This window comes from Silene latifolia, chromosome 3, assembly GCF_048544455.1.
Source record: "Silene latifolia isolate original U9 population chromosome 3, ASM4854445v1, whole genome shotgun sequence".
NCBI classification, from domain to species: domain Eukaryota; kingdom Viridiplantae; phylum Streptophyta; class Magnoliopsida; order Caryophyllales; family Caryophyllaceae; genus Silene; species Silene latifolia.
Window position 1 is genome coordinate 97,372,214 of NC_133528.1, and position 72,089 is coordinate 97,444,302.

Consider the following 72,089-nt stretch of genomic DNA (forward strand, 5'->3'; position numbering starts at 1 on the left):
AGGGACATGTTAGGATTTCGGTTCACTATGGTAGTCTAGTGACTCAACTGGAAATAGTCTAGATAAATTACTGTGAGACGGATATGGAAAGGTCATTCCGGTCCACTTTCTATCCTAGATTCCCACTAACTTAACTTCCGTCCTCGTCAGGGTAGTCTACTGTTCATAGCAGGTCTATTTAGTCAAATCTTCCGATCCAGGATTAAATTTAACCAGATTAAAGGGTGACTCAGAAGCGTGCACTCAACTAAGTCGGTAAATACAGTTATATTGCTATGGGGACAGAGTCTCACAAATAATTCATCTAACCTATTCACTACATCGTCACATGTTTACCGTAGATCCCCTAGTCCTAACATGAAATGATTTAGCTACTCATGCTATTAATATTGTCAAGACTAATAACAACGAAATAACTAATATTAAACATGATAAAACAATAATAAAAGTGCATAAATGAATTAGGGCAGAAGTTAAAGGGAACAAAACAAGTAATTAAAGTAAATAAATGAAATATTAAGATTAAAGAAGAGAGATAGATTACAATCGCAAGAATCCGGCGTAAAGAACAACTAAATTCGAGCGAGAAATAGTCCGAAAGCAAAAGTTACAGTAGAGGGTTTTTGAGAGAAGAGAGTGTAAAGCAGTAAACGTAATTCCTAGCTGAATAATCGATGATAAGATGCTAATGACCTAATTATTGTGCGTTTAAATAGAAATAAGCTCAGTCCATAGCTCGAGTACTTCTCCAAGCAATCCACTCAATCGAGTAGAAATACTACTCGATCGAGTAACCCCCAATTTCAGCACTGTCGATCGAGTAAAACAAACCACTCGATCGACCAACTCAGCCACAAAAACCACTCGATCGACCAATAAAATGGGTCGATCGAGTACCACAGATGGTACAGGAGATGATAGAACAGGATAAGCTGATCAACAAAAGATGAAAGCGGCCTAAGATCGACAAAAGAGTTATGCAGACTTACATCGCCGTGACATAAAGTTTCAGGTTGGGGACAAGGTTCTGTTAAAAGTATCTCCTATGCGTGGGGTTGTGAGGTTTGGTAAGAAAGGGAAGCTGAGCCAGAAGTTTATCGGACCATATGAGATTTTGGATCATATGGGTGAGGTGGCTTACCGGTTAGCGTTACCAGCGGCTTTGGATAGGGTGCATAATGTGTTTCATGCGTCTTAGTTACGGAAGTACGTGAGCGATCCTTCACATGTGTTAGAGGTGGAGAACATAGAGTTGGATGAGTCCTTGTCTTATCTTAAGGTGCCAAAACAGATTCTTGATCGCAAGGTTCGAAAAGCTAGGAATGGGGAAACAGTGTTGCTTAAAGTTCTTTGGTCTAACCATGAGGTTGAGGAAGCTACTTGGGAGGCGGAAGAGGCTATGGGGGAGCAGTATCTGTCTCTTTTTTATCAGGGATGTGTGGTTTCGGGGACGTAACCATGTTTCTTTTAGGGGGGTAGGACATGGTCGCATAAGGTTTTGGTATGGTTTATGTTGGTTTTAGTACAGTTAGTAGTTGCTTTGAGTCGGTTTGAGTTTGGTTGGGAGTTTTTGTTTTGAGTTTTTGGTTATGTTGTTGTGTCGGAGTTGAGATAGTGTTTTTTATTTTTGTGTATGGGTTGAACTTCGGGGACGAAGTTCTTTTTAAGGAGGGAAGACTGTAATACTACGATTTTCTATGTCTATGGGTAGTCTATCGAGTGGGGCTTACTCTGTCGAGTAAGTATGTTTTTATACGAAACAGTAGGCTACCTGATGGGTACTCGATCGAGAATGTTCCGCACTCGATCGAGTAAGGGTCACTCGATCGAGTAAGTGACTTACTCGATCCAGTAAGTTAGTCTTACGGGTTATTTTAGCCGGGTTTTGTTAACAACGCATGATTAGTATTTAAGGGTTCTGTCACCCTTCATAATCAGTTTTAACTTCTCTAAAACCTTTCAAAGAGAAAAAGAAGTTATGTAGCTTTCATTCATCGCGTTATTAGCAAATCCCAAAGGCTAGGATCGTCGGGTTGTCTTGTTCTTACACCGTTGAGTTCATCACGTCAAGGGTAAGATTCTTGTATAATTTTTATAATGTTTCGTTGAGTTTGTTTAAAACCCTAATTGGGTAGATTTGGGGGTTTTGGGAGTATTATGTTGATTAGGTTATAATTATATGAATATGTGTTATAAGAGGAGGATTCGTAGAGGAACATTACTGAGTAGCTGCGTGTGACGGTCTTGTGGTTTCTTATTCCAGGTAGGGTTTCCCTACTCGGTTATTATTTACATAGTATTGTTGATGGTTGAACATTGTTGTTAATTTTTATCATATTGGCAATTGGTAGTTGTTATTGTATAATGTGGTTGGTTGTGATTGGTTGTCTGTGGTTCGCGAGGTGTGCCCTCGGCTGAGCGGAGTCACTTGCGGGAGTGGCTTCACGCCCTTAATTTTCTCTCTGTGGAACCCGCCAAAGAGGGGATGGGCACATTTAGGAACATGGGTTATCGCTCGGATGAGATGAGCGGGGCTTAGATGGGAACGGCTGCGGTCCCCCACTGGTGGTGTGGAATACTTGTAGCGATGGGTATTCTGGCAGGACTACACACTTTAGTGTGTAGCCAGGTGTGTGGAGTATGATGGAGATTGGATGATCGCTGTATTGCTTTTGTTGTTTTGTTTTATGTAAATGGTAATTGACCCTGGTTAAATGTTTTGAAAACTGTGGTGATCGATTCGGGGATGGTGAGCAGTTATTGAGCAGGTATGAGATGATGCGCATGGGATAGCTGGCTTGAGTTGCCACGAGATTTCTAGAAGTCTTCTGCTGTGTCTTAAACATTCTTTTACATTATTTGGATTAGTATTTTTGGGAAACAGTTGTATTTACTTTATCAGTTTTGGTTTTGGACTTGTATCACTTTAAACATTTTTAATAAAGTATGTTTCTTTCTTGTCTATTTGATATACATTGCCTCGAGTAACCGAGATGGTAGCATTCCGATGCCCTAAGTAGTCCTGGTAAGGCACTTAGAGTATGGGGGTGTTACACGAGAAACCATGTTTGTACATGAAATTTAGTGGGAGCAAGGTTATTTTCATAGTTTTATATGTGGACGACATAAGACTCATTGGAAATGATGTATCTATACTTACTTCGGTGAAAGAGCGGTTGGTAATACACTTCCAAATGAAAGATTTAGGAGAAGCTCACCGCATCTTCGGTATCCGGATCTATAAAGATAGATCTAAAGGGATATTAACTTTGAATCAAGACGCTTATATCGATAAGATTCTTGACCGATTCAATATGAAAAACTCTAAGAGAGGTTTTCTACCGCTAGGTAGTTGGATAACCTTGAGTAAGTCACAGTCTCCCACTCAACCTAAGGATATTGAATGCATGAAATCGATTCCTTATGCTTCCGCTGTCGGATCGATCATGTGTGCTATGATGTGAACCCGTCCCGACGTCTCTTATGCGTTGAGTATGTCGAGTCGCTATCAGAATAATCCAGGTGAGAGTCACTGGATAGCCGTCAAGAATATTCTTAACTACTTAAGAAGGACTAAAGATTTATTCTTGGTGTTTGGAGAAGAAACTGAATTACGTTTAAAAGGTTACACGGATTCTAGTTTCCAAACGGATAGGGATGATATGAAATCCCAGGCTATTTTGTATTTTTGATAAATGGGGGAGTGATTTGCTGGAGAAGTTTTAAGGAGTCTGTGACTACTGATTCTACAATGGAAGCTGAGTACATTGCAGCATCTGAAACTGCTAAAGAAGATGTTTGGATTCGACAATTTTTGGAAGGACTAAAGTAGTACCAACGGCCGAAGATCCTGTCACTCTCTATTGTGACAACAGTGGGGCAATTTTTCAAGTAAAAGAGCCCAAGTCTAGTAACAAGTCAAGACATGTACCTAGGAAATTTCATGTAATTAGAGATTTTATTTAAAGGAAGGAGATAATCGTTTGTAAGGTTGGGACAGATCAGAATATTGCGAATCCTTTAACCAAGTCATTGTCTCAAGCTAAGCATGATAGTCATGTACTTCTATGCGATTGAGACAAATGCCAGAACTGTTGTAAATTATATGATATGTAATAATTAAGATATTGTATTTATTATTTCATATATGATAATTACATTTATCGTTTAACTCTTATCTTCAGTTTTATTTGAAGTTATATACTTTATTTTATCTAAATAGGTTGTAGTGACAACATCGAACCCTATTAAAGTGAACTGGATTAACATTGTATTTTATCCCTAGTAACTTAATGACGTGACATCTCTGTAATACTCCGTATTTTATTTAATAGTTTATATTTATATTTTTGCGAGTACTCGTAAAATAAATAATAAGATGATTGAATATTAAGTGGAATAATAAATAATAAGTTGTAGTCGTAAAAGAAAAGAAGTAAAATAAAATAAGCAAATAAGACGGAGTGGTGACCACGGGTTGGACAGTGTGTGAAGAGCCGTGTAGGGCCACGGTGGGACCAAGGAAGTAAGGTGGTAGTTGGTTTGGGTGTTTCCTATGCTTTAAGATATTTTCATTATTTTATTATTAAATAGACTTTCCTGGAACCTTCCTAATTCTCCTAACAACTTATATAAATACCAACCATATGCCTCACAATTATAATTATTCTTCTTCTAAAACTCAAATACAATTGTGAGGAGAGCTTTTGTGAGACAACTTTAAGACGGAGCTTTTCACCTGTCAATAATTAATTACGGTAAGATATCTAATCAACTAATAACAATTGTTTACGTTTGACCTTGACCCGTATTATGGCCGTTGACCATGACCGTTGACCGAGGCCGAGTGGTGGCTGTTGACCACCGTCGGTTTGACCGTGAGCTTTGGGGGTTGTTTGGCGTTTTGCGGGATGTGTTTTGGGTAGTTTACATCTTAAATTTATTAATAAGATTAGTTAATAATTATACATAATTCAATTATTGTTTAGGTGGTGAATTTGTTGAAGAGGCTTTTTGGTTAATTGCTTAATTAAGAAGATTTGCTAAGAGGTAGGTTAACTACTCAACTTTACTATATTGGTAATTGGAGAATTGTTGGAAGATGAATTATTGTTGCCATTGTTGTCTTGAGCACATCGTCGTAATTGTTGTATTGGACATATTGATATAATTGTTGTCTTATGATCATATGATTATCTTGTTGGTTGGTTCTCTGTTGTTGATTTATTATGAAAAGAATGGCATTGAGATTGGCATTGTTATTGAGCTTGTTTGGTTGGTCAGGCATGGGATTGAGCCGTGGTCCTGTACAATTATGGTCGGTCAGGCACCGGGATGTGTAAGTGCCGTGGTCGTGTACGTATGATGGTCGGACAAGCATGGTGGCGTGCGGAGTAGGCCATGGTCCTGAGCAGTACACCGTGTGTGGTGTCGGATTGGAATTCACTGTATGGTGCGTGTGTGTGTGTGGCACGGTCAAGCCTTGTGTGTGCCGTGTGTGTGTGAGCACGACGGTCTTGGTTTGGATTGTTGATTGTGTTGCAGGCTAACGTATTATCATTATTCTTATTGTTGTTTGGTTATCCTACTCAACCTCGTCGTTGACTGTGTATTCGTGAACACCTGTGATAAACCATAATGGGGAGCAGATTGATTTTCAGTTTAGCTTGTGAGAAGTGCTGGATGCTTTAGAGGGGAGCTTTGGGACGAGATCACTTGAGTCTAAAGATCGCCTTAATTAGTATTCAGACACTATTTACTTAATTCCGCTGTAGTTGAAAGTACTTAATAATATTTATTTATCAAGTTGGATATTTGTAATAAACCTTTTGAGGCACTTTAATAATATACCGTCTTAAAGTACTTTTGTATTGTTTGTCTTTTATACTTACTAACTCAAGCAACTGAGATGGTGACACCTTTATTTATTTGGGAATGTATTGCTAAAGGCTCTTAAATAAATGGGGATGTTACAAAGTAGTATTAGAGCGAACGATCCTAAGGCCTAAACAAATGAATTTAATGAACTTAGGATGAGTCTAATAAAATGAACCCGGGGTAGAAACTGTTTAGGAGCCCATTTTCTAGGTTAGGGAGACGTCGTTGATCTGGCCCTTTTCTGTTTTGAGCCGGTCACCTTGAGGAAGGATAAAGAGAGAGAAGGGTGGTTAGTGTGGATGCTTTACCTTAAGGGTCTAATTGTGTCTTGATGTTGCGAGAAATACTAATTTTATTTGCAGGTTGAGAACGAAAGGTAAGAAATTTTGAGACGGATGAAGGTAATAGGCGTGTGGCCTATGTATGGGTGATAGGCGTGTGGCCTATATAATGGCAGTGTGGTGATTGAAATTTATTTTGAGCTTGTTCTAATTCACAGGATGATTACACATGGAAATTTTCTTAAAATATCATAAATGGCATGAGATGGAGAAATATGATGATAGATTGTTGCACCTTCACATGAATTGATTGTATATACGTGAATTACATGTTTAGTCAATTTCATGTCTAGAGATATGTGGAATGTGTTGCCCTGAGCCTGTAGACATAGAAATATGAGATTGCATGAATTAAAGACTAAGCCCCGTTTTTGTCCACGCCTATTGGCAAAAGGGGCTTGTATCAATAATAATAATAATAATAATAATAATAATAATAATAATAATAATAATAATAATAATAATAATAATAATAATAATAATAATAATAATAATAATAATAATAATAATAATAATAATAATAATAATAATAATAATAATAATAATAATAATAATAATAATAATAATAATAATAATAATAATAATAATAATAATAATAATAATAATAATAATAATAATAATAATAATAATAATAATAATAATAATAATAATAATAATAATAATAATAATAATAATAATAATAATAATAATAATAATAATAATAATAATAATAATAATAATAATAATAATAATAATAATAATTATAATAATAATAATAATAATAATAATAATAATAATTATAATAATAATAATAATAATAATAATAATAATAATAATAATAATAATAATAATAACAATAACAATAACAATAATAACAATAATAATAATAATAACAATAATAACAATAATAATAATAATAATAATAATAATAATAATAATAATAATAATAATAATAATAATAATAATAATAATAATAAAAATAATAATAATAAAAATAATAATAATAATAATAATAATAATAATAATAATAATAATTGAGAGGAGAGAGGAGAGGGAACGTGCGATTTGCACTGCGATCATCCATTGCCGTTTTGCACTGCCGTTACCCTTGTCTGCCATCACTGCCGCCTCTTCACCGCCGCTCACGCCACTCCGGCCTTATTGTTGACGACCGTTGTTCTGTGTTGGGTCGGGTTTAAAATCGCTGGGGACTGTTGCGTGTGGTTTTCAAATCGTTGTTCTGTTAGGGCATCGTTTTCTACGATCTTACAGCCACCGTTGACGGCCAACCACCACCCACATCGAATTTTAGACCTCATGTCGCCAGTCAGGGGTGATTGTTTTTGGTCATTTGCTTGTGGTGGTCTTTCTTTGTTGCGGGATTTCGGGTTCTTGTTTGTTATCGAGGGTCACTGCCGCCTCCTTGCGGTCGGTGAACACCTACACCACCACCCTTTCGCTTTTAGACCTCAATTCACACGTCAAGGTTGTGGTGGCTGACGGCCCAACCAACTGTTTCCCTCCGGTGAGTTCCCTGTCTGTTGCGCCTTTCTTTGTTCTTGTGCGTTTTTAGGGTTCTGTTTTCTGCTGCGTTTCTTCAACGTGTTTGCTGGTACTGTATCCGGCCACTTCCTGCCGCCGCTGCCTGGTTGTGGTTGTGGTTTATAGTGGGTGTTGCGGTGTGCTAGTGTCGTGTGGATATTAGGGTGTTGCCTCTTCCCGTGGTTGTTGGTATTCTCGGTTGGTTCTTGATCATCACCGGAGTGGGTGGTGCGTTGGTGGTCAGCTGGGCTACCATTTTGGCTATTGGTGGCGGGTACATTTTGAGCTCTTTGCTGCTTGTGCGTGAGCCTATTTAGTGGTTTCCGTTCGGGTGGTGGTGGTTTGTCGCTCTATAGTTCTCTGTGCAGGTTGGGGGTGTGTTCCTTCATGCCCGAGCTTGTGCGGTACCATTGTCCTTTTTCGGGTCTTCATGGGTGTCGGGATGGTTTTGGTAAGGGCCTAACTAAGGCTGCTTGGCAGAAACATTTACAGGACCGACATTGTCATGATGGTGCGTTGGACCTTACGCGTCAGACTCTTACTGATAGTTTGACTGTTTATTCCAATGCCGAGAGTTCTTTGAGACGGATGGGGCTCTGGTTGTGTGGGGTGTGTTTTAAAACCCGTACTACTCGAGCTAGATGTCGGCATAGTCGGGGTGATATTGTGATGCATCCGGAGTGTGTTGATGGCCTCTACACCTTTCATATTTATGGTATTCCGAGACCTTTGGCTCCTTCTACTTCGGTTTCTTCTGATGATAGTGTTGAGCTTGTTTAGTGGTCTATATCTTCGCTTGATCGTTTATTGGCGTTAGGCCTTCGCACCGTGAAATCTATTCCTCCTAAGTGCCGTCTTGGGTTTGCTCGGGCTTTGAAAGGGGCCATGGATGATGTGGCTGATTCCCCTAGTGATCTCTCCCGCTGGGTTTGTTTGCTTGTTCTACCGTTGTGTCTGCTTAAGACTTTCGCTCCTCGGAGTAATCATGAGTATAGGACTGTTGTTCGGCGTCAACGTGAGGAGGAGAGTATTGCCAGGGCTATCCTTGCTTGGGGGGTACCTGGGGGGGTTTGCAGGTGTTGCAGGAGTGTTTCGATGAGGGTCCTTCTTCATTTACTATGGACAAGGATCTGGATTTGAGTGAGCTTAACCTCCGCCAATGTCGGCGGAAGATTTGTGATGGCCACTATACTGCTGCTGTCTGGGTGCTTTCTTCCTCTGGGGTCGCCCCCTACTCCGATGCCACTCTTTTGGCCTTGCGTGAGAAGCATCCTGCCGCCCCGCCTCCTTCATTGCCTCCATTGTCTAGAGATCATCGTCCTATGGTTGCCTCTTCGACGGTGGTTTTGGATATGATTCGTAGCTTCCCACGCGGTACTTCTTGTGGGCGGGATGGTTTTCGTGCCCAGCACCTTATGGACTGTATGAGTGGCGCTGCTGTGGCTATCTTTGATGATTTGATCACTTCTCTTACTAGGGTGGTTAATCTTTTTCTTGAGGGCCGGTGTCCTCTTCCTATGGGGGAGTACATTGTCAGCGCCCCTCTTACGCCACTCGTTAAACCGGGTGGTGGGGTTCGTCCTATTACTGTTGGCACGGTCTGGAGACCGCTTGTCTCTAAGGTTGGTGCTTTTATGGTTGGTCCTTCTTTATCTTCTTATTTTGATGGACTTCAGTTTGGGGTGGGTGTGTCCGGTGGAGGAGAGGCTATCTTGCATGCCTTGAACCGGCTCATTGAGGCTCGGGGTGCTGAGGTGGGGCTAGAGATGTAGCTGGTTGATTTCCAGAATGCGTTCAACCTTGTTGATCGTGCGACCATGCTTCAGGAGGTCCGCCGTCGTTGCCCGGTTCTTTCCCGTTGGGTGGAGTTTTGTTATCCCAGCCCGGCCACATTAGACCATTCAAGACTCGGATTTACTTCAATTCCGTCATCGGGAACCGAAAAAGCAGAGCAAAAATCCGAAACAGAGACCGTCACATCAACCCCATTAACTACCGCATGCAAAACTCCCTTCTTAATTGACACACTAGCAAAGAATTGAACCACTTCAACCGGATAAATAGGACCCGAAAACTGACTAATGTGACTCCACCCTTGAAAATCAAGAAAATCAACAAAGAACTTAAGAGCGGGAACATTAATCAACAAAGATTTTGGATAGTACCTTCCTTCATGAATAGAATACCTCAAAACACGATTAACAAGGATGATTTCATCATGAGTAAGCCAAACACGATTTAACCCTTCCTTTGTTGCGGCTTTCGAAACATCACGAAGCAAGGTACGAGCAACACCATTCCGAACAATAACCTCGGTTTCCTCCATATCTTCACCTTCATCAACAACTACTTTATTTTTCCCTTTAAAAAGACGGCGTATTTTACCTTCAGACATCGACTCGTCCCGACCATGAAACAGAGGCGTAGTTGAGTTTGGTTGAGGTGAGGAAAAATTAGTGGAATTATGATCATTAGATGGTAGAGGCGATGATGGTATATGAGAGTGGCGGCTTTGTTGATGGCGAGTTGAGGATCGGGTTTTTGCATGGTTAGGATTCATTATGATGGTGATAGTTGAGTAAAGGAAGTGATGGTGATGGTTGTGTAAAGAGGATGATGATGATGATGATGGTAAATATTTTGAGAAGAGAAAAAGTAAGGCAAGTGGGTATGGTGTACACGGCAAAGGGAGGGGTAATTATAGGACTAGGGTTAGATGAATTATGGCAAGTGGCATCCTAGTCTAGGATTGTAAGGGTGTGATTAATTTTGGTAAGTAGCAAATAGTGATAGGAGTTATGGTAGGTATAGGAGATTTAGGTGATAGAAATTATATAGTAAGAGATAAAATTTAGGAAGTAGAATAGTATATGGAGAGCTAGCCGTGTAACATGGAAGGTGATCTTAATGAAATTTGTATGTGATTTGGAAAGATAAAAGATATGGTGTGTCATATTTATTTTATAAGGAATTAAGTTTGTATAATAAAAAAAATCCAAATACAAATAGAAATTTATAACAAATATATATTCCTATAACGAAATTATTCATGCAACGCAATATACGGAGACAATCATACAATCTTAACTTAACTAGTCAGTCATAGGAAAATTGAACGTGTATAGAAACTTAGGTACCACTGATTAAACCAGTTTCCAACCGTAAAGTCTCAAATTGTTCTCTAGCTAATGATTTTGTCAAAATGTCTGCCCATTGTTTTTCAATACTACAAAATTCAAGTTTTATATTCCCCTTCTCAACATGGTCTCGAATAAAATGATGTCTTATTTCAATGTGTTTGGTACGTGAATGTTGTGCGGGATTTTTAGAAATAATAATTGCACTAGTATTGTCACATAAAATAGGAATACATCCTACATCAATACCATAATCACGTAATTGTTGCTTAAGCCATAATAATTGAGTACATACCAGTCCTGCAGCGATGTATTCGGCTTCAGCAGTTGAGAGGGCAACTGAATTTTGCTTCTTCGAACCCCACGTAATGATACACGGTCCGACAAAAGTGGCGACACCCGACGTACTTTTTCTGTCTAGAGAACATCCTGCGTAGTCGGCATCAGAATAACCGACTAGATCAAAGTTACACTCCAACGAATACCACAAATATAGATTTGTCGTTCCAATTAAGTATCGTAAAATTCGTTTTACGGCCGTCATATGCGATTCTTTGGGAGATGATTGATATCTCGCACAAACGCATACACTAAACATAATATCGGGTCTACTTGCGGTCAAATATAACAGTGACCCAATCATCCCACGGTAAGTAGTTTCATCAACTGATTTACCGTTTTCATCCAATGTCAATTTCTTATTCTCGACCATTGGAGTAGGCATAGCATGAGAGTTTTCCATCCCGAATTTCCGAATTAATTCTTTAATATATTTCTGTTGATGGATTTTAATGCCTTCTTCAGTTTGTTGTATTTGCAGACCTAAGAAGAATTTTAATTCTTCCATCTACTCATCTCGAACTCGGAAGTCATCAACTCAGAAAAATATTTGCATAGGCTTCGGTTGGTCAATCCAAAGATAATGTCATCGACGTAAATTTGAACAACCAAAAGGTCAGAACCCTCAGTTTTAGAAATAGGGTTTTGTCGACGAATCCTCTACTGAATCCACTGTCAAGTAGAAACTTGGATAACCTGTCGTACCAAGCCCTAGGTGCTTGTTTCAATCCATATAGGGCCTTATCCAACTTGAAGACGTGATCTTCCAATTTGCTATTTTTAAAACCGGGAGGTTGTTCAGCGAAGACTTCTTCCTGTAAATACCCATTCAGAAATACTGTCTTGACGTCTATCTGGAAGAGCTTCATTCCATTATGTGCAGCGAAGGCTATTAGAAGTCTAATAGCTTCAAGATGAGCGACGGGTGCGAAAGTCTCGTCATAATCTGTTCCTTCTTGTTGATTATAACCTTGGACCACCAATCTTGCTTTGTTTCTGACAATGACTCCGGCATCATCTAGTTTGTTCCTAAAGACCCACCTTGTTCCAATGACTGAACGATCTTTTGGTCTAGGAACTAAATGCCAAACCTTGTTTCGTTCGAACTGTTGTAGCTCTTCTTGCATGGCTATAATCCAATCTGATTCTGCAAGAGCTTCATTGATATTTGTTGGTTCGATCATGGATAGAAAAGAGTAGAAAGAGCAGAAGTTATTCAAGGATCGCCTTGTTTGAACACCCTTCTTAATATTCCCTAGAATATTGTCCATGGGGTGTGAACTCTTGTATTTCCACTTTGTTGAGGTACTTGGTTCATCATCGTTATTTGAGCTTGTCCCAACTTCATTTGGACCGGAATTAGAGGAAGTTCTCCCTGAATCCAATCCGGGTGTTGTATTAGAGCCGGTTATAACCTCGGACTCTACACCTTGATTTGGATTCAATGTTATAGTAACATCATCTATAACATTGGTTTGGGAGTCCTTATTTTGAGTCAATGTTATAGTATCATCAACTATAACTTTGGTTTTCTCCTTTTTATCTTTTGAGGAACGATCAAGTTCATCATTCGTTCCCTCAATCTAATTATCCTCTAATTCCAGTTCCGGGGGATCGTCTCTTAAGAGACGAAAGTCGGGTTCATCCAAGTCTTCTTCCTCATCCTGTACAGGCTTATCAAACACATTATCCTCATCAAAGATGACATGGACACTTTCTTCAATACAAAGAGTTCTTTTATTGAAGACTTTGTAAGCCTTGTTATGATCTGAATATCCTATGAAAATCGCCTCATCACTCCTAGGGTCGAACTTACTTAACCGGTTTTTACCGTTATTGTGAACAAAGCACTTACTCCCAAAGCAACGAAGATGGGAGATATTAGGTTTTCAACCTCTAAGGAGTTCGTAGGGGGTTTTCTTAAGAATAGGTCGGATCATAGCACGATTATGGATGTAGCAAGAAGTAGTTATGGCTTCAGCCCAAAAGTTACGAGGTAAACCACTACACAAAAGCATTGTACGTGCCATATCTTCTAAAGTTCTATTCATACGTTCAACAACACCGTTTTGTTGAGGAGTTCTTGGTGCAGAAAAATTATGCCCTACACCATTAACTCTACAATATTCTATGAAAGCTTGATTGTCAAACTCGGTGCCATGATCCGTACGAATAGATACAAGATTAGTCTTATACTTGTTTTGAACATGTTTCATAAGACAATCAAATTCATCAAAATTTTCGTCTTTTGAATGAAGAAAGATAGGCCATACATACCTTGAGTAATCGTCTACAAGAACAAAGACGTACCTGGATCCTCCTCTACTCCTTACCTTCATTGGTCCACATAAATCCATGTGTAATAATTCCAAGGCTTGATTTGTGGTTACAACGCTTTTCGGTTTGAACGATGATCTTACTTGTTTGCACCTTACACACGTGTCACACATCCTTTCTTGGTCGAACTTGATCTTAGGTAACCCTTCAACCAAGTCCCACTTCTTGAGTTTGTTCAAGGTTAGTGAGCTAATGTGACCAAATCGTTTATGCCATAGACAAGGATCATCAAGTGTAACTTTCATACATGAAAAAGAGTTAGTAGGCACAACATTTAAATCTACCATATAAACATTTCTTTTCCTGTGGCCTTCAAGAATAACATTGCTAGTTCCTTCAATAATAATGTGACAACTATCAGTATGAAAGACTACTTTGTTACCTTTGTCTCATAGTTGAGATATGCTCAGCAAGTTATGTTTTAGACCATCCACGAGATAAACGTCACTAATCGCGTGAGACTTAGAAATTCCAATTTTGCCAACGCCAATTACTTTTCCCTTTTTGTTGTCCCCGAACGTTACTTTTCCTCTGTTGAAGGGCTTGAGTGAAAGAAACAGGTTCTTATCTCCGGTCATGTGTTGTGAACATCCACTGTCAAGATACCATTGGTTGTTTTCTTTCACTACTTCCTGCAGAAAGGATTAGATACAATTTTTAGGTAACCAAGCTAAGTTGGGTCCCTTATGATTAGTTAATCTATATACTAAATCCTTTCGAATCCACACTTGTCTAATAACCGTTTTTCTAACCCTTGGTTTATTTTGCTTGGGAGGAGTTCTTGGGTTAGGGTTTTCTCTTGGTCTAGGAATTTCTCTAGGTCTTTCATGACTATTTCCCTTGTGAATAGGTTTACTAGGTTGAGATCGACAAGGGTTTTGTGAGGTGCTAGGTTTCTTGTTGTAGTTGAAGGCCATGTCATAGAACCAACGAAATTTATTGTTTCTTTCTTCGTTAGGTTCTTTAATGGGGGTTTCATCATTCTCATCAACCGTGTCAACAGTTTTAGCATGGTCGGCATTTTTTCGTATATCATGAGCCTTTTTGACACAATTGATTATGATGTGACCCGTATGACCACAGTAATTGCAAATCAGGTATTCAGGAAGATCAGCATACTTCCTTTTTCTGAAATCAAAATCCGATGGTGTTGATTTGCATTTAGAGTGATCTCTACGGCTATAGCACTCATGTCCTAACCCCATCTTCATATTATTGTCAGATTGTTTGGTTAGGAAGTTTAGGACTTTTGTGCTACCTTCCCACTCATCATGGACCTTCCTAGCATGTAGAAGTAAGTCTTTTAGGTTTTTAATTTCCTCTTGACATTTCGTGTGATCTACATCATTATCCTTTTTAAAGTTATCACGAAAGTCTTGGAATCGTTTGTTAAGAAGGAATACAACATCGGAATGTTGTTTCTTAACATTGATCATATCGGCCTTAGATTCCTTTAATTGCTTTGAGAGGGAATCTATCTCCTTCTTTTGGTCTAAGATCACTGCTTCGTCAGATGTGACCTTAGTTTCCAAAAGCTCTTTGACTTTTCTAAGTTCTAAAGTTATAGCTTCATTAGCTATAACTTTGGCTTGAAGGTGCTTGATGTTAAGCTTTAGGTCTGAAGTTATAGCTTCATTAGCTATAACTTTAGACTCTAATTCCTTCTTTTTAGCCATAATAGAATCTAACGTTGTTGCTTTCTCAGCTATAACCTTAGATTTTAACTTCTTAGCTTTAGCCTTCAGAGTGTGATTCTCTTCTGCAATTTCGAGAATCTGTTCCTTTAGATCTTTCAATTCCAAGTCCTGTTCATGACACTTATCAAGAGATTGTTCAAAGAATTCAATTAAAGCACTTTTAGACAATTTCTTAACGCGTTTTTTAAGCTCAAGATAACTTACCTCTTCATCGTCATCTTCGTCTGATTCTCCGAGAAAGCAATAGTTTGAGTGAGAGTTTGTGCTTTCATCGTCGCTGTCGGAGATTAGGTCAAGACTAACACTACTGAGACAAAGGTTGGCCACTTCGTCGTCTTCAAATTCCTCGTTATCTTCTGAGTCAAGGTTTCCCCAACACGACGCCATCATAACTTGTTTGAATTCTCTCTTTGTCTTCTCACGTTTTGTCTTGTCCTTTATCTTTTCCCATGTTGGACAATCCTTGATCATATGACCAGATTCTCCACACTTGAAGCAACCTCTATTTGCGAAGGACGACTTTGATTCGGTAACCTTTTTGTTGGATGATTTGTTGTTGTTGTTGTAGGATGATTTTGTTTGTTTGTTTCGAAATATCTTATTTTTGAAACGACGTGCAAACAGAACAGTTTGATCCTCTAGTTCAGAGTCAACTTCTTCGCTTTTTAAGGCCATACTCTTATTACGGCTTGGTTCAGCGTCATCTTTGTTAAGAGTAATTTCATGGGCCATAAGAGCACCGATGAGTTCTTGATAGGATAGGTTTTTAAGATCTCGTGATTCCTCCATTGCAGTGACTTTAGCACGCCACTTCTTAGTCAGGCTCCTAAGAACCTTTCTGGCAATGTCCTCAGTACTGAATTTCCTACCTAGGTTTTTCAGTTCATTTATGATGCTTGAGAACCTTGCGAACATACTATCTAAGGACTCATTAGGCTCCATAATGAATAGCTCATATTTTTGCATAAGCAAATCTATTCGGTGCTTCCTAACAATGGAAGTACCTTCATAAGCTAGTTCAAGCCCATCCCATATCTCCTTGGCTGTAGAGCATTTAGAAAACCGGTCAAACTCTGTAGAAGTCATTCCGTTTTGCAGGAAACTTATTGCTTTGGAGTTCTTTTCGGCCTTCTTGTAGTCGGCCTCGGCATATTCCTCTTCTTTCTTTTCATCGGTTGTGCCTTCCTCGGATGCTACAAGAATTTTGTGCGGTCCGTTTTGGATAATCCTCCAGCACTCCCAATCGTGACCTTTCACATAGTGAGTCATCATGTTTTTCCACAATCCATAATTCTTCCCATCAAAGACGGGACACTTGAGATATTTGAAATCCATTTATCACGTGATAGGCAGCGGAATATAAAACGATAAGATAAATGAAAAACAAGATAGATCAGCGTCTTTGCGGTTAGGCAATCAAGAGCACGAGGCTCTGATACCAATTGAAGAGTCTATCGATCCGAAATACTCAAGATGGGGGGTGAATTGAGGATTTAAAACTTTTGAAAGCTTTTTCGATTGTATGAGTATAATTGATTATTTAAAGTTTATTGATTAAACTTTAACTAATCAACTAATGAACGTAAAACAAAATAAACAAACGAACGAAAGAGAGGAGACACACGGTTTTTGAAGTGGTTCAGTTTCACAAGTCGAAACCTATGTCCACTATTCTCGATTAATAAATTTAGTACCTTTCTACGGATTACAAATTTACAACCCAACTCGTACAACTAACTCTAGCTGTAACTCAATGAGTTCCGTTAAATACTCGAGTGACTAACTTACGCTAATAAGAAAGCACTAATGATTCTAACAAAGGTTCACGTTAATGAATAAGTAAGAAATCAACTAAGCACTATTATCTTATAACGATAAAAATAAGAACGAGTATACGAGTTTAAAACACACGGCCTTTCAAAATAACAAATCGGTTTTTCTGCTTGAAATCACACGGTTTTCTTTGTAAAATTAAAATCAATTTTTATGCTTAAGGTCTCTACTTTAAATGTTGTAAATAGCAAAGTATTTATAGGAAAGAAAGAGCAAGGCAATTCGGTTTATAGAAACCCTAATTGGCCGAATAAAAGAGATGTTAACAAATCATATCTTCTATTATCTCTTTCCTAAAAGCTTTAAAAGATAATAAAGAATATTCCAAAAGATAGAATATAATCTATTCAAATATTATCTTTACTATAAATTCTAAGATATGATAAGATTTCCTAAAACAAGAATATCTTTTATCATAAATAAATATATTAAGTAAGATATATAAGATATGTAAAGATATTAACATAGAATAAAATCTTTACCAAATATACCTTAGGTAACACGAGATGTCACGGCTCATAAGCCTCGTGACTCGTGCAAACCCTAGCTCAATATATGGGTTAGAATTTAGGTTTTAAGAGAGGTCTTGTTGAAACCCTAGTTAGTAGCAAGGTCCAACTCATAAGTTGGTCCAAAACAACTACTAGTCAACGTCCAACATAAAACCAAACTCCGCCCTAAACCGGGCTTTATTATATAAATACTTTTATCAAAACATTTAAAATAAACTATGAACAATTTTCAAAACAATTTTGAAATACTATAAGTCGTGTATAATAAACTCAGCATCTCAATGTTATAGTAGGAGAGCTATAACATTGAGCTCTTTTACTAGTAATGTTATAGCTGCAAAGCTATAACGTTACCAATCCAAGAAACTCATTCTTGGTTATCATTACGAGATAATCACCTATACTATTCTAATCTTCAAAGAGATCTTCGAGTATAGGCTACGTTATCATCCAAGCTTGATTAATCTTTAGACGGACTTCGTCTTCATATAAATCTTGAATGAAACTTTATATCGTTTGATCTTGAATAGAGGCTTAAACATTTCATACTATCATCACAATCTTCTTTGTTGCTTGCTTGTAACAAGTTGATTCTAAAACACTTTGACAAACGATTACACGCAACAAGTATATAAAATATAAAGCACCTTGACATCATCAAAACATAAACATATAAGCTATATGGTTCAACAACACCGTTCACTTTATGCCGGTGGAGCCGTGAGTGGAGGTGGTTTCGGCCATGGTAGGATGACAAGCGGAGCGAGTGGTATGAAGAGACCACAGTGCTATGGATGCGGAAAGTTTGGTCACAAGATTGTGGAGTGTAGGATTACTGCGAGAAGGAGTAGCATGAATAATATGAATGGAGGATTTAGTAGTGGGACTTTTAATGGATTTAAAACCCCAGCTCCTAGCTATAGAAGCAATCTTTTTTAATGGATCATGGAATAATCAATGAAGCTATAACAATAGCAACAACATTCAGAATCGCGTTAACAATAGCCAAGGCAATGGAAATGGGGAAAACCAGAATGGCACCGGGAAGCAAGGAGTGGTGTCGACATCTACAGTGCAAGGTGGTGTGAAGAACAGTGGCAAGTTGTTTATGATCGGAAAAGAGGCAGCTGAGGGAGATGCTCGTGTGGCTTCTGGTACTTTTTGTAAACACCTCATTTCCACACCTTCTGCCAAACACCCAGTGATGATTGGGCCGCATGTTTAGCATATGTCGCGATTTTATGACGTTTTGTAAATCTGTTAATAAAAGGTAACTCGTACACTTGTGTCTATCCCTTGGTTGTCTTCTAGGTCACATTACGGTCGTTTTGGCAGTAATTAGAGTACATTTGGAGTCCGGGTAAAAAACCGTCTTCATTTCCTAAAACCTTCAAATCCCGAGTCAAAAAGCAAAGTGCTTATCTACCTAAGGTTAGGATGTCATAAAATGTTATGAGTATATCTCATTTTGAGTCCCATGTCACTTCTTTGGGCTAAATTTAAAGTTTACATTACAAAATGTGCATTTCATTTAGCTAAAATAACAACCCGACTTTTAGGCCCGTTTTACGAGGTGATAACGACTTTTTTAGGTCTGGCCCATTTCACAGAAAGTTCTAAACCTTTATCTTAGCTTTCCAAGGCAACCGAAATTACCTTAATCCGAGTTTTTTTAGAGAGAGTTATGCCTAAAATACGACAGGCTGTCAAACGCGTTTTCTTGCGCAGAAGAATACTACCCGAGAAAGGACGCAATAAATGATGCGCCTCTTCTAAGGATCGCAACACCTGCTGCGCCTTTTCTCAAGGCTTTCTTTTTGTCCAAGTTTCCGTGTTTCAACCTAAGTCGGTTGTTTCCGGATCATTCCTTCCATATCTCTTTCCTAAACCCTACCCCTCGTGATTAGTATAAAAAGAGACCTTCACCTCACATATATTTCACGTGAGTGTCCGCCCTTCTCTTTTCCCATTGCATTCTAAGACCACGCTCTTGCTTTTCGACGCCTACATGCTAAATCAATCGATCACGTAAACTCAGAACATTTTGAGTACCAGTCACATTTGCATGACCGACCAATTTGACCATTACACAATCAATTAATCAATCTTTTAATTCCTTTTTCAAGGGCATTTTCATATTTGCATATATCGAGTCGAGTTACCACTAAAAATCGATTTAGTTAAATCTCGCGACGCTAACATGTAAGTCTGAGGGTGTAAAATCCCATCTTAATTATGTATTTATTTTCTGTTTTTGTTTTGTAAGAATTTATATCATAAGCATACTCAAAACCGTTTTTTTTAATCAATTTTTAAAACCCTTTAACCGAAACAGAAGAGAAACGACGTGGGGAAGAATCGCATCAACTGATGCGCCTTCTGGAAAGGCCGCAGCATCTGTTGCGCCTCTTCCAGAGGCTGCCTTCAGTTGATGCACTTCTTCTTCTTCCTCGGGTTTTTGTTCCTTTCGTCTTATATTATTCTTTCTTCGTTCTTTCCCTTATTTCACCTAATAATTTTCAAATTAGTTTTTATAAATCTTTTTCAACCTTTTTCGGCTTAAATCCCTAATAATTAATATTCGCGGGTTTTCGTCACAAATTCAAACCCGGATTTTAGAGACTCGATTTATCCATATCAAGTCCCTGGAATTCGTCTTTTGTACATATTTCTCTTTATTTTTAATATTTTGTTTTCTTTCGCTTTCAACCGATTTTAATTCAAGTTTTGTATATAAATCAATTCCGACATCGTAGAATAACCATAACTTGTAATGTTTCGTTCGTCTTTTATCGCTTTATGACGGTTCCATATACATGTAATATGATTAAATCACTTCTACTCGAGTTATATACCAATAATTGACATTAACAAACATTAACAACCCACGGGTCTGATTTTCACAGTCAGAACCCAGGTCTAGAACATACGCATGAAGTGATGCGCCTCTTCCAGAGGACGCGGTAGATGCTGCGCCTGTTCTGGGTTGGTTTCTGTCTCTGAACTCTTTCTCGCTTTGACGCAGCTCCTAATTACGGTTTGAATCAACTATTATTCATATTATCACCTCTAATCTGTCGTATTTTCATATTTTAATTTCATTTTATTTTCTTTTTATTTTCTTCTTCGAAATTTAGTCTTTGAGCGTGCTCTTGACGTAGACCAAACAAACTTTGTAATTATTGTAATATTAATTATTATAATCCGTTTATCGTAATTATTATTATGTATGATTTATTTACCTGGCATTCACATGTATTGAATCTAACATTTACTTCGACCAAATTGTTTGCTAAATCACGTGTTAACGGACATAGCCTAATTTCACATGCTATGATTAATCTATGTTTGTTGCATTGCATACATTACATCGACGACATATCAAGTATGAATAATTTCCCTAATCATTAGTAGAGGCCGCTATCGAGGCGGGCGGGATTAGGTGTTCGAATTAAAGAGCTTCCTTATACGTATCTTCACCTCTTACTCCAGTTATATCTGGACAACCGTGTTCATTGGCATCACAAGAGTCATTCTAGACATAGAATGCTAAGGGTAACGAATTTCTTAGTGTTCATGTCACTACTTTGTGTCTTGACATGATGCGAAGTATTCGAACGGTTCCAATATTCCATAAAAATTGGTGGCGACTCCACAAATGCAGGCTTGTCAAACCTTTCACCGGTTTCAATGCCTTTAAAATCGGTAACGACCCATCACGTGCCTCGGCCTCGCGCCGGAGTTCCATGGGAGAAGTACCGCCGCCTCGAAATTAACTCGCGGGTGCGCGCGACGTGGGTTGCCCATGTCCACACTTTTCTAACAAACTCTAAGCCATCTTATGTTTTATTTGATTCGGGAGCAACTCATTCATTTATATCTAGTGACCATGCTAAAGTGATGGGATTGTATGACCGAGTAGTAATTAAAGATAAAGTAACAATACCTTATGGAGAATCGAAAATATGCACCAAAATGTTCCGGAATATGAATATCCTTATAGGTGAAGTTTTATTTCCTATGGATTTAATAGAATTTCCGTTAGGAGATTTTGAGATTATTTTGGGAATGGATTGGTTGTGTAGAAATAGAGCTTTTACAGATTGTTATCAAAAGAAAGTATCTTTGAAAGGACCAAAAGGAGTAAGAGTGTCCTATAGGGGATTTGTGGTGAAACCCAAGGTAAGACTTATATCAACAGTTACCCTGAAGTCATGTTTGAAGAGGGGAGGAGAGTTGATTTCATGCCACGTGTGTCCCACGTGTGAGGCGGTAAAAGGCGCGGACGAAATTCCCGTGGTGAGTGAGTTTCAGGATGTGTTTCCAGAAGAAATTCGAGGTTTACCTCTGAAGAGAGATGTGGACTTTAATATTGAGATTAAACCAGGGATTGGACCTATTTCTAAGGCACCTTACAAAATGGAGCCTAAGGAATTAGAGGAGTTGAAGAAACAGGAGGAATGCTAGAAAAGGGTTATATAAGACCAAGTGTCGCCTTGGGGAGCGCCAGTTTTATTTGTTAAGAAGAAGGATGGGAGTATGAGATTGTGCATAGATTAGAGAGTTGAATAATGTGACAATTAAGAATAGATATCCTTTGCCTAGGATTGACGATTTATTTGATCAGTTGAGTGAAGCTAATGCAGAACAGGCATTTAGCGGCGCTATTTTTATGCCTTCAGCGACGCTAAATAACGCCGCGGAGGGTTTTACTGACGCTTTGAAAAGCGCCGGTTTTGCCTGTGCCGCTTGCACTTTTAGAGGCGGTAATTAAGTGCGTCGGTACACATGAAAAAAAAAAGCGCCCCCAGAATTGACGCGCTAAATTTACTGATCTCCCGGTGCTTCCTAGCACCTTTAATTGTTAACGGTGATTTTGTAGAATGCCTTCATTATTATGCTCGAGTATTTAAGAATATGAACATCTACAGTTCAGTCATCACTTAACAAAATCTATCTTTACCGCAACTCTAGATATAAACAACTTTCTTATTGTTTAGATACAAATTATAGGCTTAAGAATAAGAAAATACACATTTATCGTAATCTTTGATAAATGAATTCAGTTATATTAAATAATAGTGTCGAATACATATTACATTCTGTACATTAAAATGGAATGTATGATCAGAACAAAATACAAGAAGCGACAACTACGGTGGTAAATTGAATAGTTCATCAAACGCCCCAAAGATAACTCGCTCATAACATAACCAATTGTCAAATATATAGAATGCTTCCTCCCTCACTTCAATGGCCAATTTTCCTGTTAACTTTTGAACTTTGATCTGCAATAACAAGTAAAGAGAAAAATTAGAACATTGAACTTTCACAGACTTTTTATTTGTAGTTTGTAAAAAGACATTAAAGACCACAATTTAAGAAGTAGGAAAACAATATGGTGTTCTCATTAGAAATCACGAGGTTTTGACTTCCAAGAGAGCAGTAGTATCAAGTAAAGTAGAGAAGTAAAACCTGTCAAAACGAGGCTTTGTTGAAAAAAGAATGAAATCTGAAGCAAATATACTCCAATTATGGTGTGTCAGCTTCTCTTGTATGAACAACCTACAAATTATGAGTATGAATCGCTAAGTTACAATCTACCCATAACTAATGAGTCTAACTAATAACTAATACAACGTTAGTAAGCATATACTTTCAAATGTTAAGCGTTCAAATTCAATGGTAGTACGTACAACACGCCAAACAAGATTTTACGCCATCCAACTTGTTCTGAATATACCTATAGCGTACAAATAAGCTAAAATAGTCCGTATACAAATAAGCTAATACAGAACTAACCTGTCATCACCCAGCAACATGAAACTAATCCTGGTGCAACTTTAGTATGCTATGGTTTACCAATTCCTTGTACCATCTCACTGTACTAGACATGAAGTTGCAATAAGTGAACTAATCTCAGCAATGCAACTATATTGCTAAGAGAAAGGCAAAAAATTAAGTTACCCGTAGTTACTTTTCTAACAAATGGGCATTCTACTGAAGCTAACACCCATTGGATAAAGCTAATTATCCAGCCAAATATGTTCTTGCTCAAACAAATACGAGTACTTCTTGGGCTCATTAATGGGCAAGCTATTTGTATTCTTATTTGACATTTTAAAGCAAGCTAAATTTTGAGTCAGTAGTAGAGTTGTTGTAAAGCATGTAATTGGGTTTTGCTATACACCAATCAGTAGTTCAATAACATAGAACAATAGAGCAACCGCAACACATCAAAATCCAGATTTATTGTACACTAATAATTCAAACACGGTTCTACCAAGGTCTGAACTTAACAATCAATAAATGAAATTGAGAAGAGATTAGAATGATAATACCTTTACATAACCATCCTTTTTCTTATGAAACTGATTCGAAAAACTTAGCTCCTTATGGAATTTTCTTAACTGAAACATGGACGCTTCTTTAGCAGCAAAGGCAATAGCGACTATTACAAAATCGTCGTCATCGGACGCTCTATGGCTGTTATCATTCCTAAATGAATCAAACAAAAACACCACATAGAAACCACTGAATTGATATATACTTTAAGAAATTAATCCAAAAAACCCTAGATTTCCAATCTAATTCGTTAAATTGCATCAATCTAAACATAAAAATAGATGTTTGAAATATCAATAAACAAATCTCAAACTTCGAAACTCAATTTGACTAAATGAAGCTCGAAATTAGAATTCCTTCGCTGCAAGTGATTTGAAGTAATTAGGTTTTGGTGAGATTGAAGGCAAGAGAAGTTTTGGGGTTTTTAGAAGTAAGAAAGTTTAGGCAGGTGAGATTGAGGGTTGGAGGTTGGAGGTTGGAGGTTGGAGCACATCTTATAAATTAAACCCACGATTTCAAGGTTTCACGCGCTACTGTGAACCGCTTTTTGAAAGCGCCTCTTCTTTTGGTAAAATTTAGCTTACTCGGCACTATTTACTACTAGCACCGTAAACAGAGTAAAGGAGGAGGATGTACTTGTGAGGGATTTCTCTAAGTTAGCTAAGACTTTAACTGCATTGATGAGAAAGGAGAATAGGTTTAAGTGGGATGAGAGTTGTGAAATGGCTTTTCTAAACTTGAAGGAGCGTTTGACCACAACACATATATTAGCTTTACCAGAAGGAAGTAAGGATTTTGAGGTGTATACCGATGCTTCGAAAAATGGATTGGGATGTGTGCTAATGCAAAGAGGGAAAGTAATCGCCTATGCTTCAAGACAGTTGAGACCGTATGAAGAGAATTATCCAACGCACGATCTGGAGCTAGGGGCAGTCGTGTTTGCTCTTAAGTTGTGGAGGCATTATTTATATGGAGCTACTTTTAAGGTATTTTCTGATCATAAGAGCCTTAAGTATATTTACACTCAGAAGGAGCTTAATATGAGACAAAGGAGGTGAATTGATTGGAGACTATGACATGAAGATAGTTTACCATGAGGGAAAGGCTAATGTAGTAGCAGATGCTTTGACTAGGAAGTCGGTTCATGCCTTATGTCTAGCTATGTCGCGGGTTAAGTTCCAAGATGAATTAAGAGAAATGAGAATTTGTGTAATAAGGAAAGGGGATTCAGTTGGAGATTTGACGGTTAAACCAGAACTGTATGCTGAAATCCGAGAGAAGCAGAAAGGAGATCCGAAGTTGGAGAAGTGGCGTGCGGCCATAGAGGAGGGCGTGCCGTCACGATTTGCTGTAGGGATAGATGGTGGTTTGAGATTCGATAGAAGGTGGTGTGTACCTGATGACGAGGAATTGAAAAGAAAAATTTTAACTGAAGCACATTCTACGCCATATTTTGTGCATCCTGGAGGAGATAAGTTGTATATGGATTTGATGCAGGCGTTTTGGTGGCCAGGAATGAAAAAGGAATTTGCGGAGTTTGTTTCTAGATGTTTGGTTTGCAAAAGGGTGAAAGGTGAGAATAAGAGACCATAGGGGAAAGTACAGTCTTTGGATGTGCCTGAATGGAAGTGGGAGAGTATTTCTATGGATTTTATCGTTGGTTTGCCTCTGATGGAGAGATTGTCGTCGTGTCTCCCAATCAAACACATTTATATTCTCAACAAACAACTAGTTAGTGGTTAAGTCGAGGTCGATCCATGGGACGGTGTGCTTTGGGTTCAAAGTCTATCTATCTCAATTTATGCTAGTGTCACAATTGATTTGGGTTTGTAGTTGGTGAGTCTAAACTAATGCAAGAAATGAAGTAAAACAAACAATAAATTAAGAGATGTAAACAAATGACTAAGAGTGTTAGGGTATCATGGGCTCATAGGGGATTCATGGGAGTTGATCATACGAACATATTCTCGAGTTATAAGCAAGCAATTTATTGTTGTGATGGGATAGAGTTAGTGTATATCTTACAATCCCTAGGAAGATTTAGGTCATGGAGCCGAATCGATTAGATTGTACAACACCTACAAGTCAACTTAGTGTCCTCCTATTCAACTTTATGCATGGTCTAATGAGACTCGAGTTGGTTTATGTCTTACAAGCCTCTTTGAAGAGATGGGTGATGTGTAAAAATGCAAGGATTCATAGGCTCGCATTGCATCAAACATAACATGTGTATAAGTTGAAATCACAACAAGCAAGCAATTTAATTATGAAGACATATTAGATTAAGCATGAATCATTTCCCATGTTTGTTTCCCCTAATTCCCCATTAATCCTAGCTAAAAGACTACTCACTCATTATCATGGGAAACATGTTATTAATGGTGTCAATCATCACAACAAGTATAAACATGATAAGAAGATGAGGAAATCAACAATAAAGAGTAATAAGTAATTTAAAGAGATTATTCCAAACTTGAGATTGTCCAAATAATAAAGCAAAGAATAAAAGAAGAGAACTTGATTGATTGATGAAGAGTTCTCAATTCTCCAATAATAACCCAATAATCTTCAATTACCCAATAATAATAAACTTGAACAATAATTAAGGAAAGATTAATGTGGAATGATTGAGATTAATCTATTCTAATCTACTCCTAATCTAATCTAAGAGGATTTTCTATTATGGAAACTTGGTTTATTGATTATTACAAATGGCGTATATATACTAGTACATCATTAGGTTAAGCAAGGGTAGATTAGTAAATAGCATTGCTAAGTGTTGAGTAGGGAAATGCAAGTCTCGAAGGGAGATGCGCATATCACGTTGCTAGTCCTGCAACAATATGCTCGTCCCGCGCGTCTGGAGTCTTGGCACGGAGGTCATGTCTCATGATCCGAGCGGATCATAGAGGAGACGCTCGGATCTTCTTGCTTCAGGACGAGCGTCTTCCAGCAGGAGACGAGCGTCTACTTGCAGGAGACGAGCGTCTTCTTACGGGGACGCTCGGATTGGCGGCCAGTTTGTCTATTTGAGCTCGGATTGTAAAACGGACGCCATTTCCTCATCCGGACTCCTATTGGAGTGATTCAAAAGCCTAGACCACTTGCGTTTTCGACGCCGTTTCATCTAGAATACTTTTAGAGCCAAAGGAGCAACTCTTGGTTTGGGTTACGAGCAATTTCTTTATGTAATGGCTTCCTTCTCGTCATCCTTACTTTTATGCCTATGATCCTTCTATATACTTTTTATTCCTACATCCTTGGTCATCATTCTTGCCTCCTCTTCATACTAGTCCATCCAAGATCATAAACAAGCTTCCAAATATGCACGGGAGACGGGAATTCCGCCTCATTATCTTCTTTCCTACAAAACATATACAATGCAATAGAAAAGCCAAATAGGAAGGAATTGACGGATAAAATGGCCATGAAATGCTATATTAGTATGCAAAATGGGTTCAATTAGGGGACTAAATGTGCGCCAATAAGAGTCACATCAAACATCCCCAAACCGAACCTTTACTCGTCCCGAGTAAAGAGGTGACTAGAACTAGACCTTTATTTAAACTATCCTAATAATATAACCGATGTGAGACAATTAGCGGGTCTCACCCCGCCCCTTCAACTTACAACAAGACAACCATGAGGTAGGATGCCTTCTTGCAAGGCAAGGTGGGGCTTGCCAAAATGGCGACACGTCCAAGCATTAAAGCACACAAAACAAGTAATGGATGCATCTACAAAAATGAATAGCCACTTTCCTCATCTAAGTGACGGAAATTATCTAAAAGGGAAGCAATTCAAGGGTACACACTCCATCATAGATATTGTTTCTCAAGCTACTAAGTCTAAAAGGATACCAACAAATCACCTAAAAGTTGTGTTAAACTAGGGTACTTTTATCCTCAATCGCTAAATGCTTTTGTCAAGAGTAGGCTCCTTATGGTGTTAGAAACACTGTAGGATCACGGAATTCCCCTTCTTGCCTAAACAAGAAGAAGGGCCGTCCCCTCTCCACCATGCACAAAAGTGGATTCGATAGATAAAGGGATCATTTGTATTTGAGTTTTATATGAGAGTTTGCTTTTGTTGTTGTTTTTCCCCCCAATTTGTGGCATTTGACATTTTGAGAACACTTTCTTTGCCATTTCTTTTGATGTTTGGCATTTCAATACTTGACAATTTCAACTTTTACATTTTCTTTTGAACATTTTCAAAGTCACTCCAATTAGTAACGAGGGTACCTTATATTAGAAGCATAGGAGTTTTTATTTTTGTTAATCCTCTTTTCTTTTGATGCAATTGCAAACTTTTTTTGACTTTTCATTTCAATTCTTGAACTCAAATTTGAACAATTTTTGTGCCCATTCCCTTTTTGATGACAAAATGTGGTAAAATGTGGATGATGGTTGCATGGTTTCACGGGTCACCTTGGAATAAACGGTAGCCAAGAAGTTATCACACCACAAGGTACTCTTGACTAGGCCTTAATCCACGGGTCAAAGGGTACTAGCATGACACATCCTAGGGTGTTTTACAAGTATTCTAACAAGCAAAGTCTTAAGAATAAAAATTATCTACATGGGCCTTATATACACTTGTCAACTTCCCAAATAGATGCTTTCACAAAATTTTTTCTAAATGAAACTATATGCCATGATGCAACTATCATATATACATCCTAATGCATATGCTTCTACCAACTAGTATGCCATATAATCTAAATGCAATCCTATAATCACATTGTTTATACCGCATCAATCAAAATAAAGCCACATGATCATTAACATAAAGAGGAAAAAGGAGATTGGAAAGATCATACCATGCGGTTTTCAATATCCTCATGTCTCGGATGTGGCGTAGCCAATCAATGTGAAAAGGATAGACAAACAAACAATATGTACAAGATAAATAATTCTAAACTATAAAGGGATGAACATGTATTTGGTTTTTTTTTCAATTTTTCAAAATTTTATGGTTTTTGATTTTATGAAATAAAAAGACATATTTTTGTATTTTTCAAAAAAATTTAATTTTTTGTATTTTTGGAATATAAATTCTCATCCCCCACTTTATTTTGGACATTGTCCTCAATGTACATGTAGGAATAGGAATGAAAAAGAAATACATGTTTTTGGATTTCTAAAGTTTTATGGAAATTGAAGTGCAAATGCAATGATATGATATGATGAATGCATGCTCTAACTAAATGCAATTCTATATGACATATATAACAAATGAATGCAATCTAAACTATATTATATGATGCATGATTTCTAGTAAACTATGGTCACCTATGATCAAACCTCCCCAAACCGATTTAAGCACTATTTCTAGTGTAGAAAAGAATAGGATTGGTCATTAGTGACTATGCATGAATTCTAGTCTATATGAAACTATCTACATGAATCATGTGAGATATATTACAATGCAACTATACTATATAAACTAACTAATGTAAATGCAATATGAAATATAATACAAATACAAGCTAAATGTATATGTATATAGCTAAATGCAAGTGTAAATGTAATGCAAAGTCAAAGGAAAGGATATCTTACAAATGGTGGTTTGAGGGAGGACTCCACCAAACTCATTCCTTGTTGCCATAATTATTGATTATGTCCATGTTGCTTAATGCTCTCAACAACCGGTCAAAGGCTTTTGAATCGGCTTCATATAAGCACAAATAGGAGATTGGCGATGTCAAAAGTAGTTTAGCCATCTTGGCTTGGAATAGAACTTGCCAAACACTCTCCCATTTGTTTTGCCCTTGGCACTTGGCTTCTTACAATGCTTCAAACCAACAAGCACATGATTCTTATCAATACAATGTATGATGTATTGCCCATTTTCATCCGGAGGCTTCCACTCTTTACCATCTCTTTCAAATTATATGATGATAGAGCATTGATTCATCAATCCTTCAATAGTAGAAGGAGAGTTCACATTTCTTTGATGAGGGAATAGTTGAAGGATAAGATGTGGAGGAGTCAACTTCTCACCATTGAGGTCATTCATGCTTTCATTTTCTTCACTTTCTTCTTGACCCTCCTTAGAACTTGAACCATTTCCAAAGAAAAGAGCTTCAATTTATTCCAAACTATGATCAAAGATGCCAACATCATAGTTTTCCTCTTGGCCCCTCAATTCTCCAAAGATAGCAAGTTCAAATTCATCAACCTCTTCTTTCCAAGTTCTACCTTCACTCCCATACGTGTCAAGAGAACACACTTCCTCTACATGGGTCATAGAAGGAAATTGTGGTGGGAGATCTTCCTCATCATCATCATCATCATCATCATCATCATCATCATCATCATCATCATCATCATCATCATCATCATCATCATCATCATCATCATCATAGGTATCCCAAATTGGAGAAGCAAGGCTAGTGTGGGAGCTACATACATGAGGCAATTTAGACAAAGTGCTTGTCTCATAATTGGCCTCCAATTCATATTCACCATTGCTCTCCTCTCCAACTTCATCATGCTTCAATTCATTATCCACTCTTGGTCTATAATCAATCAGGCACTCCCATTCCTCAAAAGTTACATCTTCATATTCACATCCATCATGAATGTTTGTAAAGTTGGGTACAACTTGAAATATGGGATGTTCAATACTTATGAATTTAGGAGGTGGTGGGGGATTCACAAAGTAGCTTCATAATGCCATCCAAATTCTTCTTCACCCTCATTATCTTCCCCTTCTTCTTCATTGAGCATTTGGGTGGCTTCCATTTGGGCAATTTGATTTGCCAACTTCTCACCATTAGTAATAATGTTTTTGAGAACATTGTCCCTAGGTTGGCTATCTTCTAGCATTTGCATGAAGAGATTTTATTGGTCTCTTAGCATTTGGAGAACCACACTTTGCATGTCAAACTTATTCCCATTTTCTTGTTGTGGGTACATGGGAGATTGGGGGTATGGATTTTGGTTGTAGGATGGCATTTGGCATTGATTGTAAAGTGGGTTTTGGGAGGGTGGTTGTTGTGGATATTGGATGTGGGGGCTTTGGTAAGAAAAGTTGGGGTAGTGGTTTGGAATTTCATTGTATGAGTTGTAAGGTAGGTTTGTTTTGACTTGCTCTATAAACTCCCCATACACATGGTTGTCATACTCAAAAGGTCCATCACATACTCCATGCGCCAAGCCTTCGGACATCATCATAGCTAGGACAAAGATATAACTACAAACAAGCAAACTACAAGAAAATGGTAAAAATAACCTTGAGGAACAAGTTCCTCAAGGATAAAGCACAATTTAAGAATAGACAAACAAGTAAGAACTTAATCACATAACACCGTCCCCGGCAACGACGCCATTTTGATGGGGAGATTGTCGTCATGTCTGCCAATCAAACACATTTATATTCTCAACAAATAACTAGTTAGTGGTTAAGTCGAGGTCGATCCATGGGACGGTGTGCTTTGGGTTCTAAGTCTATCTATCTCAATTTATGCTAGTCTCACAATTGATTTGGATTTGTAGTTGGTGAGTCTAAAGTAAGGCAAGCAATGAAGTAAAACAAACAATCAATTAAGAGATGTAAACAAATGACTAAGAGTGCTAGGGTATCATGGGTTCATAGGGGATTCATGGGAGTTGATCATACGAACATATTCTCGGGTTATAAGCAAGCAATTTATTGTTGTGATGGGATCGAGTTAGTGTATATCTTACAATCCCTAGGAATATTTAGGTCCCGGAGCCGAATCGATTAGATTGTACAACACCTACAAGTCGACTTAGTCTCTTCCTATTCAACTTTATGCATGTTCTAATGAGGCTCGAGTTGGTCTATGTCTTACAAGCCTCTCTGAAGAGATGGGTGATGGGTAAAAATGCAAGGATTCATAGGCTCGCATTTCATCAAACATAACATGTGCATAAGTTGAAATCACAACAAGCAAGCAATTTAATTATGAAGACATATTAGATTAAGCATGAATCGTTCCCCATGTTTGTTTCTCCTAATTCCCCATTAATCCTAGCTAAAAGACTACTCACTCATTATCAAGGAAAACATGCCTATAATGGTGTCAATCATCACAACAAGTATAAACATGATAAGAAGATGAGGAAATCAACAATAAAGAGTAAAGTGTAAAGAGATTACACCAAACTTGAGATGATCCAAATAATAAAGCAAAGAATAAAAGAAGAGAACTTGATTGATTGATGAAGAGTTGTCAATTCTCCAATAATAACCCAATAATCTTCAATTACCCAATAATAATAAACTTGAACAATAATTAAGGAAAGATTAATGTGGAATGATTGAGATTAATCTATTCTAATCTACTCCTAATTTAATCTAAGAGGATTTTCTATTATGGGAACTTGATTTATTGATTATTACAAATGAAGTATATATAGTAGTACATCATTAGGTTAAGCAAGGGTAGATTAGTAAATAGCATTGCTAAGTGTTGAGTAGGGAAATGCAAGTCTCGAAGGCAGATGCGTATATCACGTTGCTAGTCCTGCCACAATATGCTCGTCCCGCGCGTCTAGAGTCTTGGCACGGAGGTCCTGTCTCATGATCCGAGCGCATCGTGGAGGAGACGCTCGGATCTTCATGCTTCAGGACAAGCGTCTTCCAGCAGGAGACGAGCGTCTTCTTGCAGGAGACCAGCGTTTTCTTATGGGGACGCTCGGATTGGCGGCCAGTTTGTCTATTTGAGCTCGGGTTGTAAAACGGACGTCGTTTCCTCATCCAGACTCGTACTGGAGTGATTCAAAAGCCTAGACCACTTGATTTTTCGACGCCGTTTCATCTAGCATACTTTCACAGCCAAATGAGTAACTCTTGGTTTGGGTTCCGAGCAATTTCTTTATGTAATGGCTTCCTTCTCTTCATCCTTGCTTTTAAGCCTATGATCCTTCTATATACTTTTTATTCCCACATCCTTGGTTATCATTCTTGCCTCCTGTTCATACTAGTTCATCCAAGATCGTCAACAAGATTCCAAATATGCACGGGAGACGGGAATTCCGCCTCATTATCTTATTTCCTACAAAACATATACAATGCAATAGAAAAGCCAAATAGGATGGAATTGACGGAAAAAATGGCCATGAAATTCTATATTAGTATGCAATGGGTTCAATTAGGGGACTAAATGTGCGCAAATAAGAGTCATATCAGCCTCGTACTCAGACAGCGCACTTTATTCCAATAAAGGATACTTGGAGTAAGGCTGAGTTAGCTAGGGCATATGTTAAGAATATCGTGAGGTTACACAGAATTCCTAAGGATATTGTTTCTGATCGTGATTCAAGGTTTATCTCTAAGTTTTGGTTAGATTTGCAGGAGTGTATGGGTACGACTTTGAAAATGAGCACTGCATTTTATCCAGCTACAGATGGACAGACAGAGAGAACTATTCAGACTTTAGAGGACATGTTAAGAGCTTGTGTTTTGGAGTTTGGAGGATCATGGGAAAAGAGGTTGGATTTAGTAGAATTTTTCTTATAACAATAGTTATCATGCTAGTATTGGTATGTCACCATTTGAAGCTTTGTATGGGAGGAAGTGTAGGAGTCCAGTTTGTTGGGACGATGTCACTGAAGCCGTGACATTGGGTCCTGAATTGATTCAGTAGATGATTGAGCAAGTGCATATAATTACAGAAAAGATGAGAGTTGCACAAGATCGACAAAAGAGTTATGCAGACCTGAAGAGGAGTGAGATTGAGTTTGCCGTAGGAGACAAGGTGTTGTTAAAAGTATCACCAATGAAGGGGGTGATGAGGTTTGGTAAAAGAGGAAAGTTGAGTCAGAAGTACATTGGACCTTATGAGACTGTAGATAGAATTGGTGAAGTGGCATATCGTCTTGCACTTCCACCAACTTTGGCAAGAGTTCATAATGTTTTTCATGTTTCACAATTAAGGAAGTATGTGAGTAATCCTACTCATGTGTTAGATGTTGAGACAGTCGAATTGGATGAGAATTTGTCATATGAGGAGGTGGCTTAGGAGATTTTAGACAGAAAAGTGAGGAAAACTAGAAATAGTGAGGTGGTTTTGGTGAAAGTCTTATGGTCTAATCATAATGTCGAGGAAGCTACATGGGAAGTTGAAGATGAGATGAAAGAGAAGTATCCTCATTTGTTTGCATAAGGTATGGTAGTTATGAGGACGTAACTCTTTTTTTTTTTACAGGGGTAGGATATAACACCGCGTTAATTTGTGATCATTTATATGAGTAATTTTCCTAAATGTGTGTTCGATCATATATTGTTTGCTTGGTTGAGTAGTAAGGAGCAGTGAACTTCGGGACGAAGTTCTTTTTAAGGAGGGAAGACTGTAATACTCTGTATTTTATTTAATAGTTTATATTTATATTTTTGTGAGTAGTCGTAAAATAAATAATAAGATGAATAAATATTAAGTGGAATAATAATTAATAAGTTGTAGTCGTAAAAGAAAAGAAGTAAAATAAAGTAAGCAAATAAGACGGAGTGGGGACCACGGGTTTGACCGTGTGTGAGGAGGAGTCATATGGGGCCATGGTGGGACCAAGGAAGGAAGGTGATATTTGGTTTGGGTGTTACCTATGCTTTAAGATATTTTAATTATTTTATTATTAAATAGACATTCCTAAAACCTTCCTACTTCTCCTACCAACTTATATAAATACCAACCATATGGCTCACAATTATAATTATTCTTCTTCTAAAACACAAATACAATTGTGAGGAGAGCTTTTGTGAGACAACTTTAAGGCGGAGTATTTCACCTTGCGATAATTAATTACGGTAAGATATTTAATCATCTAATATCAATTGTTTACGTTTGACCTTGACCCGTATTATGGCCGTTGACCGTGACCGTTGATGTAACAACCCGGATTATAAAAAAAAGAAAAACTTATATAAAGTAAATATCAGAGTACGATACTGATAAAAAAGGGTCAAGGTGGCGGAAACACCTGACCAAATCTGGTTCGCTACTAAATCCAAGAACAAACTAATACATTATTCATAGGTTCTCAAAATATAAAAGCAAACTCCTAATTTATTATTAAGCACGCTTCGCACATTCCCCAAGCAAGCATCAACCGGTCAGCACCATCTGAACGACCTGAGAATGGGGGTCGACAATCAGTCGGGAGTAACTAGATGTTCTCCCAGTCATGTTTACAACAATTGAATATAACCAAAAATCAATAACAATTGAAATGCATAAACAGTAAACATGTGAGATCATCTATTCTCATGAAAATCAAACTCAAACTTACTATTCATGACATTCATAACACTAGATGGATGAGACTATATGAACTTAGACCATATGCAACCACTAGACCATGGACACCTACAAACCAAAGTATACACGATCCACAGCACATAAGGCACAAAGCTAGCAACAAGCATAGCGAATAGAGCGAACGCCGCTAGAACATTTAACTGATGAACTAGCAGATGGAACGTTTAACTAACGAACCATCGGTTGTGAAGTATTTAACTGATACTTTACGGTACTATGTATATCGTATCACCATTACCTATATGCCTAAGACCTGGCCAGACCTCTCGATGCATTAACTATACATCGAACGACACTCGGGACCCAGAACATTTAACTGACGAATCTGGCCACCTCCGAACATAGACCAATAAACCTCCGAAGGGCAGCTCTTGATTCATTCCGATAGTTTAACTGGCTGCACACGACATGAGTGAACCACATCACGACTCAACTCAGAAGAACAGTTTAACTGACTGTCCAACTCATGCAAATGTACAGTTAAACTGATTGTACAACTCGTGCGTGAATAACTCACGACTCAATAAGTAGAACAGTTTAACTGACTGTCCTACCAATATATGAACAAGAGTAACCTACGACACATGCACACATTGTCATATAATCACTGAACACAACACAACGTGTGAAGCAAGCATAAATAACCAAGGTTATAGTAACCTTAGTCATAACATCAACTCTGGATGTGAGGTTATACTAACCTCGACAATAACTTCAATATATATAACTTGAAGTTATACTCACCTCAACCATAACCTTGACACGAAACTTAAAGTTATACTAGTTCCAACCTTAACCTTGAGCCATAAATCTCAGGGTAGGTTAGTTTCAGCTATAACTTTAACTCGTATCCAATGTTATAGTAGATTCAGCTATAACCTTGAATTCATATTTCCAAGGTTATAACTCAAACATCCATAACTAGAGCAACAACCCAAAGTTGTACTAACTTCATCTATAACACTCGAATCATCATCAAGGTTATACTAGCTTTATCTATAACTTTGGAGAGCACTCTTGGCCGCCTATCATGCCGCCACTAGGGTTTATTCGTAAACCCTAATTACGCTCATGACACCCGTATTTAGCGCAGAAACAACATATGATATATAATTAAGACATTAAAATATATACAAACATGCGAAAAACATGATTAACATGATAATAAACAATTAAACATGTACCAATCATACAAATCAATCAGTAATCACATTAACTACATCAATTGGCATAAACACAATTAAAAGAGAAACACCTAGTTACCTTATTAAGCAAATAATCCTAAAGATCGTCTTCAACGTTATAAACGTCTTCTCCAGGTGCAGTTTCCACGCCTTTATAAAATCATCCACGTGCCAAGGATAACGAAACTAATAAATATACTAATATATATATATATGTGTATATATGTATATATGTATGTATGTATATATATATATATATATATATATATATATATATATATATATATATATATATATATATATATATATAGAGAGAGAGAGAGAGAGAGAGAGAGAGAGAGAGGTTCTCGTAAGTCCTTCATATCATATAAGTCCCTAAGTCCTTATAAGGGCCCTTGGATGAAGGGAATGCATGGATGAGATTACATCTCAATGAAGGGCCATAAATCTCCCTCCCTAATCTCCCTCCCTAATCCGTCATAACTCTTCCTAATCCTATATAACTCCTCCCCCATTCTAATCTCCCTACTCACTTCCTCATTATTCATTCCCCCTCACTTCTCTCATCCCTTAATTCTCTCTCATTCTCTAAAAAAAAAACCAAAAAAAAAACCAATCATCTTAATCCCAACAAAGAAAAAAACCCAAAAAATAATCATTGCTCTCCCTCACAACCACCAGCCACCAACGACCCTGCCACACCACCTCCCTCCCTCCCTGCCGCGCCATCCCGACACCAAACACCGCCACGCGCATCTCGCCACCACCACCCCCTTCACCCGACACACCCACGCGGCTCACCACCACAAGCAGCCTCCTCATCCCAAAACCCGAGCCTCGAAATCCCAAAACCCGGATCCCCTCATCCTTCTTCATTCTCGGCTCCTTAGACCACCACAACGCGCCACCACCACATTTGACCACCACAACACGCCACCTTGTCCTATTTTTTTGTTTTCAGATCTGCCCCACAACACCGAACCACAACCACCACGACTACCCTCCGTCGACGACCACCACTCACCATCTCGCCTTCTCTCACCAACCGCCACCTGCTCCCGCCCTCCAACACCGGGCCACTGCCCCACTGTCCCAACTCCTTCGTTCCAACCACCCTTTCTTCGCCCTAGAACAGCCGCCACATATCCCACTACAACGACGCCACCACCATCCCACCACACCACCACGCCGCCGTCAGCCCCAGCCACCACCACGCCACCGTCCTTTTGTCTTTGTTTTTGTTTTTATTTTTCTTTCTCTGCTTGTTTTGTTTTTCAATCAGTTTGTGTTTTTGTTATTCATTGTTTTTGTTTTGTTTTGTTTGTTTTTTTATCGGTTTTTTGTTTTTCAATTCATTCTTTCTTTGTTTATTGATATTATTAAGCTAAAATTTTATTATGTGGTATGTTGTTATTTAATTATTTTTTGTTAGATCTTGTTTTTTTCGGCTTTTTTTTATTTGGTTTGGACTAAAGTTGCACACTTTGTCTTTGTTTTTTGTTTTTTTTTTTGTCTTGTTTTTGTCTTTTAGATTTACTTTACATTTTTCATTGTTAATTTTGTTTTTGACGAATCATGCTTTTGTTATTTGGTTTATTCTTTTGTTATTTGGTTTTTTTCTTAGATATTCGTGTTTTTTGTTAGATTAACGGGTTTTTGTTATTATGGATTACAGTTATTTTCGATTCTTTTTTCGTTTCTTTTTTGGTTTTTATAAAAGTTACACTTTACGACTTAAATTGTACCCTGAAAACATTAAAGTTATACTATTTACGACTAAAGTTATACCCTTAAAACATTAAAGTTAGACAATTTACGACTAAAGTTATTTGTTATTATGGATTAAAGTTATTTTCGCTTCTTTTTTCGTTTCGTTTTTGTTTTTATTAGTATTATTTTGCAGATCTAGTTTTCTTCTTCTCCATTTTGTTTTTTTTTTTTAATTTTTTTTTTCTGTTTTTTGATTTTAGATCTAGTATTGGCGAGATTTACGGTTTTTTCTACTTTATAATTTTTGTTTACAATTTACATTTGTTAACTTTTTTTATTTTGAATTTTCAAAACTATATGTGAATACAACTAAAGTTATACTATTTGCTACTAAAGTTACACTACTTACGACTAAAGTTATACATTTCAAACATTAAAGTTACATAAACTTGGACTATATGACTAAAGTTACACTACTTGTGATAAAAGTTGCACTAATCCCCCTTATACTAAAAGAATAAGAAAAACTGAAAATTTTCCCGCCTAAATGTTATTAGCTAGAAATTGGGCCTAACTTTATCTAGATATGTATTGGACCTAATATATGGCCTTTATGTGTCACAATATCTTATCAAACACCGCAGCTTTTATAGTTGGGTCAAATGTATTTTATTCATTATTATTTCATTAGTCCAATATATGTATCTTAAATGTGGTAAATATTATATTTAAAACGTATGCATGTTTTACTCATATTACTAAAATTAGTGTGTGCTTTTCACTTTTTTATTCTTTAAATTTTTTACTCCGTTTAAATATTACTCCGTATATTATAATAAAAATTAAAAAAATAGTTATATGCTTCAAATGCATAAAAATAACCATAAGTTTTTGTAATTAAACTAACAATCTTATTTTTTAAATCGTAAACTTATTTCGAGTAAAAATGCAAAACTCACTCTATTTTAATTCTTAGTATTTTTACACATTAGCAATTGTAGATAATTAAAAATAAAACTCAAAGTTCATTTATATATTATTATTAGCTCTAATTGTTAAGTTCTCTACACACGACAATCTAAAATACCGTGCATTCGCACGGGTTCTACACTAGTTATGACTAAAGTTATACCCTTTAAACATTAAAGTTACACTATTTAGGACAAAAGTTATATCATTAAGGATTAAAGTTATACCCTTAAAATATTAAATCTCTTATTCTTCTCACTTCTCTTTTTTTTGGGACTAAAATTGCACAAATTTGGATTAAATAGTATAAGTTTATGGACTAAATGTTATACAACTATGGACTAGAGTTATTTAATAAAATTCACTCTCAAGAAATAAAGTTTTACATGTAAATTACAAAAGTTATACAAATTTGGACTAAAGTTATACAAATATGGACTAAAGTTACACAATTTTGACTTAAAATTAGACAAATTAAATTTATATATTCAAAATCATATAACTCTAGTGCTTTATGAGTGTAACTTTAGTCCTTAATATTATAACTTTGGTGTATAATAGTGTAACTTTAGACCTTTTTTGTATAACTTTAGTCCAAATTTGTGTAACTTTAGTCCAAAATCGTGTAACTTTAGTCCAAAATTATATAACTCTTGTCCAAATATAAATTCAGATTTGAAACCAACACAATAACTTGAGTTTATGTAACTCTAGTTTTTGGTGTGTGTAACTTTAGTTCATTGATAGTGTAACTTTAGTCTATAATAGTGTAACTTTAGTCCTTTTTTGTATAACTTTAGTCCAAATATAAATTCAAATTTAAAACCAATACAATAGCAAGATGAGATTGAACTTAATGTCACTAAAGCCCACTGAAGTTTCATGTAATGTCAGGGATAATGTCAGTGAAGCTGCACACAATGTCATTGAAGTTGCACATAATGTGGACTGAAGTTATACATAATGTCAGTGAAGTTATATATAATGTCGGTGAATTTATACACATTGAAGTTTTAATATTAAATCTGAAAATTATACATAATTTGGATTGAAGTTATACATAATGTCAGTGAAGTTATATATAATGCCACTGAAGTTACACATAATGTGCATTGAAGTTGCAAATCATGTCATTGAAGTTATACATAATGTGGATTGGAGTTACACATAATGTCACTGAAGTTGCACATAATGTCACTGAAGTTATACATAATGTGAATTGAAGTTATGTATAATATCAGTGAAGCTATACACATTGAAATTTAAATACTAAATCTGAAAATTTTATATAACAAGACGAAATTTAACAAGACGAGATTCTAAATAATTTATAAAACAAGAAAAACATACATTGAAATTTAAATACTAAAACTGAAAAATTTATATAACAAGACGAATTTTAACGAGACGAGATTTAAAAAATAAAAAATAAGACGATATTTGAAATGTCAAAATATAAATTATAATAACTTTAGTATATCTAAGATTAATGTTAACAAATATAAATAAAACAACACCAAACAACAAATTTAACACAAAATCGAAAAAAAAAACGTTAACTGAGATTCGAAAACCAAAACACAAAAATTAACACCAAAACGAAAAAAGAAAACGAGATTTCAAAACCCGAGATCTTAAAAAAAAATGTATAAAAAGGCGAAATTTGAGAGAATAAATAAATAAAAAGACAAGAAAAAAAACGAATAGAAAAAACGACTCAACATAAAAATTAACACCAAAATGAAAAACAAAAAAAAAAAATTTAAAAAATTACCACGGCGGCGTCGGTGGTGGGGCGGTAGTGCGTCGGTGGTGGGTGGTGTCGGGTGGGGTGGTGGTGGGTGGTGGTGGTGATGAGGAAGAGAGGAGTGAGTGATTTATTTGTTTTTTTTTTTGATTTATTTGGTTTTTTGGGTTTTTTTTATTTATTTGGGGTTTTTTTTGTTTCGATTTAATTGGTTTTTTGGGTATTATTTATTTATTTGGGTTTTTGATTTGTTTTTGTTTTTGAGAGAGAAGGGAAATAAAATGTGTGATATGTGAGAGAAGTGGATGAGAGGAAAAGAAGTTATAGTGAATTAGTGATTAATTAGAGGATTAGTGAGGGAGGAGAGAATGAGTGATATTAGCCATTAAACACTCCTTTTGTGGGTTCATCTTGGCCATCCATTTTCACCATCCAAAGGCTCTTAATAGAACTTATGGACTTATATGTATATGGTGGACTAACATGATCCCTTCTCTCTCTCTCTCTATATATATATGTGTGTGTGTGTGTGTGTGTGTGTGTGTGTGTGTGTGTGTGTGTGTGTGTGTGTGTGTGTGTGTGTGTGTGTGTGTGTGTGTGTGTGTGTGTGTGTGTGTGTGTGTGTAAACTATAAAACTATAAACACTACGCGAAACATAAAAACTTACGAAGAAGATAGATCCAAGGAGTAGGATCGATCTAAGCACGAAAGATGATGAAGGGAGGAGGAAAGAGGCGCGACACGAAACCCTAGGGAGAGTGGAGGCACATGGCACAAGGGGAGAGAATAGAGGAGAGAATTATGTTTAGGGTTTTGTGAGAAATAAGAGAAAAAAAGTTAGGGTTTAGGTTAGCTCTCATATATATAGAAGATGTCATAGGTTTATATCAAGTCTGGGCCCAAAACCACCCATCCTTCTCCAAATCACACGTGAAAACCCAAGGGGGAGCGGGTCTTTATAGAAATTCGAGCCCAACGAGCCGAATACGCAAAAGATGGATATTTTCCCGAAAATAAAATATGTAATATGGGAAAATAAAATTAAAGAATTATTTTACGGAAATTAGGGGTGTTATAGTTGACCGAGGCCGAGTGGTGGCTGTTGACCGGCGGGTTGACCACCGTCGGTTTGGCCGTGAGCTTTGGGGGTTGTTTGTGGCGTTTTGCGGGATTTGTTTTGGGTAGTTTACATCTTAAATTTATTAATAAGATTAGTTAATAATTATACATAATTCAATTATTGTTTAGGTGGTGAATTTGTTGAAGAGGGTTTTTGATTAATTGCTTAATTGAGAAGATTTGTTAAGAGGTAGGTTAACTACTCAACTTTACTATATTGGTAATTGGAGAATTGTTGAAAGATGAATTATTGTTGCACTTGTTGCCTTGAGCACATCGTCGTAATTGTTGTCTTGAACATATTGATATCATTGTTGTCTTATGATCATATGATTATCTTGTTGGTTTGTTCTCTGCTATTGATTGATTGTGAAAAGATTAGCATTGAGATTGGCATTGTTATTGAGATTGTTTGGTCGGTCAGGCACGGGATTGAGCCGTGGTCCTGTACAGTTATGGTCGGTCAGGCACAGGGATGTGTAAGTGCCGTGGTCCTGTACGTCTGATGGTCGGATAGGCATGGTGGCGTGCGGAGTAGGCCATGGTCCTGAGCAGTACACCGTGTGTGGTGTCGGATTGGAATTCGGTATGGTACGTGTGTGTGTGTGTGTGGCACGGTCAAGCCGTGTGTGTGTGCCGTGTGTGTGTCGTGTATGTGTGTATGAGCATGAAGGTCTTGGTTTGGATTGTTGATTCTGTTGGAGGCTAACGTATTATCATTATTGTTATTGTTGTTTGGTTATCCTACTCAACCCCGTGGTTGACTGTGTATTCGTGAACACCTGTGATGAACCATAATGGGGAGCAGATTGATTTTCAGGTTAGCTTGTGAGAAGTGCTCGATGCTTTAGAGGGGAGCTTTGGGACGTGATAACTTGAGTCTAGAGATCGCCTTAATTAGTATTCAGACACTATTTACTTAATTCCTCTGTAGTTGAAAGTACTTAATAATATTTATTTATCAAGTTGGATATTTGTAATAAACCTTTTGAGGCACTTTAATAATATATCGTCTTAAAGTACTTTTGTATTGTTTGCCTTTTATACTTACTACCTTAGACAACTGAGATGGTGACACCTTTATTTATTTGGGAATGTCTTGCTAAAGGCTCTTAAATAAATGGGGGTGTTACATCTCGGAGTGACTAGATTGTAAGGTGATTGATGACAAGTTCGACTGTCATATGCCCATAGAGATGGCTAGTCGATTACATAGGCGGAATATAGTGACACTCTGTTGGACAACGACCATTTATAGAGTCCTTATGTTGGCTGGTCGTGGCAAGGATTTCTAATTATTCCTTCGAGTCAATTCCTTAGACTTGCGACAATTTGTCTAAGTTTGTGCAGTTTTCCGGTGGCTTAGGTTTTTGCTCTGGGTCGCGCCCTTAAAGGAGGCCAAAGGGCATCTACTGGGTCATTGTGATCTGTATCGAATGAAGAAAATAGGTCAACAGGATTGTCCACTTATGTTATATTTTATCTCAAGGCCACTCGAGGAGAGGTGACTGGAAATGCGTGGCCACTCTCGGATAAGATCTATAGTAGATTATCTGGTCAGACAATCATTCTCCTGATCAAGGAAACCACTTTATGATATGATCACTTGCAAGAACGACCTGAAAGACATCTTGCATTGAGTGGGAGATATTATTGGACAATAGAATTGCTAGCGCACATTTGTGTCGGACAAGTGGGAGATTGTTAGAGTGAGTGTCCTCTACAATAGTGCATCTACATACTAAATCTCGTACAAGGAATATCAGGGATTTATTTTATATATTTGTCAGTTGATCAACGTTCATCGGTGATGCTCGGCTGACTAGAGTTTGACGTTACTGTCGTGTGACGGCGGTGATCAACTGATCCCTTTAGGTCACACCTATAGGATGATGCCCAAATGGAAAAACTAATTATTTCTATAAGATACAATTTAATTAATTCCTTGTATTTATTGGCTTTTAGTAACTCAAGTTAATGTATTATTTGATGACGAGTTACGAACTCGGGCCAAGGAGATTTATTATTTAATTATATGATAATTAATTAATAAATATTAATTAAAATTTATTAATTAATAGTTGATTAATTAATTTTATACGCCATGTGTTTATATTGTGAGGCGGAGGTAATTAGCTATTTATATTTACAAGAGGTTGCAAAATTAGCTAATAAGGATTCATAAGACACATTTTATATTGATAAAATGGTATAATAATCAAGTGGTCATTAGTTGTTAATTTGTATTATTAAAGTGCTAAATAATAAAATTAATATTTAATTAAGTAAGATAATTAAATATAAGACTTATAAGCATTTGTGGGACAAATGTCGAAAATCGAAATGGACCCAAATAAGGTCCATCTTGACCGATTTTTATAGGCCTTCCATGTGTCAAGTTGGTTGACACATATCACTTGTTGTGTCTCCTACTTTTGCCTATAAGTCCTCCCTTTATACCAACATGCAAATGACGAAAAATTAAGACAAAAAAACAACTTAAAAGACCTCCTTTGGCCGGCCAAATAAGAGAGAAAAAGAAACCTATTTTCGTCATCTTTTCTTCTTAAGACTTCTTGATCGAAGTGTTGACCACCATCAAATATAATTCACATAATTATAATACAAAACAAATATTATTATAGTAATAATAATTTGTAGTAATATACAAGGTTAATTACTATTATTACCTAGATAGTAATTTTAGTAGTTATTTGGGTTAATCTTGGGTGTACACCAAAGGAGGTCATCTATTTTGGTGACTTAAGTTAAGGAGAATCATTTATATTTCTAAGCTCAAGGACTACAATGGTAGGAGACCTTTGTGGCGCCCTATATTGCCTCTCTCGCCATTGTAAGGATTTTTTTCCTTCTTATATACTTGCATGCTTGTAGATTTAGACCATCACATAAAATTACTAGTAAATTTATTGTCATTAGAAGAGTCTAATGAGAGTCTAAATACTAACATTGACAACCCAAGATCCCCCTAAGCCCTAGATAAAACTACTCACATATGTTCATGGATGAGAAATCAACAACAAAGTGCAACAATACACATGCAAACGTGGTAAACATGATAAAGATTACTATTTTGAATGAATGACGAACAAGTAAGACAATAAATGTAAACTAGTGAAGTACATGTAAACAAAAGATGAGAATTATACCAACTAAGAGGAAAGTAATGAACTTGGATTGATAAAGGAGATGAATTTCTTCATGTCTTCCAATTATAACCCAATGAACAAATGTAAACTAATGAGAAGTTGTAGATCTAAACTAAAATAGAGGAGAATTAAACTATTATCAAAGAAAGATTACAACTTTAATTAGAGGAAAATTGGGAGAGGAAAAATAAATTCATCACTAGGGTTCTAAAATGTGGGAGAATAATATACTCACTAATCTAATGTGTTTGCGTTCTAATTTTTATAGTATTCTAATTACTAGTCTAATAATAATAAACAACTAATAATAATAATAATAATAATAATGATGATGATGATGATGATGATGATGATGATGATGATGATGATGATGATGATGATGATGATGATGTTGATAATATAATAATAATGATGATGATGATAATAATGATGATGATGATAATAATGATGATGATGATGATGATGATGATGATGATGATGATAATGATAATGATAGTAATAGTAATAGTAATAGTAATAATAATAATAGTAATAATAATAGTAATAATAATAATAATAATAATAATAATAATATCCATCTCTCTCTTTAACTTCTCTCTAACTCCAAGACCTCTCGATTTCTGGTAACACGCAGTGGTTCACCTTGGCTCTTTGGAGCTGTTACCATGCCTCGGGGCCGGCCGCCCAAGAAACCGGTGGCTCCACCGCTTGTGACTACTGATGGGGAATGCAGTGTAAAGTATGGACCTTTGACATAAATGAAAAATCCTGACAAAGCCACAAACACAGACTGACTCAACAATGCAATGAACTTCAGTAATTTGGTAAAAATAGTAAATGAACTTAACAATTCATGAAATTTGGAGACAATGTAGTTAAGATGGTAAATTAGCACTGATCCAAATTTTAGGATTTTTCAAGCTCTCTAAGTATTTTTAGACATTCTCACAACAGACTGGTACAGACAAATTCAAACACTCTCACAGGATTGACAACGTGACTGTTTTCTTTTGAATTTTTTGGAGTAAAATGGATATAATTATCAAACTAATAACCACAGCAAGCACAGGAAATTAGTCTAACAATTTAAGCCCTAAGTTTGACACAATTACAGTAAGCACGGAAAGTATTTAAGACAACAATGAGGTTCAAACAACCCATAGCAAGCACAAGGTTGAAAGAAACTCACCCATAAGTACTTAATCAACACTTAAAAGAGTGTTCTCAAGCCTGACTTAACTCTAGGACTCAACAAAAATTAAGATTTGGAATACTTGAGAGAAATCTCAGGTTTTTTGTTCATTAATCAAAGTCTGAATATTACAGACTGCTGAAGGTCCTTATATAGGCCTTGGTTCAAGTTCAGTACAAAAAACACCCTAAGAAATCTCATCCAAGGGCCAGGATTTGTTGCTTACATAATACATGAAAACAAGTGATCTATTTTACAACGGCTGCACAAGGTGAAAGTAAAATAACTAAGGTAAAACAGGCTAGGGACAAAAGGTTACAGCTGAGTGACAATGACAGTTTCTTCTTCTTAATGGCTTCTTTTGGTTGCTTCTGGTGCTGGCTATCCTTGGATTAGATTAAGGTCTTACCTTGCTTTAGGTAGTATCTTTGTTTTGGTAAGACATGGCAAAAGACTTCACAGCTCCACTCCTCAAATGTTTAGCCATAAATGACAATTTACTTTTCTGCTTTTCCTGGATTGTCCTCTTCTGCAACTTAGCCTGTTTTTGTGAGTTTTTAGTACAAAATAATCCTGGCTCCCTAGGAGTTTTTTGTGCTTAATAAAATGTGGGACCTGTTGGCCCTGGTGGCCGGACTTGGAACCCTCGGAATTTTCCTTAGAATAGGACCCTGCACTAGTTGAATTGAGAGCTTGCCCTGCATTGCCTGTGATGTGACCATAATTAGCGCATATTTAGCCCCTGAATTAGCCTTGTTACCATGCTTTTTAGTGCATATTTGGGTCATTTATTATCTTTAGTTCTTTGTTTTGCATATTCTTTGAGATTTTGATCCCTTGGTAGGAAATGAGTAAGAATCTTGCATTTTCATGGCAAAACGAGACTAAATTGATCGAATCCAATGACCAAGCATCAAGGAGAGACAAGATTAGAAGGCCTTTGTACATATTATAGTAGTTGGGCAAATGGCGAGAAAGGATCCTTGAGTCCCCGAGGAAATCCCCAAGGATTTTATGAAGAAAAGGGAAGAAAAGAAGAAGAAATATTGCTGAGGTACAATCCGAGCGGATTGTCCTGAATCCGCCCGTCCTCCACAAGCACAATCCGTGCATTTTCCTCCAAAAACGCCGGGACAGCAGCCACAGAATCCGCCCGGATTCCCCTGAAGACGCCCGTCTTCCCCTGCCAGAATCCGCCTGTCCCGACTCCAAAACGCACGGATTGCAGTACAGCGAAATTTCATCTTCTCCAAGCTACAAAGAAAGAAGCCCTTCCTTCGAAAAATACCGGCTTCTCCCTGCTCAATCTAAAAAGTGTAATTACTAGTTTAGCCCTTAGTTAACCCTAATGCATCCACCTAATTTCCACTATAAATACCCCATTAGTCTAATTAGAAGAGCATGTTCTTCTTATCAATTCTTAGAGTAGTTAATACCAATCAAATCTCTCGTTAGTTTTGTAATCAACAATTAATCAAGTTTTAATACAAGTTTTATTTCCTTAATCTCTCTTTTGTTCATCCTTTATTTTGGGTAATTGAAGATTATTTGGGTTATTATTGGGAGATTGACAACCTCTCAATCAAGCATCAAGTACTTCTTTTATTCTTGCTTTATTATTGGAATCATTAGTATGTATAATCCTCTTAATCCCTTTTTAATTATTGTTAATTACTTTCATTTGTTCATCATGTTTCATTTTGTTGGTATGATTGACAACCTTGCTAGCATGATCAACATGATAATGAGTGAGTAGTCACCTAGATAGGGTTAATGGGTAATTAGGGGAAACCAACATGGGGAATGATTCATGCTTAAATTAATATGCTTTCATGATTTATTTGCTTGCTTGTTTTGATCTCAACTCATGCACATGTTATGTTTGATGAAATGCGAGCCTATGAATCCTTGCATTTTTTACCCATCACCTATCTTTTCAATGAGACTTGTAAGACATAAACCAACTCGAGTCTCATTAGACCATGCGTGTTGTTGAGTAGGGAAGATTAAGTTGACTTGTAGGTGTTGTACAATCTAATCGATTCGGCTCCGGGACCCAAACTTTCCTAGGATTGTAAGATATAACCCAACTCAATCCATCACAACAATAATTGCTTGCTTATAATATGAGAACATGTTTGTATGATCAATTCCCATGATTCCCCTATGACCCCATGACACCCTAGTGCTTTTTATCAATTGTTTACAAACCTTTTAATTCATCTTGCTTGTTTATTTCCATTGCTATTTTAGTTTAGTGACCTTCTACATCAACCCAAATTGTGACACCCCTAAGACACCACTAGTTTCAATAGAAATCTCATCTCAATTCCCGTCCCTTAGGATCCGACCTTTACTTGCCTCTTTACTAATTGTAGAGTTGTTTGTGAAGCTATAAATTGTGTTTTGATTGGACGCGACCCAACGACATCATACCATAACCATACCACCGTCGCGACCGCATCAAAAATGGCGCCGTTGTCGGGGACGGTGTTAGCTTGATTTAGTTTTCCTTATATTGTTATTAGTTGTGTCTTTCTTTGCCTTGGGGAAGTAAAACTCCTCAAGGTTTGTTTTAATTGTTTTCAAGTTGTTTGATATTTTGCATGTCTAGAATGTCACAAGGTGATTTGTTACCTTTTGATCGTGAAATTGAAAGAACTTTGACAACCAATAGAAGACTTGCTAGGATGAATTTGAGAGGTATTAGTGAGGTTGTAGATATTCAACCAACTATTGAGTTCATCAACCCTTTTGCAAGAGAAGGTGAGGTCAACCCATTACAAAATACCACACAAAATCAACCTACAATGCCTAAGTTTTCATCACATTTTGTACCCACCGAGGAGAACCTACCCAATGGTACTCCCACACCACAACATCTAACCGGAAATTTTATTGCCAAATCCGCCTTTATCCAATTAGTCGAAAGGAGCCAATTTGGGGGGATGCCTAGTGAAGACCCTCATTCTCATATGGAAACCTTTTGTGACTATTGTGATGCGATTTCTCAAACCGGTGTAACTCAAGACCAAATTCGATGGGTCTTATTTCCTTTTTCTCTAATTGGCACCGCGAAACAATGGTTGAAGGGCCTTGATAAGGCCACTCTCGGAATTGATTCTTGGAAGAAGTTGGCTCTAGCTTTCTACAAAAAATTCTACCCACCGGAAAAGACTAACATGCTAAGAGCTCAAATTACAGGTTTTAAGCAAAGGGATGAAGAATCTTTGTATGAAGCTTGGGAGCGATTCAAGGGAATTTGTCGCTCATGTCCTCACCATGGACTTAGCGAGTGGTTCTTGGTACAACAATTTTGGAACGGTTTATATGAAGATTCAAGGAACATTCTCAACATGGGATCAAATGGAATGTTCACCGAAGTTGATGACAATCAAACATGGAACAAAATTGAGGAAATGGCGGTCCATAACTCACAATATAGTAGACCTCGCAAGGCTACTAGAGGAGGAAAGCATGAAGTTGACTCCGTTACTCAATTGGGTGCTCAACTTAGTGCTCACATTGACACAATCAATTTGAAGTTTGAAAAAGCTATGGCTAGACTTGAAGAAGCCTCAAAATCACCAAAGCATCATGTTAATGCCATGACGGCATCTTCATCAATCCCAAGTGGGATATGTGAGAATTGTGGAACTTTGGGACATGACCAAAGTGAATGTAGGGGAACAAATGAACAAGTGAATGCTTTCCAAGCATACAAGAGTGGTACCCCTTATTCCAACTATTACAATGAAAACACCAAATTCCGTCCAAATCTCTCATACAAAAGCCAAAATGTTCAAAACCCTCAAACAACATACACCCCACCTCCCATGAGAAACCAAAATCAAAGACCCTTTTACAATCAAAACCAAGGGTACCAAAATCAAAATCCATACAATCACCAAAATGACCAAGGTTTTGATGTTCAAAAAGCGGTCCTCCAAATGCAAAAGAATCAACAAGAATTTTTCACTCAAATGCAAAAAGATAGTCAAGCAAAGGAAACCACCATCAACAACATCCTAGCTCACACCAAGATGTTGGAAACGCAATTGACTCAACTAGCATCTTCAAGCTCACAAAGACAAAAGGGGCAATTACCACCTCAAAGTAATCCCCCAAGACATGAAACGGTTAGTGCCATTCACTTGAGAAGTGGTACAAGGTATGAAGCACCGAAGAAGCAAGTTGAGGATGAAGTTGTGGAAGCTAGTGATAAGGAAGAAATTGTGCAAAACTCCAAGGATGGAGAATCATCAAAAGAAGAAATTTTAAAGAAAAATGAAGACAAGGTCAAGGAGAAGGAGCCCATTGTGATTAGACTTCCTTTTCCAAGTCGTCAAGCCAAGCCCAAATTTGATGACCAACTTGGAAAGTTTATGGAAATTGTGAAGAATTTGGAAGTCTCGATTCCTTTCACGGAATTAATCAATCACGTGCCGGCCTATGCGAAATACATGAAAGACATCCTCACAAAGAAGAAGTCGATCCGGAAACTTGAGACTATCGCCTTCACTAAGGTGAGTAGTGCAATACTTCAAGGGAGTTCACCTCCAAAACTAAAGGATCCGGGAAGCTTCTCAATACCGTGTACCATTGGCGACACCACGATTAACAAAGCCTTATGTGATCTAGGGGCTAGTGTGAGTGTTATGCCGTACTCGGTGAGTAAAAGGTTGGGGATGGGAGAGCTTAAATGCACCAATATCACACTCCAAATGGCCGATAGAGCGACGAAGATACCATTAGGGATATGGGAAGATGTTCCCGTACGAATTGGGAAGTTTTTCATCCCGGTGGACTTTGTAATTGTTGATATGGAGGAAGATTCCAACATTCCAATCATTCTAGGAAGACGCTTCTTACACACCGCGGGTGCGGTGATTGATGTGAAACATGGTGAGCTCACTCTAGAAGTGGGAGATGAGAGTATAACTTTTAACCTTGACAAGACTATGAGAGCTCCTCATTTGCATGAACCGTGTTTCATGATTAATCATTATAGCCGGAAGGATGATAGGAAGAAGTCGGAACTCTAATGGAAGAAGAAAATTGAAGATGCTCCATTCAAAGAACAAGTGAATTGTGACAAGGAGAGCTTGCAAAGCTCATCAAAATCAAGCAAAGAAGAAGAGGATGGCCTCATTAGCCAAGACAAGAAATTGGGAGAGTTGTCTCCATCAAATCTAGAGATTTTCAATGATCAACTTAATGAAGTTTGTGGTCTTTGGGACGACGAATTTGAAGGGATTTTTAATCCCTACATTGGTAATGCCATCGATCAAGACCGACAACAAGGGCCAAGGTCTATTTAAGAACTTTATAACGATAATGAACAAGCTTTTGATTATTTCTTCAAGGTGTTGAGAAACATCAACAACACCTTGGACATGCCCCCTTGACATCTCATCAAGAATGAGAGTTTGGTGGAGTCCTCCCTAAACCACCATTTGTAAATATTTCTAACTCCCTAACTCGCATTTTAAATTCTTATATTGCATTTTTTGTCATCTTTGGATTTTTATACTTTGATCAAGATAATTGTCGTGTTTGAGAGAAGTGAGGGAGGGACTAATGATTTCAATTGATGTGTAGTGCTTTAGCTTAGTGTGGGGATAACAATTGCCTAGGCTATCCATGCCTTAGTAGTGCCCCCACAATGAAGAACACAAGATATGAAGAAGAATGGAAAAATGACAAGGGATATGCATGGTACACAGATGGAACTGAATCCGGGTACAAAGGGGTCGAATCCGAGCGGATTCAGGAGAATCCGCCCGTCTTCAGACAATCCGGGCATATTGGGTAGAAGACGCCCATCCTGAAATGAGCTGAATTTTTGAAATTTTTGACTGTCAGCGAATCCGGGCGTCCTGCATTCTAATCCGCCCGTCTTCAAAAATCCGCCCGTCTTGGAAGGAAGACGCCCGTCTTTTTGGCTGAGGAAAACAAGAAAAATCGCTGTGAAGGAATCCGCCCGTCTTCTGCCAAAGACGCCCGTTCCGTGTTTTCGAATCCAAGCGTCTTCACGGAAAGACGCCCGTCTTTAGGCGAGTTTTTCCCAACCCAGAACAGACCAAATCCGGGCGTCCAGAGCAGAAACCGCCCGTCTTGCCCCTGCAGTTCAAATTTTTCGGGTTTTATAAACCCCCTCCCACATTCATTTCTTCATTCCTTCATTCATAACACTACTCAAAACCCTCAAAACCCTCATCCTCTCCATCACAAAAACAAAATTCCTCAACAACATTCACCAAAATCAAATCAAAACATCCTTTTAACAACAAATCAATCACTCCTTTTTCAATAAAAATCAAAACCAAGCACAAAATCTTCAACCTTTGAGTCTATTTTTGAATTCATAAAGGCAAAGCCTTTCATCTTTAAATCGATTTGGGTACACTACAAATTAAAGATTTTTCACTCTTTTCTTGGTTAATTCATCAATGACAAGGACTAAGGGAGCAACGAAGGCAACAAAGGCAAAGGCACCAAAGGCAAAGACACTTTCATTAAGGCAAAAGAGTCTTCAAGCAAAGAAAGCATTGGCTATGGTGGTAGCAAACCCAAACTTGGAAGTGCAACAACAACAACAACCTTCTATGGGAGCAACAACATCTACTACTCCGGAAATTGATCAACTTTCGCACTATCCGGGGGTAACTTTCATTTCCAAAACCCATAGGGACACTTTTGCCAAGTTTGCTAGGAAATCATTTCTTTCCACCAAGTTTATTTGTGAAGATACCTTAGATAAGTTGGGTGTCCTTGAGCAAACTAGAGCCTTCTTTAAAGCCATGGGGTTGGAGAAATTGTTTGAATCAAAAGAATTGACATACCCTTCCTTTACCTTATAATTTTTGAGTTCTTTGAAAGTCAACAAGGTTGAGACTATGGAGACCATCGAGTTCCGTCTAGCTAATGTTAGTAGGCGCATCTCCTTTAAGGAAATGGGTGAAGCTTTGGGTCTTAGTGATTCACCGAGTTATTTTAAGAATGTTGGCAAGTATGACCCCGACCCTCTTTGGGAGGCAATTTCCGGAAGGAAATTTGAGGACTTTCATGCGAGTCGTGCTCTTTTAGTCCACCATCCGGGCATAAGAGTATGGCACAAGGTCATAGGAAACTCCATCATTGCAAGAAAAGAGACCAACCATTTCACCAAACTCGATTTTATTCTTCTTGAGTCGGCTTTGAACATTGGAAGAGTACACACCAAGCCTTTCAACTCTCAAAGGCTTTTGGTAGATAGATGGCTCAACATTGATTGTGGGAAGAAAGGCACTACCGTTATTGTGAATGGCGGCCTAGTCACTATCCTAGCTAAATACTTTGATCCTAACTTCAACAAAGATAACAAGTATGAGGGGAAAGAGGGTGGTCATCTTATTGATATGCATACTATGATACACAAGTACAAGTGGGTTGCCCATAACCCTCTTGACACCAAGTATGGATGGCTCACTAATGAGGCTAGATCGTTCACTTTGCCTTCGAAGATTTGTCGTTTAAGCGTCCGCCGGACCAATTATCTACTTCCCCTTTCAAAAGAGGCCGAGTACATTATCCGACAACAAAAGGGTGAACTTGAAATGCCCTCCTCTTCCATTTTCACACCACCCTACCCTTTCGAGTACCAAGAGTTCAAGCCCGATGGCGTTGAAGCAAGAAATGATTATTGACTCTTCTCATGCAAGCAATGCACAAGCAAGCCTTTGAAGATCGGAAAAATGCTTACTTGGCTCAATATCCACCCCTCCTACACTTAGCTAGTCAAGGACTACTTGATCCTTCATGTCCTTTGCCTAGTTGGGCGGATAGAGAAGCTTTCTTTCCGAGTGCATCTAGGGTTGTTCCGGGTGACAATGAGGTTGTCGGTAATGAAGAAGTTGATGATAACATTGATGAGGAAGCAAGTGAAGAAGGAGAAGAGGATGATGAGCAAGATGATGAGCAAAGTGAAGAAAAAGGTGAAGAAGCAAGTGTAGAGGGAAGTGGCAATGAGACCACTTCTAATGAGGAAGGTGATGATAGTGATGATATGATGGAAGATTAGCAAGCTTTGGAGGCTCCTACCCTCTCAAGGTTTGTCTATTTCTCTCTTTGTTTTAATTATTTTTCTTGATCATTGTTGGAGTAGTCCTAGCACCATAGAGGACTCACACCTCGGTACCATTGAGGTGTTCTCATTTTATTGTTCCCACTTTCAAAATCAAAAATGACAAATTAGCTTCATGCATTGCATAGTGTGTGCATGAACTACACCCATCCTTAGGACATTAGCAATAGTGTCTAACTCGGTTTGGGAAATTTAATGCATACACAATGGGAGGTAATCTAAATTATCCTCTCCGTCATAAACAAAAACCATGCATCATGTAGTGTAGATTAGTGTAGATTGCATTTAGTGTAGAAATCATGCATCATATTTGCATAATTTCCCATCATTTTGGCCATTGAGGACAATGCCCATATTAGTGTGGGGATGGGGAATTCTAACTTAACTTTTATTTAAAAATCCAAAAAAATTGAAAAATTTCGAAAAATCCATAAAAATTTGAAAATTGAAAATCCAAAAACATGTTTATTTCCTTTGTAGTGTAGTCTTATATATATTGTTGTATATATTGTGTTTGTTCTATCCTTGTTCACATTGATCGACTACGCCACATCCGAGACATGAGGATCATGAAGACCGCATGGTATGATCTTTCCAATCTCCTTTTTCCTCTCTATGTTAATGACTATGTGGCTTTATTTTGATTGATGCGGTATAACAATGTGAATTTAGGACTTGCATTTAGATTATATGTCATATTAGTTGATAGAATCACTTGCATTAGAATGTTTATAATAGTTGCATCATGGCATATAGTTGCATTTAGATGAAAATTTTTAAAAAGTGCCTAATTAGGAACTTTGACAAGAGCAACTAAGCCATTACAAATACTTTTTCAACTTAAGACTTTGCCTACTAGAATGGTTGTAAAACACCCTAGATTGTGTCATACTAGTGTCTTTTGACCCATGACCCAAAGCCTAGTCAAGGGTTTGCATGTGAGTCACCTATCCAACCCCGTGATGCGATGTGGACTTGGTTAACTTGTCTAGGTGACCTTGATTGACCTTGTGGTAAGGCAACCTAAAAATACTTTCTATCAATAAGTTTGAAGTGCTCATTTCAAAGATTTTGTCATGTGGAAGTAATTTAATGCCAAGGAAACCTCAAATGTTATGAATTGTTGAATGTTGAGAAATTTAATTGTTTTGATGGAGGCGTACCACTTCGATGTGCTTTGGAGAGGGATCCATTGAATTGGGCCCCCACACGGTTGTGAATTCGACCGCTCAGAGACAGAGTGACTATCACCCCGAAAAGCTATTGTCTAGAGGTTAACCGGTTGCCTAATAAGCGATTGGCGAAAGCAAAGGACACTAGCCCGGAAGGGACAAACCCCATCTTAAATTTTTGAAATGTGAAAGTTGAATGAGGTCAATTTTTGAATACTAGTCATATCCACCCTTTGTTTATAACAATTTGAGCATTTCATTCCCAAAAAGCCTTTTTGTCAAGCCACTTTGTCGAGCTTAGGACGATCCATGACCTTTACTTTTGTAGAGAATTCGAGACTTGTCAGGTCATATGCTACTAGCATCATAGGGATCATCATTCCACCACCATCCGATCGCCCTTGACGAAAGCATTTGGAAATTGAGGACGAAATTAGTCTAGTTTAACACCATTTGGAGGTGATTTAGTGCCATCCTCTTAGCCTTAGTAATTTGTTGAACTAGTATTTGTGAAGGATTACATGCTCTTAAATTTGTTCCTCTTTAGTGCCTCTGCCACTTGATGAGGAAGTGACTATTCCTTTTGTAGATGCATCCATTATGTGATTTTGTGTGCTTAATGTTTGGATGTGTCGCCATTTTGGAAAGACCCACCTTGCCTTGCAAGAAGGCATGCTACCTCATGGTTGTCTTGTTGTGAGTTGAAGGGGCGGAGTGAGACCCGCTAATTGTCTCATATCGGCTATGTTATTAGGTTAGTTTAAATAATGGTCCTAGTCTTTGTCACCTCTTTACTCGGGACGAGCAAAGGTTCGGTTTGGGGATATTTGATGTGACCATAATTAGCGCATATTTAACCCCCGAATTAGCCTTGTTCCCATGCTTTTTAGTGCATATTTGGGTCATTTATTATCTTTAGTTCTTTGTTTTGCATATTCTTTGAGATTTTGATCCCTTGGTAGGAAAGGAGTAAGAATCTTGCATTTTCATGGCAAAACGAGACTAAATTGATCGAATCCAATGACCAAGCTGTTGGAATATGTGTCCTCCGACAATAATGCGATCACGACTGTTGATCATGATGATCACGTGTTTAAAATCTCATTATAAAGAATACAATTGGGAAGTAATTTTGTTACTGTCAACTGGTCAACATATATCGGTAATGATTGGCTGACTAGAGTTTGACATTACTGTCGTGCGACGGTGGTGATCGATTGACCCCTAGGTCATACCTATAGTGCAACACTCTTAATTGATTATTTAATTAATCGTATAATGTTACGAGTTAATTAAATTATTTGAAAATTGACGGACGATTTTGGAAGTAAAATTTACGTATCAAATTAAAATGTGATTATATGAGATACGGTCTGAGTAATTGAATCGTATAATTACTCGGATGAAATTATTGTTTATAGAAACAATTGAATTTGAATGAATTATTATAAATACAAACTGTTGTGATTTATAATCGGTAAAATATTTTGGTACAAGTAATTATGAAATTACTAAGTCGTTTTTGTATATGACGTATTTTTATCAATACGTTGATTTTTAATATGTTAAAAATACATAACAAATTTATGTGACATATGACATGTTACATATTGACAAATTGACAAAAATAATATGGACTCCATATTATAATTGTGCCGAAATAAGGGAGGGGTTTTAGACTAATATTGTGTTGTTTAATTTATTAATAAACAAAATGATTACCTATTATTTAGCCATGCAAGCCTATTATGTATTGTAAAGAACAACAATTGCATGCATTGGTTCCCCTAAAAGCCCCCCTTCCACCCGGTTTTGAGAAGACAAAAACCATCATGGTTTTTGATTATTTTTACCTAATAATATACAAAATGTTGTAGATTATTCATTCATTTCAACTACTCATCCAAAATAATTCTAGAGAGAATAATAACTTTCTCCTCATTCTCTCTACAAAACCGAAATATTCAAAGTGTTACATAATATTTTGGTTCAATTTTCTTCAAATTAATATTGTACTAGCTTCTATAATATTAATTTTATTAAGGGTAAGCTTTGGGTATTAATCCTAAGGAGAGATCCTACACTTGGATCTTGGTTCTTCCATCATAGGAAAGCACAAGAACAAAATAAAAGGAGATTTCTTTTGTGCCCATAAAACCAAAATCACCAATGTAAGAACATGATTTCTCCTCTATTTTTATCATTTGTTTGCATGCATAAAATCCATATTTAATTTTATGACAAATTAATTTATAACATATATGAGTATGTTTATGTATAAAGATCTACATTTCCTTCAATCGGTATCAAGAGCCACGGTTGTTTGCATGCAAATCGGTTAAAAGTTTTTCCGAGTTATAAGAATAACATATAAAACTTGTAAAATTTGTGTTATTATGAGATATCACGAAATTAATCCATGCATATTAATATTTCTGGTCCTAAAATGTTTTAGGATATTTTGGTTAATTTTTCGGATTTTTATTGTTCATATTATACAATAATGGCATTTAAATATGATTTTATGAATAAAAATGTCATTTTCGGTCTAAAATTAGCTATACTTCGAATTTTCCATTGATTTTTGGATATATTGTCACATATATTATTTTGAGATAACCTGTAAGTTTTCATAATTTTTGGACTTGTTATGCTCGAAAAATGGATTTTTCATTATTAAATTCGGATTTAGGTGAAAATTAGGTTAATATGAGTTAAATTTCGAATCTGGTCATAGAAAATTAATATGTTGTCACATGCAATTTTACAAGATGTGTATAAAATAATTGGCTATAAAGAAGTCTTTTTGCATGATTTATGGATTTTTGAAGAAAAATAGCATAAATAGTGACATTATTAGTGAAAAATTAATAAAACATAATCTATGACTTAGGAAAAACGTCTAATGTTGCATTTTATTATCTTTTTCAGATCTAAAATTGAAAAGTTAATGAAAATAATTTTTCCATGTTTTTATGATTATTTTAGTTAAAACCGATAAACCGCAACATTGTTTTTCCGAAAAAAATTTCGAAATTTTTAACCTAAGATTTTGAACATTATGAGTGTCATGGTATTTTTTCCAGAATGTTCATGAGTTTAAATTTCAAATTTTGAATTTATTTGAAATTTTGTGATTTATTTGAAGTTTATAGCTTATTTTTGTAATTTTTTGTCCATTTATGAACAATTTTATAAAATATGGGTTAATTATGGTCAAATTATTAGTGAAGACTAAATTTTGAGTCCTAAGAGGTTAGGGTAATTAACTTATGCATAAATATGAGTTTATGTATTTTTGTGATTATAAAAATGTTGAAATCACGCAAATCCGTAAAAACCGAGTAATATACGATATTGGCTATTTAAAGGCGATTTAGCATAAAATTGAGCATGTTCATACATGTTATAATGCTGCATTTTTCCTTTATGATGGTCATAATTTTAATTTATGTAATTTTGAATTATGTAATTTTACTTAGTATGGCCTTAGATTTTAATTGGTATTTCCCGAAATGTATGGGAATATCGATTCGGTTGTAATTTTATTGTGATCTCGTATCACCGTTTTGTAATTTAATAGATTTATTTTTATTTTAGTTACAAATGTATAATAGGAAATTATGTAATTTATTATGTAATTTTATTCATTCCGGAGTTCCCAAAGACGGATTTCTTCAAGAATGGCGATACATAAAGATGGTGTTACCTCGAGATGCGTGCCACAACCGAAGTTCAAGGGACCAATGGAGTTGGTTTCCGAATATGTAATAGTTAAATAGTTTTTCTATTTTAGGAAAGGCCATACTAGGATTTGTTTATTTTTATGCTTGCATTTTATTTTATGTCGCATGCATCGCTAAATCGCCATAACTAAAACATGCATTATCTTCATATCGAGTTCGTCGACCGTGTCAAATATAATTATCGTAGTTCACCGCTTTAGTTCACTTAAAACGTGATAGATAATAATTTGACATGACCTCTCGCTAAAACAATTAATTGAGACATAGCCTTACCAAATAGTAGAAACCATGAAAACCTATTTCGTGAGGGAGTGCACTCGGCCACACCGGGGTACAAACCTTGTTACGTAGGGGAAGTGGGTGATAAATGTCTATCCACTGAATTCATGTTGATGAGGGTTTCATCGGCCACACCGTGCCCAAGTTAATATGGGTTTGGATCATGGACACATTTATTCGAAATTTGGATTGAACTCCACAAAAGTTTTTCGATAAGGGTTTTATCGGCCACACCGTCCCCTTGTTGAATGTGTTTTGGGCTAAAGATATATGTTAAATGTAATATTATCGACCAAGAGTTCTAAAAGTAGAATCGATTAAACGTTAATCCACCGAGTTATATTGATAAGGGTTTCATCGGCCACACCGTGCCCAAGTTAATATGAATTTGGGTCTTGGAATCATTTATCTAGTTGGGTAGAGGTCACTAGAAAAATGCATAAAACTTGTTTAAATCGTACATTTTTACGAGTATTATTAAAACGACATTTGTTTTACTCCTTATATTTTGTTTTGTAGACCACTTCTTTTTCATAACAAATGGCAACACCAACACCAACTCCTAATGCCACACCTCTCGCTAGTTCATCTTGGCTCCGATCCTTTATGGATCTATGTAAACTTGAAAAGAATGGGTCAAATTTCTCCGATTGGGATGCCCAACTCAAATTAGCCGCCGAAGGTGACGACAAGCTTCGTTACCTTACCGAGGCCTCTCCACCCGAACCCTCCACTAGGTCCACCGCGGCCACTAGGGAAGCATATGAGGCTTACCAAAAGGAGTCCGCCGCAATGAAAAATGTCTTGATATTTGCGATGGAGGCGGACCTCCAAAGGAGAGCCTTTAAAATGGGCAATGCTAATGAGATTTACTCCAAACTTGTGACCATGTTTTCACAAACTCCGCGGATCGTCCAATATGAGGCGGCCGCGGCATTCTTTGATCTCGACTTCAAAGAGGGCCAAAAGGTTAGCCCTCATGTGCTCAAACTATTGGAGCTTGTCGAGACCTTGAAAATTCAAAAGGTTGAAATCCCCAAAGAACTCATCGTAGATAGGATTCTACACTCCTTGTCCAAAGTCAAAGCGTATGTGCAATTCCGGGTGAATTTTAACATGCAAGACAAGGATGTGTCTCTTGAGGAGTTGCACAAGTTACTTGTGCAAGCCGAGAGGGACATGGGGTTAAATGTGAACCCTCCCAAGGATGTGCTTAACATAAGCGCTAAGAGTAAGGGGAAGTTCAAGAAGAATGGGAGAAAGGGCAAGAAGCAAGCTCCCACATTCACCAAAGCTAAGACTTGTGAAGCTAGCACCTCAAAAGTCAAGAAGGGTCCTCTTGATAAATGCCATTATTGTAATGGCATGGGACATTGGAAAAGAAATTGTTCCAAATACCTTGGTGATATTAAGGCTGGAAAGATCACTCCAGTAGGTAAATGACTATCCTTCTTTTATGTTTCTAATTCAACTATGGTATTATGATGCAAAGTTGTGATAATGTATCTCCCTTTTTATTGTAAATAGGGCCTCCACCAAGCAAAGACAAGGGAAAGGAAAAGCAAGCATGAGAAACCATGGAGAAGCTATGGATAGCTTTTATGGAGGTTTGCTTTTCATTGTCTTATTTTAAGTTATGTTTTGGATTTTAGAACTTTAAGTTTCCGTGTTCGACATGGAAAGGTATTTTGGATAATGGTTTGTATTTTGGATGATGGTGACTTGGTTTGCAACCCAAGTCACCCGTTTTATCCATTTATCCTTTTATGTTCTAAAATTCATCTTTAAATGCTTGCACTATGAAACATAAGATTATTTACTTAAAGTGATCTAATAGACAAATATAATGACGGATTTCATTATATGTCCACATGCTTAAGGCGTGTGTATGATCATTTATAAAGTGATTTTGAGTCTATGAACTCTCTTAAAGTTATGTCAATCACCAAGTACACATATGAAATCAATATCCATTAGTCTATCTATGAGATAGTTCTCCTTATACTTCAACATCATTAATTTGTGTCTCATATGCTATCTTTGAATCTATAGTGTATTTATTCTAAAGATAGAGTGGGAGAAAAATGAGGACACAACACACAAGGCAAGATAAAATTGTGTACTTGTGTAAATAAAGATCTACGCAAGAGAGAATGATTTGAATAAAGGTATATCTATTTACATAGTATGCCGAATAGATGAGATCTATGGTCTCAAGTTAGTTCTATATGACTAAAGAGACCAAGTGAAGTAATCATAAGAGTATATTCTCAAGATAACTACACGAGGAGACCAAAAGAAAGTTTTGGAAGAAAAATGACTAATGAAAAGTCTTAATAAGTTTTTGACTAAGTTATGACCAATAGTTTCAACCTTGAGATTTACTTAAGAGCCTAAATGAATCATAGTAACATACTAGTTATGATCGAGTTGCAAAGATTGATATACCGATATCTTCAATGGCCAAAGTTTTATCCACGCAAATGTCATTGCTTAACCTCACTATGAAATGGTTAAACCTCCTTCCAAAAGGGTATTTGCAAAGGACGTATTCTAGATATTGTTTATATTTGAATAATGACATTACTACACATCATTATGACATGAGTGTGTTGGAGATTTAAAATCTCTTTCCGTAAGGTTAAGATGAGACCACTTCAAAATAGGTATTTTGAAAGGATATGATGGGAACATATATGGTTTTATCCTAATAACTTGGCAATGCAATTTATATTTCAATTCTTGATAAAGTTTCGATTGAGAAGTCAATTTCGAAATGTGTGAAATTGAGTGGGAGTTAGGAAATTCTCATGTGAAGACATGGAATTTAGTGGGAGCTATCATCCTTTGAATGTTTACGACTCATCACTCATTAAAGAATGACGAGCTAATACCTTCTTTCATAAAGAAGCATTTGAGTTTTCAATTCTGGATGAAAATGGACAATGATGAATCCAATTACATCAAGGGATGTTGGATTAGTATTAAGAGATACACATCGTATCAACATTCACATAGGTTATTCATGTAGATGAAAATGGAATTGCCATTAGCAGTCATGGTCGTTCATTGAATCTATGAACGGTTGATCTCATGATTATTAGTAACTAATGTTTCCGCCATTAGAATGATCATGTATATGTCCAATTATGAATCATATGCATAAGAGCATGATGATTGATTGGTAAGCCATAATAGAAACGTCATGAATTCTCAAGTAGAATCCGATGAGAGATTTCGGTGTTTGACGGAATACTCCATTATGTGATAAGAGGTTGCACATATTATAGAAAGTCCGAGCACATGTAAGGATTTATGAGAATCCCAAATCTTTCAAGCCTAGAAAGAGAAATAAGAAGTTTTGGAAGGATGCTTAGTTGAATAAGAGGTTATTCAAAAATAATCTTTCCTAGTTGAGCTAGGACTTGTGAGAAGTGCTAAGCTAATAATCTTGTCAATTGTTACAAGATTCTACAAAACATATACCTAGTGCATTGTGTGTGGATGGAATAATTGATCAGTACAAGTTATATCATTCATCACAAATTCGTTCGTTATGTGATAGTCGATAAGAAAGTTCTTTCAAGTTAAAGAACCGAAACCAAGGTCGGGAACCTTGATGTGTACTTGGTAAGATTCATGCTATGAGAGAGAACATGAATGTAAAGGAAATTGGAAGTGTAAGAAGTTTGAACACATGGACACATGACATGTTAAACTTCTATTGCAATCAATAAGTGTTTACACTTACGATATACATCACAAGGTTGTAATATGATATTGACTACCCGAGTGTGATGTCGACATTTGTCGTTTGAGTTATTATTAACTCACCTTGTACATTGTTATATCCAAACGGGTTGTAGAGACAATTGAACCCCGTTAAAGTGAACATGGATTAACATTGTATTTGCCCATAGTTACTTATATGAGGTGACGTCTCGAAGTGACTAGAGTGTGATGCGATTGATGGCAAGTTCAAGTGCCATAGAGTCATGTGAGATGACTAGTCGATCACATAGGCAGACTGTTAGGAACATTTTGTCGGGCCTTATGACCGCTTATAGAGTTCTGGCAATTTACATAGCCTGGTCGTGGCGAGAGCTACTATAGTATTCAAATGAGTCGATTCTTTTGACTAAAGACTATTCGCCTAAGATGGCACAGTTTCAGATTAACTTTGATTTGTGTTACTACGACCTTCGTAAATGGGGTCAAATGGGCATATTTTGGGTTATGATGGCTGTGCCTAGTCGAAGGGAATGAGTGCGATAGGAATTGTCCACCCCTAGTCAGGGTTATAACAATATCTCAGGGCCACTCGAGGAGTAATGAACTGGAAATGCGTGGCCACGCTCGGAATGTATCTATGATAGATGAATCCGGTCAATCAAGTAATTCTCCGGATCGAGGAAACCACTCTCGATATGATCACTTGCAAGTACGACCGAAAGACACCTTGCATTGAGTGGGAGATAGTAATAGGACAAGAGAATTGGTGACGCACACTTGTCGAGGACAAGTGGGAGATTGTTGGAATATGTGTCCTCCGACAATAATGCGATCACGACTGTTGATCATAATGATCACGTGTTTAAAATCTCATTATAAAGAATACAATTGGGAAGTAATTTTGTTATGTCAATGGTCAACATATATCGGTAATGATTGGTGACTAGAGTTTGACATTTCTTGTCGACGACGGTGGTGATCGATTGACCCCTAGGTCATACCTATAGGGCAACACTCTTAATTGATTATTTAATTAATCGTATAATGTTACGAGTTAATTAAATTATTTGAAAATTGACGGACGATTTTGGAAGTAAAATTTACGTATCAAATTAAAATGTGATTATATGAGATACGGTCTGAGTAATTGAATCGTATAATTACTCGGATGAAATTATTGTTTATAGAAACAATTGAATTTGAATGAATTATTATAAATACAAACTGTTGTGATTTATAATCGGTAAAATATTTTGGTACAAGTAATTATGAAATTACTAAGTCGTTTTTGTATATGACGTATTTTTATCAATACGTTGATTTTTAATATGTTAAAAATACATAACAAATTTATGTGACATATGACATGTTACATATTGACAAATTGACAAAAATAATATGGACTCCATATTATAATTGTGCCGAAATAAGGGAGGGGTTTTAGACTAATATTGTGTTGTTTAATTTATTAATAAACACAATGATTACCTATTATTTAGCCATGCAAGCCTATTATGTATTGTAAAGAACAACAATTGCATGCATTGGCTCCCCTAAAAGCCCCCCTTCCACCCGGTTTTGAGAAGACAAAAACCATCATGGTTTTTGATTATTTTTACCTAATAATATACAAAATGTTGTAGATTATTCATTCATTTCAACTACTCATCCAAAATATAATTCTAGAGAGAATAATAACTCTCTCCTCATTCTCTCTACAAAACCGAAATATTCAAAGTGTTACATAATATTTTGGTTCAATTTTCTTCAAATTAATATTGTACTAGCTTCTATAATATTAATTTTATTAAGGGTAAGCTTTGGGTATTAACCCTAAGGAGAGATCCTACACTTGGATCTTGGTTCTTCCATCATAGGAAAGCACAAGAACAAAAGAAAAGGAGATTTCTTTTGTGCCCATAAAACCAAAATCACCAATGTAAGAACATGATTTCTCCTCTATTTTTATCATTTGTTTGCATGCATAAAATCCATATTTAATTTTATGACAAATTAATTTATAACATATATGAGTATGTTTATGTATAAAGATCTACATTTCCTTCACAAGCATCAAGGAGAGACAAGATTAGAAGGCCTTTGTACATATTATAGTAGTTGGGCAAATGGCGAGAAAGGATCCTTGAGTCCCCGAGGAAATCCCCAAGGATTTTATGAAGAAAAGGGAAGAAAAGAAGAAGAAATATTGCTGAGGTACAATCCGAGCGGATTGTCCTGAATCCGCCCGTCCTCCACAAGCACAATCCGTGCGTTTTCCTCCAAAAACGCCCGGACGGACAGCCTGAGAATCCGCCCGGATTCCCCGAAGACGCCCGTCTTCCCCTCGCGAAATCCGCCCGTCCCGACTCCAAAACGCACGGATTCAAAAGACAGAAATTTCGTCTTCTCCAAGCTACACGAAAGAAGCCCTTCCTTCGAAAAATACCGGCTTCTCCCTGCTCAATCTAAAAAGTGTAATTACTAGTTTAGCCCTTAGTTAACCCTAATGCATCCACCTAATTTCCACTATAAATACCCCATTAGTCTAATTAGAAGATCATGTTCTTCTTATCAATTCTTAGAGTAGTTAATACCAATCAAATCTCTCTTTAGTTTTGTAATCAACAATTAATCAAGTTTTAATACAAGTTTTATTTCCTTAATCTCTCTTTTGTTCATCCTTTATTTTGGGTAATTGAAGATTATTTGGGTTATTATTGGGAGATTGACAACCTCTCAATCAAGCATCAAGTACTTCTTTTATTCTTGCTTTATTATTGGAATCATTAGTAGGTATAATCCTCTTAATCCCTTTTTAATTATTGTTAATTATTTTCATTTGTTCATCATGTTTCATTTTGTTGGTATGATTGACAACCTTGCTAGCATGATCAACATGATAATGAGTGAGTAGTCACCTAGCTAGGGTTAATGGGTAATTAGGGGAAACTAACATGGGGAATGATTCATGCTTAAATTAATATGCTTTCATGATTTATTTGCTTGCTTGTTTTGATCTCAACTCATGCACATGTTATGTTTGATGAAATGCGAGCCTATGAATCCTTGCATTTTTTACCCATCACCTATCTTTTCAATGAGACTTGTAAGACATAAACCAACTCGAGTCTCATTAGACCATGCATGTTGTTGAGTAGAGAAGATTAAGTTGACTTGTAGGTGTTGTACAATCTAATCGATTCGGCTCCGGGACCCAAACTTTCCTAGGATTGTAAGATATAACCCAACTCAATCCATCACAACAATAATTGCTTGCTTATAATTTGAGAACATGTTTGTATGATCAATTCCCATGATTCCCCTATGACCCCATGACACCCTAGTGCTTTTTATCAATTGTTTACAACCCTTTTAATTCATCTTGCTTGTTTATTTCCATTGCTATTTTAGTTTAGTGACCTTCTACATCAACCCAAATTGTGACACCCCTAAGACACCACTAGTTTCAATAGAAATCTCATCTCAATTCCCGTCCCTTGGGATCCGACCTTTACTTGCCTCTTTACTAATTGTAGAGTTGTTTGTGAAGCTATAAATTGTGTTTTGATTGGACGCGACCCAACGAAATCATACCATAACCATACCACCGTCGCGACCGCATCAGCCTGAGCTTGTGTTGCTTGGACTCTGAACCTGGTTGCCTTGGCCTTGAGCTCCTACTTCAACCTCCTCTGGTTGAAAAGGACTTGCCCACAAGCCTGGTGTATCATCCCCCTTAGAATCATAATAGGGACTTAAATCTCCTACATTAAAGGTACCATGGACACCATACTCTCCAGACAGATCAATCTTGTATGCATTGGGACCAATTTTTTCAACAACTTCAAAGGGTCCATCAGCCCTAGACATCAATTTATTCCTCCTCTTAGCAGGGAACCTCTATTTTCTCAAATTGACCCAGACCAAGTCACATGGAATGAACTCTTTCTTCCTTCTTGGAGCCTTAGACTTCTGTTTGTATTTCTCATTTGCTTTCTGAATTTTTTTCCTGACTGTCTCATGGAGCTTTAGCATTTGTTCTGTCCTTGTTTTGGCTTCAAAGTTCATCTCTTCTCTGGGTATATTAGATAGTTCTATGGGAATCAGAGGGTTCATCCCATAAACTACCTCAAATGGACTTTGGCCTGTTGCAACAGTTGGAGCTCTGTTGAAAGAAAACTCAGCTTGGGCCAGTTTCAGATCCCAGTCCTTCAGAGACTTACTCACTATGCACCTCAGAATCCTTCCTAGAGTTTTGTTTGTTACCTCAGTTTGGCCATCTGTATGTGGATGGTGAGCTGTGCTGAACAAGAGCTTGGTTTTGAGCAGCTTCCATAGTGTCTTCCAGAAATAGCTCATGAACTTAGTGTCCCTATCTGATATAATAGTCTTAGGAATCCCATGGAGCCTCACAATTTCCTTCAAATATAGCTCAGCTACACTAGCTGCATCCTCAGTCTTCTTGCAGGCTATGAAATGAGCCATCTTGCTGAACCTGACCACTACAACCATTATAGAATCCTTTCCCCTTGCTGTCCTTGGATGAGATACTATGAAATCCATGCTGACATCTTCCCAAGGTCTCTCTGGAACTGATAGAGGAGTATAAGGTCCTACTTGCAATGAACTTTTGGCTCTTTGACACACTTACCATCTTCTAAGGACCACCTGGACATCACCCATCATCCTTGGCCAATAAAACTGATCCTGCAAGATATCCAAGGTTTTCTTAACCCCAAAGTGTCCTCCTAACCCTCCCGAGTGTATTTCCTTGATCAGTAGTTCCCTGTAGGACCCTCTAGGCACACACAATTTGTTTCCATGGAACAGGAATCCCTCCTGCATCAGATACTTGCTTCCCTGAGTTGGACCTCCCTTACATTGGTTAATCTATTCCTCAGAAAAGTCAGGATCCTCCCTGTACAGTTCCTTCATAAACTCAAATCCCAACACTCTTTGTTCAATGACTGTTAGCAAAGAATGCCTCCTTGACAGTGCATCAGCAACAACATTAAGCTTTCCTTCTTTGTACTTGCTTGAAAATGTAAAGGATTGCAAGAACTCAACCCATTTAGCATGTCTGTGACTTAACCTGTGCTTACTATTGATAAATCTTAAAGCTTCATGATCTGAATGCAACACAAATGGCTTTGGCTTCAGATAATGGCTCCAGTAGTGGGTTTGAAAGGTCTTGAGTAGGCAAGATCAGCTTGCTAACCAAAGTAGTGAAGGCAACATTGGTGCAACTTCCCCCATCAATTATCATATTACAAACCCTTCCTTGGACTGTGCACCTACTCCTGAAGATTAGGGACCTTTGGTCAGCTTCCAAAGCAGCCTGTTGAGAGTGCATAACCATCCATAAAACCAAGCTGTGTCCTGTGTCAGGAGGAGCAACAACTTGTCCCTAGCTTGACCGCTCTTCTGTTTCCACCTCTTCTAAGACCAGAGTTTTATCCTCCTCATACTCAATGAGGCCCTCTCTTTCCCATTCTTCACTTTCCATCAAGGTAAGAGCTCTGTTGGAGAGACAGTCCTTCCTAAAGTAACTGATCGGAGCCATTTGGTGTTCACAATTAAGCATATGTGGTCGTTGGTCAATGGTCGATACAAAACACAATTTATACTTCACAAACAACTCTACAATTAGTAAAGAGGCAAGTAAAGGTCGGATCCCAAGGGACGGGTATTGAAATGAAGATTCTATTGTAACTAGCGGTGTCTAGGGGTGTCACAAATTGGGTTGATGTAGAAGGTTACTAAACTAAAATAGCAACGAAAATAAACTAACAAGATAAATGAAATAAGGGTGTAAACAATTGATTAAAAGCACTAGGGTGTCATGGGTTCATAGGGGAATCATGGGATATGATCATACAAACATGTTCTCAAATTATAAGCAAGCAATTATTGTTGTGATGGATTGAGTTGGGTTATATCTTACAATCCTAGGAAAGTTTGGGTCCCGGAGCCGAATCTCTTGGATTGTACAACACCTACAAGTCGACTTAATCTTCCCTACTTAAAACATGCATGGTCTAACAAGACTCGAGTTGGGTTATGTCTTACAAGTCAAGTTGAAAGGATAGAAGATGATAGTAAATGCAAGGATTCATAGGCTTAGCATTTCATCAAATATAACGTGCATGTATTAAGATCAAAACAAGCAAGCAAATAAGATATGAAAGCATATTAATTTAAGCATGAATCATTCCCCATGTTGGTTTCCCTAATCACCCATTAAACCCTAGCTAAGAGACTACTCACTCATTATCATATTGATCATGCTAGAAAGGTTGTCAATCATACTAACATAATAAAACATGATGAATAAATGAAAGTAATTAGCAATAATTAAAAAGGGATTAAGAGATTATACCTACTAATGATTCCAATAATAAAGCAAGAATAATAGAAGTACTTGAATCCTAGATTGAGAGGTTGTCAATCTCCCAATAATAACCCAAATAATCTTCAATTACCCAAAATAAAGTAAGAACAAGAGAGAGATTAAAGAACTAAAACTTGGATTAAAACTTGATTAATATTTGATTACAATATTGAAGAGAGATTTGATTGATATTAACTACACTAATTATTGATAAGAAGAACATGCTCCTCTAATTAGACTAATGGGGTATTTATAGTGAAAATTAGGGAGGATGCATTAGGGTTAACTAAGGGCTAAACTAGTAATTACACTTTTTAAGTTGAGCAAGGAGCCTCCGGGATTATCCGAGAGAAGGGCTTCTCCATTTCGTAGCTTGAAGAACGAAAATGTGCTGTGCTGTAATCCGTGCGGCTGGGAGTCGGGACGGCCGGATCTGGGATGGACGATCCGAGCGGATCAAGGAACAAGACGCTCGGACTGGGCATGGGCAATCCGAGCGGATTCCTGGTGAGGACGCTCGGACTGGCGAGGACGGACGGATTCTCTACAATCCGTTCGGATTGTAGTTCAGCAGCTTTCCTTCTTCTTTTTCTTCCCTTTTCTTCATGAATTCCTTGGGGATTTCCTTGGGGACTCAAGGATCCTTTTCTCAACAATGCTCTTCTACTATGCTATGTACAAAGGCCTTCTAGTCTTGTCTCTCCTTGATGCTTGGTCATTGAATATGATCAATTTAGCCTTGTTTTGCCATGAAAATGCAAGATTCTTACTCCTTTCCTACCAAGGGATCAAAATCTCAAAGAATATGCAAAATAAAGAACTAAAGATAAGAAATGACCCAAATAGGCACTAAAAAGCATGAAAACAATGGTGATTCGGGGGCTAAATATGCGCCAATTATGGTCGCATCAAATATCCCCAAACCGAACCTTTGCTCGTCCCGAGTAAAGAGGTGACAAAGACTAGGACCAATACTAACCTAACCTAATAATAATAGCCGATATGAGACAATTAGCGGGTCTCACTCCGCCCCTTCAACTCACAACAAGACAACCATGAGGTAGGATGCCTTCTTGCAAGGCAAGGTGGGTCTTGCCAAAATGGCGACACATCCAAACATTAAGCACACAAAAACACATAATGGATGCATCTACAAAAAGAATAGCCACTTTCCTCATCTAAGTGGCGGAAATTATCTACAAGGGAAGCAATTCAAGGGTACACAATCCTTCATAGATGCAATTTCTTCAAACTACTAAGCCTAGAAGGATACCAATAAATCACCTCCAAGTTGTGTCAAGCTAGGGTACCTTTGTCCTCAATCGTTAAATGCTTTTGTCAGGAATAGACTCCCTATGGTGTTAGAAACACTGGAGGATCGCGGAATTCCCCCTCTTGCCTAGACAAGAAGAAGGGTCGTCCCCATCTCTACCATGCACAAAAATGGATATGATGGATAAAGGGATCAATAAAATTTGAGTTTCATTTGGGAGTTTGCTTTTGTTTTTGTTTTTCCCCCCAATTTCTTGTGGCATTTGACTTTTTGAGAACACTTTCTTGCCATTTCTTTTTGATTTTTGGCATTTCAATACTTGACAACTTTTTGCATTTCTTTTTGAACATTTTCAAAGTCACCCCAATTAGTAACGAGGGTGCCTTGTATTTGAAGCTTTAGGAGTCTATTTTTGCTCCTCTTTTCATTTGATGCATTTTTGCAAACTTTCTTTCACTTTTTATTTCATTGAACTCAAATTGATTTCTTTTGGTTTTGTGCCCATTCCCTTTGATGACAAAAATATGGTAGAACATGGATGAATGATAGAAGTATGCATGGTTTCAAGGGTCACCTTGGAATAAACGGTAGCCAAGGAGTTATCACACCACAAGGTACTCTTGACTAGGCCTTAATCCATGGGTCAAAGGATACTAGCATGACACATCCTAGGGTGTTTTACAAGTATTCTAACAAGCAAAGTCTTAAGAAGAAAAAGCATCTACTAGGGCCTATATACATTTGTCAAGCTTCCCAAGTAGACGGTTTCGTAAAATTTTTCTAACATGCAACTACATGCCATGATGCAACTAACATATACACATCCTAATGCAAATGATTCTACCAACTAATATGCCAAATAAACTAAATGCAATCCTAAGTTCACATTGTTTTACCGCATCAATCAAAATAAAGCCACATAGTCATTAACATAAAGAGGAAAAAGGAGATTGGAAAGATCATACCATGCGGTCTTCAATATCCTCATGTCTCGGATGTGGCGTAGTCAATCAAAGTGAACAAGGATGAAACAAACACAATATATACAAGACA

The 72,089-nt window shown here is 37.1% G+C and overlaps 1 long non-coding RNA gene, 1 other non-coding gene and 1 pseudogene across 3 annotated transcripts; 1 reads left to right on the forward strand and 2 right to left on the reverse strand.

The window, feature by feature from the left end:
• Positions 1-22,616: 22,616 nt before the first annotated feature.
• On the reverse strand, positions 22,617-24,639 carry LOC141647793 (uncharacterized). 2 transcript variants are annotated; one of them, XR_012545844.1, is made up of 4 exons: positions 23,936-24,639; positions 23,397-23,476; positions 23,070-23,159; positions 22,617-22,882 (listed from the first exon to the last, which is right to left on the reverse strand). It is a non-coding gene; the product is annotated as an uncharacterized LOC141647793 (long non-coding RNA). The 2 variants fall into 2 exon arrangements; XR_012545843.1 differs by having other exon boundaries at positions 23,397-24,636.
• An 8,952-nt stretch (positions 24,640-33,591) lies between these two features.
• LOC141649378 (uncharacterized) lies at positions 33,592-34,077 on the forward strand (annotated as a pseudogene).
• Positions 34,078-49,500: 15,423 nt separating this feature from the next.
• Positions 49,501-49,607, reverse strand: LOC141650502 (small nucleolar RNA R71). The gene has a single exon (XR_012546530.1). It is a non-coding gene; the product is annotated as a small nucleolar RNA R71 (small nucleolar RNA).
• Positions 49,608-72,089: the final 22,482 nt, after the last annotated feature.